Source organism: Crocodylus porosus, unplaced genomic scaffold (genome assembly GCF_001723895.1).
Source record: "Crocodylus porosus isolate Cpor-Errol unplaced genomic scaffold, CroPor_comp1, whole genome shotgun sequence".
Taxonomy (NCBI): domain Eukaryota; kingdom Metazoa; phylum Chordata; order Crocodylia; family Crocodylidae; genus Crocodylus; species Crocodylus porosus.
In genome coordinates this window covers 6,472,922-6,545,010 of record NW_017728942.1, presented here as the reverse complement: position 1 = coordinate 6,545,010, position 72,089 = coordinate 6,472,922, and the positions used below count along the sequence as shown (strand labels likewise).

The 72,089-nt window shown below is 40.7% G+C and overlaps 1 long non-coding RNA gene across 1 annotated transcript; it reads left to right on the top strand.

Moving 5' to 3' along the window:
* Window positions 1-37,275: 37,275 nt before the first annotated feature.
* Window positions 37,276-44,734, top strand: LOC109318731. The gene is made up of 3 exons (XR_002103308.1): window positions 37,276-37,452; window positions 38,806-38,808; window positions 44,718-44,734. It is a non-coding gene; the product is annotated as an uncharacterized LOC109318731 (long non-coding RNA).
* Window positions 44,735-72,089: the final 27,355 nt, after the last annotated feature.

Below are 72,089 nucleotides of genomic sequence, written 5' to 3'. Positions count from 1 at the left end.
TAAATCGCCATGCTGAAATGATTTATGCATCAATAAAACCTAACAAAAACTAATTGGGTAGGGTGAGACTACCAAAAATTATGTTCACAGTGAAAAACAGAAGTAGAACTAATTACCCTAGTGCAGTGTTCCATTTAGCTATAATTCTACAGGCAATTAGTATTCTGTTTAATTGTACAATTAATGAACATATAAATTAAATTCATAGTTTATTTCTACCACTAAATTACTTATTTGAATTGCCTCTGTTTAAAAAAATATACAGAAACATGAAACTCAATGCACACATTATCAAAATGACTTTAGTTATCTACATTCCTGGCATTTCTTAATTGTTAGACAATTACTCCCCTATTGTTAGATGCTGCTGATGTTATTGGAAAATAAATAATTTAATTTCCTCTTAGCAAATAAACAGGTATTAGTTTTAAACAGACAAAGTTCCTTCCACAAATTGAAAGCATTCTACCAATAAGTCCAAACATTTTGTATTGTAGATTTTGGGGGGGTTTTCAGAGATTATTTTCACAATTTTCAAAATAAATAATCTCTGAAAAACATACCCCCACTACTTTTTTTTTTTCCAATTGGGAAAAATGATTCCTTCTAGTTTTTCCATGAGCTGCATGTTCCCCTCTGTTCATACACCATCTGTGAAATGCAAGGTAATGTGAACTTTGCCATTTGGCAATGCATTCACCAGTCCTCTGCCTCTTTGTACCCACAGTTACCTAAAAATGTTATGGTTTACATAGTTTCAGGCAACACTAGCTAAACTATTCAAAAAGAGATCTCAACATCAAATCATTTAGGTATCATATGCTACTGAGAGCTTTCTATCCCCTCTGTGTGGCTAATTGGACCTGCCAAAGCTTTTGAAAATTTGATGCACAGTTCAGAGTTTTCCTAATCTGTTTCCTGCTCTACATCTGAAAGTTGCAGATATAGAATGGGGAAAGGCTCTTTTTTTTAGACATTACATATGAACCAATGATCACTTATTTTTGCACTTAGCTTTGAAGCTTTCCTGTCTGTCAGGGGCTCATAATGGCTCAGTGGGCCACAGGAAACCATGAAAGTTGTTGAAACATCTTGCATGACCTAAAATTGCATAGGAAGTGTGGTGCCACTTAGAAATAGCAGGACCTGGAGTCGGATAGAAGTGAGGTTTGTGAGAATGGGAACAGCTAGTTGTCTTGCCACCCTTGACCCTGTGCCCTGGGCCTTGACCCCTGGGTCCTGGGTATTGAGTACAGATTTTCAAAGAAGAGTGCTGCTCATCAGCATTCAGTCTCTTCAAACCTTAGTGCACTGTGTGGTGACATTTCTAGCAAAACATCCAGAAAGGGATTCTCCTCTGGCTCATCCTGATTTTAAAAAAACCATCTCAGTAGTTGCTCTATTTACTGAAGTTTGGGGCTGATTGTTTTCCTTCCCTCTACCCTTTTCTCAAACCTTTTTATTCCTTTTTGGGTGCTGTGTAAAAGAGGGCAATGTTGATGGTTTTTTTCATACAATTTTGTATCATATTGGTCCTGAAAAAGGATTTTTACCCAAGGTCATGCATAGGGTCATGGTTGCTCTCCAACTAGGTGGCTCTTCAGGACAAGTACAAGGGAGTGATGATGGTGTGAATGGGGGCAGAATACCAGGAATAAGTGAAGAAAATAATCATCTGGCCCATCTGAGAGCACACGAGTCGTTAACTGGCATTCAGGGAGTTTGAAAATGTGATGAGATGTGAAAAATTTAAGAAAAGAAAAACAAGAGTATTGCTGGAACATGGATAAAAACAACATGTTTTTGAAAAATAAAGAAGATGTCAGCAAAGGAGGTGATTAGGCTTGGAGATTGAGCATGAACCTTGTTCTGATAGAGGACGCAGGCATTTTGAAGATAGTGCTTTGAATGAGGAAGGTGGGATTCATAGGGAACTGGACTTGTTGGGCCTAGGAATTCCCTTCCACTCCTACATAATGAATTATTTAGGGGACCGGATAGGAAGCATGTTTCTTTCAACAATAACACCTTCCGACCACCCCTTCCTCATCCTAAACATCACATCCCACTTCAGGTAGAAAAATCCTCTTAAAATTAAATCATTCTTAGATGTCCTTCCCTTAGGAAATCAAACACTAGTTTTCAAGCAGCGATGAAATGGCTTGAGGATGTGTGCGCACACAAATGTTCAAAAACTGATTTTAAAGTTTGGTTTTAAAATCCCAGGATTTAAAATTATAGCATGCTTGTTCTGTTCCTCCTGGTTTTTTGAGCTCTTAGAGTATCATCTTTAAGGGGCCCACAAATCCTAAAGCAATATATTAAAAAAATTCCACGGAGGAAAAATAATGGTAAAAGGTTTTATGAGTTTTCATTTGGCTTTTTATAATCCCAAGCAAAGACTTGGAGTTGAAATGACTTGTGGTGGGAGAGTGATTCTGTGAACATCTAAAAGGTTTCCAGCTACTGAAGTTAAGTAAAAGTCCTTAGACCAGGTTTCGGTGCTGAAGCAAACAAGGATGCAAAGCCTGCAAATTGTGGGCATTTAATTCTCTTTTCCTTTAGTCTTCAAGTTCTGTTCATAATCCTGGATGCTAATAATTTTTGGGCTAATATAACAGATATAGCCTCTCAGGGCTCCATCAAGATGTGGTGGCTACTGGCTTCAAGTAATGATCCCGTCACTTTTCTTTTGGCTGGCCGTCCCTACTTCCCTACCATCTATATTGACTGGTGTGAGTCTAGCCTAGAGACTCCTTCCCCTTCAGAAAAGGTGAAGAATTTGTTAGGGCTCTCACATACCCTAGTGTAAGGCTGACTTGGTGCCTAGGGGGGTCTTGCATGGTTTTTATCTGCATAAATTTGCCCAGAATTTAATTTTTATTCACAAAAGCAGAACTCTTCATCACTGACTGGAATAATAAAGCCAGGGTATATATATGTGTAAGTAAAAGGTGCTGAGCATAGAGGGAGGTAAATAACAAAATGTCACTGGGATCTGCACCAGACCTGCATTTGTTTAGTTTAATATATTGGTAGTCTGAAAAAAGGCCCATGCAGCAAGGAGATGCCATTTGATCATACAAAGCTGCAGGTGACAGATGATGGGCAGAAGAGAGCCACAATATTCAAAATGAAGAAAATGGAGAAGGAGCAGAGGTAAATTAATCATGTTCATATCTCGGTGCAAGAAAATGTCAAAGAAAGAAGCTGCATGCTGTAATGTAGCTGCCTTACTGTGATGCAAGGAGAGTACCAATAATCTTTACAGAGCATGAGCTTTAGACAGGATAGACCTGCCCTATTTAATGTCTTCAGTGAAATGTCTAATAAAGAATGAAGAAATCTTAAAATCACACATTCAGTCCAAAATACCTTTTAGATCAAAGACTGAAAGCCTAGAAGAATAAAGAAAATATAGGATACCCATGTTTATGATCCAAATGCTCTTTAAAGTCAATAAGCACCTTTCTTATTACTTCCGGGGATTTGGGATTAGGGCACACAGACAGATTATACACTTACTGAAGCCCTATGTCTCCTTGTTGATGTTGTGTCAATAAAACTCCCCAACGGGGGAATTTCTCAACGATACAGACATCAGCACACCCAGTTCTGTTCTACAGAGGAGTGTCAAAGAAGTCCAGGAGCTCTGAATTTCCAACTAAATGGTCTCCGTTCCAAATACTGACTTGGAAGAAGCCATAACTTAGAAAAAAAATATAAAAATATCAAGTCTTTGATACAATGCTTTGTTTTACAGAAGCAAATCGGCAACATTTTGACCCTAGTCTATTACTGTTACATCAAAGTTTGAGAGTGTTCGTTAATTTGTTCCATGTTACAGGTTGTAGCCGTGTTGGTCTAAGGACATAGGCAGACAAGGCTGACAAAGCATTTTTGAACCCAAAAGCTTGCTTAAAAATTGTTTGCCAACTATTTAAGTTGGTCTAATAAAAGATATCAGATTCACCCAAAGAACCTTGTCTTCATTAATTTGTACATTTATCTCTTTTCGTTCTTCTTTAACTTTTCTTAAGTTTTGTTCCTCGGTTTCATTCTGTGAGTCTCCAAGTCAAGACAAAGTTAGAATTTGCGCAGTTTGTTATGTCCTTCAGCTTCTTCTAACTTCAGTTGCCTGTCCCAGTATACCCAGAACAAGACAGTGTCCCTTTTGGGGAAGAAGTGGCATGTAGAAAAATGACTAAAATGTGGCAAAAAATATAGCAGTCATTTAAGCTAAAACTCCTCAAATATTTCTTCTTTCATTTCTGAATCTTAACCTCTGCCTTCAATCTCAAGATCAATAGTTCAGGATATTCGAGATGACAATATGCTAGCATTATAAGTCATGACATTTAATGTAATCATAGGTGATTACTATGATTGACAACCATAATTATCTACCTTAACATAGTCTTCTATAGCCAGTAAAATCATTTCAAAACATAACCTTTCCTATCTTCTTTCAATGGGATTATTTTTTGTTTCCTTTCATCAGAGCATTTATCAGTTTGATCTTGACTTTTCTTATTACCCTAAATGAAATTTCTCCTGGAAAGTTCTTTTTAAGATACTTACATCCATCCAAAAGGCATAGTATCAAATATGAACCTTATTGAGCAATTTGTGGACACTTAGGAAACATTTGCAACACTTGGAAATCCCTTACAATGGAGGCAAAACTTCAAAGCCTACATTCAATTGAGCTATGCCATTTCACATTTTTTAAGCATCTGCTTTTCAGGTTAGAAATTAGGATGATAAACAGCAAGAGAAAACTTAGAGAACCCAGGCGGTCAGGAACTTAGCTGGCATGCATCATAATAAATCCATTACCTTGCCCAAAAATGTCTCTCAGTTTTTCCAACAGCCAAAAAGCCTTTAAATTTTCTGAATGTGTTTTAAAGGAATGCTTAAATTGAATAATATGGAAAATATTTCAAGAAGGAGAAGTGAAAAAAATTGGACCTAGAAAATGTTAGATCTCTCTAATTAGCCTTCACAAGTCTAATAAAAAATGAAACTAGGCTACTGGGACTTGAGAATAGTCAGACTTCAATGTTTGTAAAGTGTTGTGAATTATACTTTGAAGTTGATACCCAAATTGGATAATCCTTGCCAGTCCTGTACTTTGACTGGACCAGTCCTTTGATTTTTCATGAACTTTACATTCTACCTGGGTATAGTTCATGGGGAGTGTTCATTTGTATTTTGTTGGAGTAACAACATGAGTAAGGGTGTTGGGATGCATGAGCCCTGGTCAGGGGAGGTGGGTATCCCTAGGTACTTACATCCCATGTCTGATCTGATCAATGTGAAGAAATTGCCCAGTCAGGAGAGAAGTGTGGGTGGGTTCAGTTGAAGGGAATTACCAAATCTTGTGACCTGTAAGCTGAACTGAATTCTGCTTATGAGAGACCCCTTGATTTAAATGAACGCTGTGTCCATAGATAATCTCTAATATTCCCTTAATTATACATTACAGCTAAATTAGTAGGTTGTTTGTTTTCTTTCCCCTCCATTTTTAGTTTCCCCAATGTGACCACAAAGTGAACTTCATCTTTTCTGCTTTAGCCATCTACACTCTCAAATATCAGACATCAGGGTATGCAGCTAAAACAAGACAAAACAAGTCCGCTTTTCTTTTGGAGGCAGCTAGTTCCTTCAAAAATAGGCACGGAGCATTATTTTACATCAAAATTCATATCTTAGTTCTATTTATAAAGGATTAATTCATATTAATAGATATATTGTCAAGCTCCTGGGATTTAAGGCCCTGACCCATGGTGCCCACTGGCAGAAGGCCAGGCTGTGGCACCACCAGGAGGTGAGCTGTGCACCTGATTCAACTCAGCCTGACCCCTCCCACAAGATTCCCAAAGGTGGGTCAGATGATCCAATGGGAGTTGCAAAGCTCTGCTGATGGGAGGGCTATAAAACCCTCCCACTTCCTGAAGGGCCACATCCCTCCTAAAATACTCTTAGGATCCCTGCTGTGGACTTCCTTGCTGGACTCCTGTACTCTCACTTCTGTTTTGGACCTCCTGGCTCTGAACCCCTGCCTTGTTGCTGCCCCAGCCCCTCCTGCCCTGCCTCTAGCCTTGCTCGAGCCTTGTTCCCACCTTGGACACCAGTATCTTGCTCCTGCCTACCCTTTCCTGTCGTCTGACCTGGTCTTGCTTGAGCCCTGGCATGATCCATAGGATTCAGGCTGATACCCAGTATTGTGACCATTGCCTTGGCTTCTGGACTTATGGTGTTGTTGACCCCCAAGTTTCTGAACCCTGTCTCCCCATATCTGGGTCCTACCCATGACATAGATTAACAAATGGGTAACCAATTTTTAGACTTTTAGGGCCAAACAGGACAATAATTCTCTTATAGCCTAACACACAGGAATATTCTCCATAACATTTTTCCATTATTTATTACTCATTGTCCATGACACCAAGAAGATGTGACAATGGTATTGTGGCTGAAGTAGGAATTGTCTTGTATAAGCAATCTTGTATAAGTAATCTTGTATAAGCATTTGTTTTGTTACTTCAGTGGAATTACAGTGACTTGCATTGCAGAAGGCTTATGTGCTAGAAAAGGCTATTTTTAATTTAAAAATTGAAGAAATGTGAAAAGTCAGTTTATTTTTGGGGGACTGTACAATTTAGTTCTGTTCTCAACTAAACTGTACGGCAATGTCCTGAACAGCAGAAAAATGTAATACAATAAAAAGCAAAGGACAATCAATTTGTTCATGCATGATTGCCAGCCTTGACATTTTATTGAATTGCATGAAACTTTTTTGATTTCTCTGTTAAGGATGCACTAGAATAGAGAATTATGAACCTCAGATACCGTATCAGAGAAGCTGCAAGTGTGTACAGATACCAAAGAAAACACTGTTGGAAGGAAGGGTCACAAGCAATTATACAATGCTGATGTATCTAATTCAGCATTCCTCCAAGGACAGTTTGCGTGTTTTTGCTGAATTTGTGTTGCGACTAGTTAAAAAATAAAACAACATCTAAAAGTTTCAAAGTATTTTAATCTTATTGAAAGCTCACAAATACAACTTTCACAGAACGTGGTTTATCACTGATTCTCAAGCAGCGTGTCTTTTCAGAGTGCTGCACAATATTAGCACAGATAGGTATGCAAACACCCACACATGCCTCACAAGATAAGCACAGAGATTTCAAATAGAAATCCACAGTGTCAAAAACATTCTGACCTGTTATGGTCTTTCTTAGTTCTTTGCAACAGAAGAATTCCTCTGTGTTTCCATAATCAAAGAAACAAGTGAAAGCTAGGCACTGGCATTTTCCAAGGGGTGCTTTGAGTTTAATGAGGGGGGGCCTTAAGTCTAAAAAGGTTGAGAATCACTGCTCCAGATGAGCTATATGATTTATGATCTTATACTATATTTGCATCATATGTCTAGCTCTTAACTTGATTTTTTTTTCAGCTTTCTTCACCTCATTTATGTAAGCAAACTGTGTGTGCAAATGATTTTCCTCATTTGGAATGCACTAAACTTGTTGAGTAAAAAGTCCCAACTTTATTTTTATGTCTACAGAGGAAAAGGCATAACACACAACTCAATCTTTGTGTCTGTTACCTTTGTGGATAATGGAGCTACTCCAAGCGATATAAGATCATTGTGGGAGGATCACTCTCTAGGCCAGTGATTCTCAACCAGCGGGCCATGGCACTCTGGTGCAGCTTGAGAATCTTTCAAAAGTGCCACAGGATCCATGCAATGTTAACACTGTTAGGTGTGCAAACATGATTGCCAAAATAAGCCCAGGGATTTCAAATAGGACACCATCATGTTAAAGACATTCCGACTTGATGTGGTCTTTCTGGGTTCTTTGCAACAGAAACATTTCTCTATTATCTTTCGGTAGGCCAAAAACAAGTGAAAACTAAACTGGCATTTTTTATGGGGTGCCTGAAGTCTAACAGGGAGTGCCTCACGTCTAGAACGGGTTGAGAACCACCGCTGTCGACTCGCTGCTGTCAATTTTCTCTGTCCATGTTTTAGCCAGGTACCCAGCGGCAAAAATGGGGCCAGGCATGCAAAGGAGAAACACATTTCTCTAATTATTTACTGCTGAAAACTGAAAGACAAGAAGTTGGGTTTCCTTGTTATCAAGGATATTTGACAAATAGTTCTTCATGTAATGCCTATGTATTTATATTGTTAAATTCTATTGTCCCCTAACCAGCATGGAGTTTGCCCACTGCACTATCTGCCATAATGGATAATGTACTTATAGAAACACTTGGTCATAAATCTTTAAGCTTTTCATAAAACATGCTTAGAGCATTAGGTCTCTACTCCATAGGAAGTATATGAGATGATAAGAAAGTCTCATTTTTGTAATTATTTTGCTGGGGGTGTTTTTGACAGAATAATTAACTTGAAAGATAAATTTATGGTTCAGCTACCTTAAGAATAACTCAGTGAATTAAGAATTCACTGTTGATGATACTGGTTTATTCTGCTTCTATCATTAATAGCTTTGAATATGAACTGTGCTAACATTATGTATTAATCAAACTGCTATAAAATTATTTGGAGAGAATACTTCCCATTTTCTGTTTTTAAGAGTTGTCGGTTATTTAAATTTTAGAATTATTGGTATAAAATATCTGATGGGGGGTAGTATTTTTGAGGTATAATTATATTCCTTCCAGAATGATACACACCATTGATATTCATTCTTGTTGGTTATCAATTTGACCTCTAATGAATAGAAAAGATTTATGGGAAACTCATTAAGGAGTCAGGTTATGACTTCAGTGATTCACTCTGGCTGATAATTAACAATATATACTGGGAGAGTTCTGAGAGCTCAACAAAATGAACTTCCTTAATATGAACTGTACTTAACTGAGACTAGACATTTTGAGTAGAGTTTATTATTAGTTTTCCGTAAAAAGGCAGGAGAAAGCTTTGGTTATTAACGTGTTTCAGAAAGGTTTATCTTAATAATATTTCTTTATCTATTTATTTTTACTCATTGCTACAAGAAGAAAAAAAAAACAGCGTTGTAAATGCCAGCCAGAGGCTGAATCCCAAGCTGCTTTTCCTTAGTCTAATATAATTGGTCCTGTATGCGATCAATTATTTATTTGGAATTTTGTTTTACATACTTTAATGGAGAAAGTATTATACTTCTACCAAACCATTCACTAGGATGTGTAGCTCCCTAATGTATCTGCTTATACTGGAGACCAAAACTCATGTGTAATGTGGCCATGTTAAATGCCTTTTTTAGGTGTCCTTTTTATAGTTAAACAAAGACGTATTGGAGTGTCGTTGGTTGTAGCTGTGTGGGTTTAAGGACATGTTTTACCCAGGTACCCAGCGGTTTAAGGACATAGGTGGGCAAGGCTCTTTGGGTAGATGTGAAATTTTTTATTAGACCAACTAAAGAGTGGGGGCTGTGATGGGTGCGCTATGGGCTTTTTGGCAGTGATCAGAGGCCTTGGGAGCAAGGCATCTGCTGCTGCAATTAAATCTGGTCCAAAACCTGCAGGGGTTATGAGGGAGGGGGGCGCCACAATCTGGGCACAAAAATGGTCGGACCATGATATTAGCGAGCTGGGTCTACAATGAGCAAACTCATTTAATCCTAAATATGTAGCACTGTGTTCCATTAAACAGATTTAGGTCCAGACTTCTTGTTCTTTTTCATGACTCTTACATATTTGCTTCCTAATTGGTTTGTAACCTCTCAAAGTCTAAATCCTACATAACAAGCACCTTCCGTTATCAGATTTCCCTCAGAATATCCTGGAATGCCACCATGGTTGCTTTTTTCAGATAATATCGCATTGCTACATTACTCATACTAATCACCCTCCTTGGGACAGTACAATTAGGTAATTTTCCCCTTTATTCATTTATCTTGTACATAATTTAATGAGTGTACTAGATAGAGGCAGCCAACAGATCAAACGATTGGGGAATGTTAAGAACTAGGAATATTAGAGAGCCTAAAAAAGAGTTGGAAATCAAATGGCAGCTAGCATAGGAAATAATTAGGCAAATTTATCCCTACATCTGTGTAGAGTCCAGTAAGAGGACATGGGATAAGTGGCTTATGCCCTGCATTCAGAAATCCCAGGGGTCTCTTCTATCTTGTATCCCTTTGTCAACGGTTGCAAATGGTGATGATACTGATATCTTCTTGTGATGTCTCCCATGAGTAGCTGTCAAGCAAAACTAAAAGTCACTACAAAGGCAATTGGACTTTTGATTTTTTTTTTCCAATTTTGATACATTATACTGTCCAATTTTGATATACAGGATGAGCCTGAGCAACCTCTCCTATTTCTGAGAGGAAAGTTTGACTGTTCTTCAAATTAATACTGAAGGCTATACCTTGCTCAAGCAATCAGTGCTAGAAGACATCACCAGGGAAATGAAACCTCATGCAGTCCTTCTACAAAAAACACATATAAAGCAGCTGCGGAAGATGAAGCTCTCAGGCTATAGCCTTGCAGACTCTGTAGCCAACAGTATCCACAGCCTTCATCAGAAACGACTTGCCCTATACTACCAAGAGACATAACACTTCCCAGAGTGCAACAGAATGGAGCACTGTCTCGATCAATGACATAATCATGTTATCCTCTGCCGTGTTATCAATCACATCTCTGCCTATTTATGACCAGACAGCCATATGCAGGAGACAACATCAAGATTGGGTCCATTAACAGTAGCAACAAAGACAATCTTTATTGCTGGGAAAGCCTGAATGATATAACCCTAATATATGACCTGAAGGAGCCACATACCTTCCATTCTGGGCACTAGAACATGCAAACCATCCTAGATCTTGTTTGGCGCAAGGGTGACTCAAGTAAAATAGTGATTAAAAAAAAGTGCTTGACAAGTTTCCATCATCTCAGCACAGACCCTCACTCATCAGCACTGATGATATGATTTTTCAGCCCACACTTTCCAGACCAGCTCCAAGATGAAACTTTTGCTAGGCAGATTTGCACAAGTACCGAAGGCTGACCAACAAGAGAGCAAACCAATCAAAAGATCCATCAGAACCCAACACTGATCAAGGCTATAATAAATTTACAATTTGCCTAACTGAAGCAGCCAAACTCTGTATGTCAAGGCTGTAGAAGACTTGATGTGCCATGCTGGGATGAGCACTGCTAACAGCCCTTTAACATTATCAAGCAATGCCGTGACCCTGCAACTGTAAAAAGAACTACAGAACAGCTGGCTACCACATTGCACAATATCACAGTGGAAAGATGGCTTACTACCATAGAAGGATTGAATGTGACCCACTCAAGCAGACAAGTATGGTGCATCATTAACTACCTTACAGGCACTGGCACCAAAAAACGATGTTGCCCTGTGTCAACAAACTCCATCACAAAAATCCTGTGCAACCACAGCAAGGCCAGTAACCCAAGTAAGCAACACACAGAAATTATTAGACACCTGACTTGTGAACAACTTAAATCACCCAATGTCAACCTTAATTTAACTGCCCTATCTCTGACAATGTGTTCAACACAGCTGTTAAAGCGATCAAGACTTACAAGGCTGTTGGACCAGAGAACATATTCCCAGAATTTGTGACCATGGGATTTCATAGATTTCACAGATTTTATGGTCAGAAGGGACCTATTAGATCATTGAGTCTGACCCCTCACCCTGGACAGGAAAGAGTGCTGGGTTCAGATGACCCCAGCCTGGTGTTTGTCCAGTCTCCCCTTAAATACCTCCAAGGAGGGGGGCAGCACCACCTCCCTTGCAAGCATATTCCATATTTTGGCAACCCTTGCAGTAAAGAATATCCAATCTAAATTTGCTCTCCTTCAGTTTGTGGCCATGGTTTCTAGTTACCCCAACAGGTGCCCTGGTAAACATCATATCCCCAATTTCCTGCCCTCCCCCACGCTGAGTTTGTAGATGGTCACGAGATCACCTCTCAGCCTTCTGTTATGGAGGCTGAAGAGATTCAGCTCCCTCAATTAGTCCTTGTGGGTTTTTTCCTGTAGGCCTTTAACCAGACAGGTGGCCCTCCTCTGAACCCTTTCCAGGTTATCTACATCCCTCCTGAAGTGCAGCACCCAAAACTGGATGCGGTACTCCAGCTGCAGTCTGAGCAATGCCACATAGAGGGGAAGTATCACCTCCCTAGACCTGTTTGTGATGCACCTACTTATGCAAGAAAGAGTGCAGTTAGCTTTACTTATTACTTCTTCACATGATGAAGGGATGATGGGGTGACCTTAAAGACAGGCTTAAAGCTACTGACCATCATCCCAAAATCCCTAAGCTCAGGCCTGCACTGCAGTCTATATTAACCCTGTAAATTCTGTTGAACTTCTAGCTATGGGATTGAGCCTGCCCATGTTTGCTTCCAGTACCACCTCCTATTGCAGCATGCTTTGAGGCTTACACAGGCCTCGGGCATGGAAAATCTATCACAATTCTCTGCTCCAGCCCTTCTCTACCCCGCTTCCTTCCTGCACCTCCAGTAAGTAGAGTTAATCTTGGAAGGAGATATAAATAATCCACAGAGATTCCTGGAATGAACCCACATCACAAATATGAAGCCTAATGCAGAGGATAAAAAAGATGTGATTTAGAGGAGGAATGACATATCCCATGGCTCCTCTGGCTAGCTGAGGACCACTTCAAGGTCAACACACTATATCAGAGGACATACACAAATGATATTTCCTAGCTTCTAGCTAAGTGCTGACAGTCATACTAACAAGCTGTATTTTTGCTTTGGCCTTGTCTTTGTCTTCTGTCATTTATTTTCCCTGCTGGATTGCATAGTAAGCAGTAATTACATTTTCATCAGTTGTAGACTCATCTCTGCCCCAGTGAGAGAACCTCATGACATGTCTTTATTTCTTAATTATCTTGTTTGATAATGATAACATCAAGAGAGTGGACACATGGATTCCAGGCTTGCCTATGTGCACTTCCTCACTTTAATGAAGTGTTATAATCATATTGGCTGATCACCCTATTTTAATTTTTCCTCCCTTGCGAAGCTTTGTAATGAAAATAATCTACAACCTCTTACCTTTCCTATTCCCATGTAACCATGTTGTCTCCTGGAAATGAATAGATTTTAGCAACATTTTTTTGAATTGCCAATGTCTTATGATGTTTCATCTCTGGTGAAAGCAAGTCCCCAGAAAGTCTCCAGTGGAATTTGGGAGTTCTTCTTATTTGAAAGTAACCCTTAAGTCACAATATTTGAACCAGGAGCTAAATATTGAAAATGCTATAGTTCAAGAGAGGTTAGAACTGAATGGCTTTTAATTTGGTCTCCATTTTACTTCCTCATATCTATATATTGGGCAGGACTTTACATTATAAAGCAGGGTCAGTCTGATCCAGTACTTTTACCTTTCAATTTTCAGTCACCTAAAGCAAAGTTCTTTCAGGAGTAGTAAGTTTTATGCCATAGCACTCAATCTGTTTCCATACCCTGAAAGTAAAATAACTACAGCACTTTCACTCCTCTTAGAGGTGTAAATCCTTATTAACACCTCCTGACAGACTTTAGATGAGAGTTATGAACTGAGATTCTGGGTCCATTTTCTTGAAACATTTGGTTAGTGTGTGTGAATATTTACAGCAAAAAAGGGTAAATTTCTAATGAAATTGGGCCTTTGTCTAAGGAAAAAGAAGCTTCCTCATCAAAATTTGAAAATAGTTATATCACTTGCTTTTAAAGCAATATATTTAGTCTTAATAAGTAATAAAATACCAAGACAGTAAGGTGAAATTGTGAAAAATAAGCAAAATAAGAATAAGATGCAATACTCCTATAGAACAAAAATTGTGATTTTCACACAGTTCTAGCTAGGAGTAATGCATTGAATGAAAAAGCCTCAGGAGAATTAAAGCATAAGCTTTACTTTGCTTTTATCACAACCAATAAGGAATAGCCTTAAGCAACATAATGCTACAGCAGTAGCAAATACTGTAATACTTTTATCTCAATTCAGTTTGGATCATCCTGTAGTTTGCCTTTTATTTTGCAACAAAAGTGAGGGCTATTCCATGATGATAATGAAAATAATCAATGGTGTTTTTATCACCCAGTTCTGCTTGAAAGCATTACAGAACAGGAATTGCTACTAATTCAATTGGTGTGTAATTTTATACACAAGTGTAACAAGTGGTGTTCCTGGGGCTGGTCTAGTCATTGGCCTGCAGACTTATCTAAGGCTAACTGCCCGCCTGCCTCTCCTGCCACGCCTTTGATGAAACCAACTGCAAGTTGTTAACAAGGTGGGAGGCTGCCCATTTAATTACCCTGATGCCAAGGGCCTATACCTGGCTCTGAACCTCCCCTTATACTGTGTCCCATGCCTCGCAGCTGGAATCTATGGCATCTCATGCTGGTCCCTTAACTGGACCGATTCCAATGCCCTCATGCTGGGACTCTCACTCCCATGCCCTCACGTTGGGGCTCACAATCCCTACGTCCCCACACTGGTGCTCACAATCACACTCTGAAGCTTATACCCCTGCACTGGAGCTCTCAATCCAACTCTCAAACTTATACCCCCACACTGGGGTTTCTCATTCCCAAACAATCACCCCACCCTACTTTTTGAGCATGTGAGACAAGACTGGGTATGGACAGGAACGGGAAGTAGGTAGTTGGTTGGTTCCATTTTTTCCCCATTCCTGAACCACAGAGAGGGAAGGAACTGAATATTTTCCAACTCTCTTATGAAGAGAAATGACTGGGGCTGTCACACTTGCAGCCAATGAAAGAGTTCCTTTGACTACGAGAATCTATAGAACAGATCCTATTCAGCTTACTAGGTGGCTTAGTACTATGTGTCTAAGTATCTAACTACAAACTTATTCAATCTGGCTGGAGTCCCTGAAACACTATTAATGAAAACTTGCAGAGGGTCAAAAAAGTGGCAAGGAGAAGGACAACTGACCCAATGTTTTCATAGTTTCATATTTTCCTTGCCACTTTTTTTTTACTTAGACTTAAAGGGAAGATTAAAACGCATTACAAAACTTAACTGTTTTACAGGACATAAACAGGTCTGGGATAATAGATGGAATAGGATATGACCCTCCAATTTTTTGCTGCTCATCCATCTCTTGTTTTTTTTTTTTTAGTGAAATATGCTATAATAATTAAAAACACATTTTATGTCAAAAAAAATTAAAAGATTAAAATTTAAATCCGAAGATTAATTTCTCCCCATACTTCAGCAAAGTTATCTTCGTGACATGGTACTGAATTTTTCTGGAACACATTTACCACAGGAGAGAAAAGCAAGATACCTGCATAATCCAAGAAAAATATAATCTTGAGAGTAGTAGGGGGAAAACTATTCAAAACTGATCAGAGGCAGGAAAGGGAGAAACAAGTCAGTATGAACTGAGCAAGGAAGCTCCTTCCTGACTGCCCTGGGAAGCTTTCAAGGGGTTAAAAAAATTACAAAACAAAACAAAAATTCCTTTTATAATGAGTCAATTGGGAAATAACTTCCTTGGATTTCAAGAATCCTTTCTACATGCAGACATACAAGCTACCTGAATGGATAAAGAGGTGGGTTGGATACTGCAGGGGAGATGAAAAAAGTGAAGTGTAAGCCATTCTGGATGGAGAAAAGTGACAAGGAGAATACTGTGGGGATCATCATTTCTCTTCAGTTCATTATAACCTCTTTGAGGTGCTTTCAGGATCTGCCAGCCTTCCTGGCAGAGGGCACATTCAACTGGAAGTGAATTTTTTTATTGGGCTGAACTTTGTCAGGCAGGATCTTACTTTAGGAGTCATTTTTTTAAATGTCAGTATAGAATGGAAGGAGTAGGTTACTGGAATATCCTATCAACAAGGAACTGTAGGGTTTTCACAGTTTCATCGTTTCTAGGGTCAGAAGGGACCTGAACAGATCGTCAAGTCTGACCCCTCCCCTGGGCAGGAATGTGAGCTGGGATCATAATACCCCAGCCAGATATCTATCCAACCTCCTCTTGAAGACCCCCAAGGTAGGGGAGAGCACCACCTCCCTTGGGAGCCCATTGGCATAGCTGACAGGTTTTGAAGTCTTTGGGCAAGTCTGTGCAAAATAACTCAATGTCACACGGTAATATCTGAGCTAGCTCTGAAGAAAATAGGTTGGGACTGGAAGCAGTAGAGCCATGTGATCCAACTGCCTTACCCAGGCTAATTTAGCTTGCTAAATAGCCAGGCTCTTTAACACTATCCCATTTAGAGCTAGCTTTAGTATCTCTATATGGCTCTGCAAACCCTTAGAATATTTCCCTGAACTGGGATGCTGGCTGAAGCCCTGGTCTGACACTCAAGTGATCTGGCTGACTGTCTTGAATCTGCTACATCATTGAACGGGAGTCTTAATCTGTGTCTCAGGCTCCCATCTGTAAAATTGGGATGCTGTTGCTTCCTATGGGTGTTATGAGGATAGACTCATTGACATGTGTGTGGTGTTAAGTCCTTACAATGAAAAGTGCCATTGAAAAGCCTGTAAAAGAATTAAAATGATACAGAAGTGCATTTGAAACAGGAATAGAAAAAGAATGCCTGCCCCCCTCCTCTGATAGGGACTGTAGCTGAGGAGCGTTTTGGGAAGTCGAGAACGTTAGACACATCGGAGACAACTTTAAATTCAGAACCAACCTGAATGCTAAATAGGAGGTTCTCATGATGCTTTAGGTTTTTAATATCTAAAATCCCAATCCTGTAGACAGTTAATCATCCAAATACTAGGGCTGTCGGAAAGCATGTTTTTTTTTCCCCCTGAGCAAGAGTTGTTTGAAGAGTCAACTTTTAACACATGACACATTTTTGATATTATTGTAATTTTTACCTTTTCATTACATTTACCGTAAAATGAATTCATCCCGACTCTTTTTTAGTTGCGCATAGCTATGAGATGGATGGAAATGGGGCTGGGCTTAAGGGCACTGGAAATGGGGATAGACTCGTTCCCTTCTCTTTTCAATCACAGGTTCTCTCGTGGCTGGCCAAGACAAAGGTACATAATTAAACTACATGAACAATCTATCGACAATATATATATACTATTGACATGTAAGTAAATGGACTTGTTATATGGAGTGAGCAAATCCTAGCGTGGTTTCAATGCTGCATTGCCACTGACACCTGCTTTTTTAAATAAAATGCCACGGGTTCTGTGATTCTGCTGCGAGTCTGTGCGAACAGAATATCACAGTAACATACTTCCGTCCAGATGTTGTGCTCATTTTCCTGGAGGTGATAGTAACTAATTGCTAGATCCATCTCTTAGAAAATCCCATTGTTTTTACCTCATAGTGAGATAGTAGAAAGGCTTTAAAAGTTATTGACCACCATGATGGCCCTGCTTTTTTCCATTTAAAACTACATGCAATGGCTCTGGCACTTCTGGGTTTTTTTCCTGAGACAAGCTGCAGATCTAATGAAGTGTTCTACTTTTATTTCCTCCGAGTGAGGATGCTCAGCTTTGACATGAACAGCTCTTTAAAGAAACTGTAGATAGTTTTTTAATTGCCACTCTTGGAAAATGTGACAATTACCCTGTGTAGACAACTACAGCTGGATTCAAAACAAAGTTATTTTGAATAGTCTTTATATCCTGAATCCTCTACTTTATTATATACTAAAACTGCAGTGGGAAGATAACTATAGCTGGATCCAAATTCCAATTTGAAACCCAATGTAAAGTACATCCTCTCAAGAATGCATAATTAGGCCGTGTTTGTTAGAGTCAATCTGAGCGCTTAAGTTATTGAATATGGGTTAATCTTGGTTAGATTTAAAGCACCACCTGTTCACTCCTATAAAAAAAGTGTCATAATTGTAATTTCTGTTTCAGTGAAGTATTTAATCCTTACATGTTTGGTTTCATCCTTTTAATATGCAGTTGGCTTATGAATACCCTCCATCGCTCGGAGAATCGCTGTGTCCCATTTATTGAAAATGCAAGCAGTATGTTGCCTTTGCTGTTCATATGCCTGGTAGTGAAGCGCTGCCATTCAGAATGTGCTTTCCAGCTGGGGAAAGCAATGTAGATCAGAGCAGCTCGGGCATATAGAGCAGGATGTGTAAAGGCTTAAATGGCTGCAAGGGAAACTGCTGCTCACCAATGCAGTTCAGAGCAGTAGTGGTAGATACTACTTCATATGGCAGCTCTCAGGATTCAGGGCTTAATGACTGCTCAAAAACAGCTACTTACCTAAGCCATTCACAGCAGTCATGCCATTCGGCTGCTTTTCAGCGGCAGCTATACGCCAGGCTGCTGTGGAAAGCGCTCCTTTTGCCTTCTCGTTTAGGTTTTGTTTTTAAATGGCAAACTTCAAAATGGTTTTACATCTGTGACGTTTAAAGAGTGGCTCATGACCAGACTGCAGCGAGCCGCTAACGATCAGCTCCAAATCCCGTCTCTCCAGTCCGCTCACCTTTTGACGGCAGCATGTGTCGCGAGCTCTTCTCAGCTGAAGGGAAGCTGCTGGGGATCAAAATCTCCCGAGGGCAGGCAGGCAGCCTACAAATCCCCTAGATCTCCCTAAATACACAGAACAAGGACAAAGGTACCGGCCCCGAACCCCACTGGTTCTGATGGCAAAAAAGATCAAGGCCACTCCTGAAAGTATCCGTCAGATTATAGCATCCAGTTTTCCTCTGATCAGCACATATTACATATTCCAATAATATGCCTTTTGTGCCTGGAAGCAGCTCTTCTACCGAGGCGCATGTGCTCTTTGGCATTTGTTGAAATAAGCAGGCCAAGGAAATATTTATAGGCGATGTCCTGGTAAAACAGTAGGGAAACTTCTCCCGGAAGTTCTTGAAGAAAGCATTGTAGGAGCACTGTCAGCTCATTGAGCAAGATGTGGTGAGTTGTAGACACTACAAAAGCACTGCTGTCAGCAGCATGGGGCTTTCAAAAGAAGCAATACATTTAAAGGCCTTCAGTGTAGGGGGCACTGTGGGAATTCATCAGGAGGCTGGGATCAGAGATACCCTCTCTCCAGCTTTGCCTATTGAATTAAAAACCCCAAGAGTTTAATTCTGTCAGCAAAGCTGTTAAAAAAAATGTCCTGGCTGCTGAAGCTGTGCTACAGGAATATAATGAGAGTTAACACCCAAAGTGAATAAGTTTAAAGCAAAAGTGTGTACTGTCTTTTAGCACAGGTCAAAACAGTGGCAATAGCATTAAAAAGTGCTGCTCAGAAAAGTAAAATCATCATTTTTAATTTCCTTAAAGTAGAAGACTTGAGCTGTAAGTCAAGGGGGTGATGGGGAGAACCTTAAAGCGTGTGGTCAGTTTTCTAAAAGTGGTCATTTTAATTTGGGGGGGGGGGTTCTTCCTTCTTATGATAAAAAAAATCCACATAATTTAATCCTCACATTTTTAGAGGTCTGACTGCAGGGTAAAGACAGAAAATCATAGCTTTATGAAGCATGGATTTGACAGGAAGAATAATGCTGGCACATATGCAATGAGATCAGAAGTTTGACTAGAGCAAAGTGAATCTGAGTTTTTGTTCACAGGAGTTTGGGGATGCCGGCTCTGCTCCTTTGCAGTATTTCTTGCAATTGCTTTGTTGCCAGAGGGTTAAAATAATCATTACAGCTTCTGGGAGTTGGTCTCATTTCAGCATATAGGTATTTACAATATTGGCCTGCAAGAATGGCACATTTGTCTTCCCAGTGCACTTTGGGGCATATTCTATGAACCTCCTTCACTGTATGGTACAGGCTTGTGTTTAAAAACTAGAGAGATGTATAACTTTGGGTGATCTCATTCTGTAGCAGTTCAAGGCAAAAAGAAAGTTGTTTTTTCCCTACGTCACCTACATTCAGACCCTTTGATTTTTCTTTCATTCTGGGTTTTGAAAACCTTACAGTGAAATATGCTGAGTTGTACCAGGCTTGCAGTCAAAACTAGTGGGCTTCAAACAGTCCCCTGGTCCCAATATGCAGAAACCCACTTAGGGAAACATCTTTCTGGGTGAGCTTCCTGCAAACTTACAGCTTGTACCTAAACCGCTGCAAGCAGGATGGGAAGGGAGAGGAAGCGGAGGCTGCCTCATTTTGGATTCTCTGCCACGCGCTCCCTAGAACTTTAATTGCAAGCCTGTCCTTGAATAGAATTTCTACATCAGGTTCCTGAAAAGAATAAGACTAATAACTTGAAAAAGAGATGTAGGATTGGACCCTAAAGGTACTTTAAAATAATGCATAGCAAATCCCAAAACATAAAAACCTGATATAAACTTTAATGTGCTACTTATCAGAATCTTGAGAAAACGTAACGTTCGGAAGTGAAATACAGAAATAAATGTGCTGTGCAGTCCTCCAGTCACTTTGGGGGCTTCGTTTACCTAATCAGTACTACCTTTTACAAGCTCTCGACATTTTACAGCATAGTTGACATCGGTACTCTATATTTTTGGTGATTAATACTAACTATTGCTATTTCTGTTATAAGGAACCAGCGGAATTGTGTTGCATTTGGCTTTGATACCAGGTATTTATTAAACAAGTCATGTATTGTTTTGTTTAATTTAAGAGATGTGAAACAGGTGGAGGGGTGATGTGTGCTTTACTTAAAGAGTGGCGGAGTACAGAATTCCTCAGGTCTGCTCAATTAATTGCTTCCCTTCCACCCTCCATTCTGCTCTTCAGTTCAAATCAGGTTTTGGAATCCATGATAAAGCATTTGACACAAATTAAAAATGCAGATACCTGTGATATTCAAAGGGAACCTTGTAATGGCATTGATAATCATTTGCTGCTTAATTCCTCTTTGTGGGAATTGTGATGAACCGTCATTTATTTCCTGCTGGTTGCTCTGTTTGCATTAACTTTATGCAATCCTTTCACTAATGGTTGATGATCATACATATTTCACAGGTAAGAGATTATCGGCATTCCAAATGCTAGCATGGATTTCAGATGTTAGACTGAGAACTGTATTAAACAGGGGAAATGAATCCATAGAAATGCATCACCTAGTCAGTCATTCTGTTGAGGGAAGTAAGTAGCTTGGTAGTCTAAGGAAGTAAATATTAGAGGTGAGTAAAAGCGTTGGGAGGGAAAAGCTGCTTAAATGAACCATTTTTCTAAAATGTTCAGATCCTGTCTGCCTCAGAAGAAAGCACGTCTTCTTGCATGCCGCAGTTACTCTCTTGCCTGAGCTCCTAATTCAACCACACCTCCTATTTCATGCCATCTGTCCCTTTACTGAGGTCATCCCTTATTTACATGTGCAAGCCACCACTGCGAGAAGCAGCCCATGGCCCTTCCATCCTGACAGTGGCTTGTCATGGCCCATCAAACCCAACACAGGAGATTTTTGTATCTTGATCCAGCCTCTGTCTGGAAGGAGTTTGGGATGCAGGGCCGTAATTGAGATACGATGCCTATTCAGGGACATAATGTGGGAATGAGGTCAGGTTATGCAGCTGCACAGCCCAGGAGATATACAAGGTGCTCTGCTAGAGTCATGGATTTCCTTTAAAGTGCTTTCTGTTGTAGCCTACATGGAGGCAGAGCCGACCCTAGGGCTGTGTGGGGGCTGGGGCCCCTGTGGGGGGTGGGGGGATGGAGAGTGGCCGGAGCACAAAGCCAGTGGCATGCAGCAGCCATGCAGAGTGGTGGCACCCTTGGCACATGCCAGTGGCGCTGTCCACAAGGCCTGTACAGCACTGTCCATGAGGCCCCCCAAGCACAGGGCCTGGGGCAGTCAGCCTGATTCACCCCACCCCCAGGGATGGCTCTGCGTGGAGGTATGCTTGATTCCAATCTCCCCTTCACTTAGAGGGAGTTAGCTCTTGTATGAATGAAGAGTCAAGCTGTACAGTCAAGTACTGTACCTAAATATGGCAGGACTCTGCAGGAAGTTACCTACATTAAGTAATCCACAGAGACTGTTCACTGGTATTCCTCCAGGATTACACTGTGCCTTGAAACCATCAGGAAGAGAGCAAGCCACATCCTCCTTCTCCCCCTGCTAAACACAGGTCTATGATGCTCAACAGATTCTTTGCAGGGGTACAAGATGCATCATATTAAGCATGACAGGCTGGGCAGCTACACCGAGTCTAGCCACTATGACCCAGAAGTGGAATGCCGCAGTGTGGTTCATAGTGGAAGATGACCAGCAAACTTACCAGAAGTTATTTCAGGCAACAAAGTATCTTCCCATGGGGAGAAGGAAATAATTCAGAACACTTCTTCCATCACTTTAGCTAATTTCAGATCCCAGAGTGGGTTGAATGCTCACAAAATATTTCTTTTACCAACAGCTTCTACCGCTTGTCCAAATCAGAAGCTTTGCCATTGCGTCTGGGTCATGAAATTTCCTTCTGCGCTTAATTGTTCCGCGTTTTACTGTGCTTCATTATCTGAACTGAATGTAATACTTGCCAAACCAGTAAGTCCCTTCCGTTGCATATACAATACAAAAGCTTGCTACATCAAGCGCAATGCCAGTGATAACTCATAACTATTTTCTATTCAATAATAGCATGCACTGATTTTTCCTGCTGAGTCACCTCAAATTCAATTTCTCATCGAGAATTCATCTAAATTACTTGCCCATGAATTAACAATGCTGAATGCTAACAGAAACATTGAATTATATTATCTTGCAGCTACTAGTTCTGGAAAATGTAATTGCAGCTGACAGTCTGCTTCATTTTTTTTTCTCTTTCCATTTTTGACTTACTTATTCTTCCTTTTATATTTGATATTCTGGGTGGAAACAGACTCATGCAGTTTAACATGTTTTGTGAGACTGCTTAAGGTGTCTAAGAGTGGCCACATACCATGGCTTCATTTCCAGCTGTTGAACACTTACAAGATTTAGATTATTCCTCCAATGTGGCAAAATTACATAGTCTGTTAGCTGTACCCACTAATAAGTACTGGTTCTCAGAACTATGTTTCTTTGTAAGAAATGGAGATATACTTTGGAAAAAGCTCAAATAGCACAACTTTTAGTGGGTGATTTAAGGTTACTGCTAAAAGGAAATGTATGCACTGGAGAAAATATAGAGAGCACCTAGTCTAGCCTGTTCTACAGAAGCTGTAGGCAATCCCCACATGTAAGAATGAATGAATGAATGCCAATCTGACATCAGTTGCAGAAAGACACCCAAGCCTGTGGCAGAATGCTTTGACTGCCCTGGACTTGGAGGAGCATCACTGACCTTCGAGGAGCTGTTCTAAGACAACAAAACTTTAAAAACAAACTCGAATATGAAATTGTAGAAAAAATTATCTACAGGCCTGATTGTATTATGAATGGTCTAACAGGGACTATGGCTTCTTCATACCCCATTACATGAGTTAGCTTTTGTGACCCCTTTGAATCTATGAATTTATTATTTGTTTGCCTCCCAGCAATGTGCTCCTCCCCCCTCTCCTGCCTCTCTCTTGCTCCCCTGTTTTTATATTCAAATCACTCTCTCTCCTTTGATGCACTGCTCTGTGGATATCCTTTCACAGCCTCTAAGCTAAGTACAGGCAGTCAAAAGGCCTGAGGCTGAATCGATTCAATCTTTGCTGGTTAGTCTAAGATGCGTAGATTGAACGGATAAGCAAGTGAACAGACATTCAGTTTTGATTCCAGAAATGCAGCCACCTGCCTGCGGTGGCCCAGGCCAGAAGCCAGTGGTGCTGGAGCATGTCTCCCAGCTCATCTGGTGCAGAGAGCTTTGGCCAAGGCAAGCCTGTCCAGCCTGAGGGAGGATTTGCAAGGAGGTGCAAAGCATCCTGGGGTGCTGGGGCTCTGTGAGTTAACTTGAATCTCGAGGGGATCTCAGACAGAAGTTTAACAAACTGACCTAACCCAAATTAGTTAAGTCTATTACTGCATCCATCCAGGCTTATCTTAAACAAGTTTCAGTCATTTTGGAAGCAGTTTACGTGCACTGAACTTTTGTTGTGTTACAGATCTGAACCGGTTTACGATTAAATTACTGGTGTAATTTCTATCCCTAGTCCTGATGACGTGAGCTCAAGCTCACAAAAGCTCATGCCATACATCTCAGATTTAGTCTATAAGGTGCAAATCTACCCTGCCTTCTACAGAAATTAGACTGCGCTAATTTAAAAAGGTCTATTTAGTTAACTGGCAGCAATTTGTTCTGGGTAGAAAGGAGGCTTGTGGGGAAAAGAAGCAGTGTTCAACGGCAGAGCTCAAACTGCCTTCTAATTTTAAATCACAGTAACAGGTGATGCCTCGTGTCATGTAAGCAAATCCTGCAGCACTAAGTTTGAGCAGGTGATGAGATGTTTGCAGCCTTATCATTGTCTGCTGTTGAGAAGACAGTTACAACACTAGTTAGTACTTTGAGAGAGATATAATATCAGTTCCCTCACTCTCCAGTCGTTAGCAACACTTTTCCATCAAGAACATTCACAGCAGGTAATAACTATGTGAAAGTGATGGTGTTGAGAAAGTGAGCAGACATGCAAATGACTTGGTAGTAATTCTGCCTAAAATAAGGCTCTCTTTGTCCACCCCAGGAGCAATATTAAGCCATCATATGCTTTGGTTTTTTCACTGTTTTGTTTTGTGTTGTCTTGTTTTTTATTGAGTTAAAATTGTTAAAGCTCCAAAAATTCAGGTTCCTGATAAAAGAGGAAAATGAAATCCCCAAAACTTAGGCCTTGATTATAAGAAAATCAGCCCTTTTCACTCATTTCAGAAATCCAGCTAACAAGACTTTTCCAGTGTGAAGACAGTAATGCGATACATTACTCCTAACCTAAACATTTTGGTGTCAATGGAAAATATATAGGAACAATGTGATCCAGCTCTGAATGTATGGTTTTACCAAACAAAATAAAAATGACTGCATCTGACATAGGATTTCCTCCAAGATTTGGTCTAGAAATTAATATTTACCTGGCTTCATTTTATATTTTCTACAATTATTCTTCAAGAAAGAGTATATGCTAGGAGAAACATGCATTCAGGATCCTAATCTGTTAGCCATTTGAAAAGAAGAATCTGGAACTGAACTATTTAAATGTCCTGTAGTTCAGCTGAATTGATACTGAAACTATTAAGCCTTGAGGAAGGGCACTTTCCATGCAGAAAATCTCTTTAATTTCTTTACTAATGAAATTAAAAAAAAAAAAATCACACACATTTTATTTTTTACTGATAAATGAGCTTCAAAAGTTTCATAGTTAGGCTAGAATAACTATTTGTAAACTTTGGGTATATTAAAGCTATCCAAACCAGAGATACAAAGAAGCATAAACATGAGTGATAGTATTACCCTGATATTTTTTAACAATGGAAAGGTTTGGGGTTTATTTGCTTATTTGTAACAAGTGGCAGATTAAACCAGTGTTTCTCCACTGTTTTTTAGTGGTTCTCTAAAAAAGGGAAGGTGAGCAAGGGACTCTATGAATATCTGGTCGGTACTTGGCTATTGCTATCAGCTTACATAGAAGGCATTTGGATGTTAGCCAGCAGTTTAAAACCCTAAATCCAATACATAGATTCCTGTGCATAGTGAGTAGGATCTTATCTGCAAATAGTTCCATTAAAAATGAGTTTATTGCTGAATTAAGCCTCTTTATTGCCCAGAGCATACATAATAGCAAGCTGAGCTGTATTTCCCCTTTATTATCAGCTACCAAACTTAACTTCCTATGCTAAAAGCACTAAATAGACACATACACACAATCTCGTGTGCAAATTACTCAAGTAGGAAAATTCTGATGAATCATTTTTTGCTGGTGGTTGCCGATTCATCCAGTGAAAATGTTTCATAGAAACTCTTCAATTTTGACTAGGGCTGTGCGAAGCTTCAGTCACTGATTCAATTTGGAGGAGATTTGGCCCAATATGGTGGCCGAATCTCTGAATCGGAATTGAATCAGGAGACCCATTAATCTCTCTGAATTAAATTGGAAGACTCCAAATTGATTTGGATAGATTTGGAGAGATACAACCATTTGGCCATGGACACAGCTTTTTATATTTTTTCTATGTACCTTGAGGTACCAGGCATGGCTCATGAATATTGAGATGATGGGGCAGGTGGAGCATCCCACAAGAGTGCGGGGGGGCTCCCCCACGTGCTCAGCATCCCTGTCTTGGCGACTGGTGCCTCCTGAATCTGGGGGGGGGGCACCTGGGGTCCCCCTGTGGCCGATTGCTAAGCTGGGAGGACACAGGGGAATCCCACATGCACTCAGTGGTGGAACCAGAAGTGGACCAGAAGCACTTCCAGTCTACTTTCAGGTCTGCCACTGAGCACACAGAGCCCTCCCCCACCCAGCGCCCTGCATTCCCGTGGGGTGCTCCATCCTTGCCACTGTCTTGGTGTTCACGAGCTCTGCCTGGTACCTTGAAGTACATAGAAAAAACATATAAATCTGTGTCTATGGCTGAATTGCTGATTCTCCTAATCAGAATTGAATCATCTGATTCAGATTTGGACAAATCGAATCAGGACAGTGATCCAAATCAGCAAATCAAATCACTGTCCCCCGAATTGGGCTGAATCTGAATTGAATACTGACCACTTCACACACCCCTAATTTTGACCATCTTCTGATAGAACAGAGGCAGTTGTAGGGGACCAAACAGGCCTTGCCTGTAAGTGAGTTCATCATTCTTTTGGACTGTTTAACATTTGGGGACCTTGGGTTGTTGAAGCTCTTAGAAGAAGAGAATGGTGCCAAAATTGGCAGTTTTGTTCCAAGAGCAACAAAATGAAATTTCAAACCTTTGAGAAAGAGAATTGCCTTCACTCTCTCTCTCCTGTGGAACTACATCATCCATAAAGCCACTTCAGCTAATTTAGGGAACTGTAGATACATCAAACTAAAAAGACTTCTTTAAAAACACTGCTTCTCAATTTGTATCTGGTTCTGCAGATACAATGTGCACAACTGTACAGCTGAATTATGTGCCCCACACCATGCAGGAGATAATGGCTTAAACATAGACCTGGCTAAAACAATGCACAATAGTGTCAATTAGGAAAGGAAAATAGAAACATTTAAGGAAAAATCATGCTGTTCTCTTTTATCTTTACGTTGCCATGGATTTTTGCCTTTAAGTAAACGGGTCAGTGTATGAAATACTTAGCCTGATGCATCGTTAAATTAAAATGTTGCTTTAAATGTCTAAAGGATTGTTTGTTTTTTAACATTTAGCAGTAAGTAGTCAACCATTGTAACACAGAACTCCTCTGGTATATTCTTTGTACCATGCTTTAATAAAAACGCTTTCCTTATTTTAGCTCTTCAATATTAATGGCTAATTTACTAATCAGAGAGGAAATTTCAATACATTTTTATTGTTGATACTGGAGGCTGTTTAAAAGGCCTGGCTTTGAAGTCAGTGTTTTCATTTGGAAGCAGAAGGTGCAAAATCAAAAATGTCTAACAGCTTTTTTTGGATGGAAGATAAAATAGATTGCTGAAGCTGTGTTCTGCAAGTCAATTATTTATTAATGTCTGGCGTGTAAAAGAAAGGTTATAAATGGCAGCAGAAGGGATGCCTGGACCTCCCTAGGAAAAAATGTCAATGAACCAGCCTCCTATTCATGCACTGATATACCTAATTTGATGAGCAGCACCAGGTTTCTATGGCGCTACTCGGAGAAGTTACTACTAGTACTTAGGTGGTTGAGACGTGGCCAAATGTAATTGGCTAGCAGTGGTCATAGGCTTCTTTGACAAAAAACAAATTCTCTTCATGCTGGGACCTGAGACCCAATTCATTAGACATGCTTTTGTCACCAATGTATTAATCTACAAAGCAAGAGAGAGTCTATGTTTTGAATCCTGGGTCTTCAAGTAGCTATGCCTGTTACTGCTATGGGTCCCGTAGGACCCATCTCTCAGGAGCAAAACTTAAAATTAATCTAGAAAGTTATCACATTTCAAAAATTTAGAAAATTGTCACACTGGAAGTCCTCTGCACCTTTCAATTTCGCAGTAGTCCATACATTGTAGGAGAGAGCCGATCACAGACCATTTCAAAGACCCCCGCTATAGTAAATCATCTTCTCTGACAGGTGTGGAGTGAAGTCTTGAACTCAGTGGAATCTGTGGCAAAACTCTCATGATTTAATAAGTCCAGGATTAAATATGACATGGACTGAGTACAAAGGAGTCCTTTAATCTTGAAAACATCTTTACAGTGATACAAAGACCAATAGAATATTCCTATCCACTATAGTTTTTACAGGAGTAAATACAGATATATATTTTTTAGGCCAGGAAAGGGTTTGGTGGGGGTCTGTTGGACTATCTTCTCAGACTTCCTGTGTAACACAAATTGCAAATTTTTTACCCAGTTTTCTTTAAGTTACTGTATTTATTTATTTATGCAATGTATATGCTGCCCTTCCCAACAAAGACTTAGGGCAGCTTACAATAAGAGGGCAGAATAATTTATAAAACAGGAGAGCCACAAGAAAAAAGGGAAAGACAAAACAACTTAAACAGGAACTAGAATAAAGAGCATAATAAACCACTCAGTCCGCTTGTTTGCATCATAAGGAACCTAATTATGATATGATGATTTCTTTAAGAAAAATGTGGTTTTTAAAACAAAAATACAGAGATATACTGAGGCATCTATGTATAGTAATGAGGTCAGCACCTGGTGATGAACTTAAAAATCAGCTTTTTCCAGGCTCTGCATGAGGTTGCTCATATGTTTAGCTGCGTGCAGTGAAAACGGTGAAAATCATTTGATAATAAAAAACTGTTGCAATCGTTTTTGAATGGTAACATGCCTGTCTTTGCATGGCCCACTGCCAGTCTGTTCTCTTCTATACTGGGAAAGGTGGAGTTGCCAGTGCTCTAGCAAAATACATACAACAGGCTATAAAGGACCTGGTGATAATAATCCCTACAAGGCAGATAAATATCAGGATTCACTTTCCAGAGGTGCAGTGAGGGAGGCTGGGTGAGAAGTTCAGTCACCCACATGTGGAACATGCTAACCCGTGGTTGCATACTTTCAGCAGAAGGAGTGTATGTTCAAATGGTTTTGATTTCTGGCCTTTGTAGTGCAAGTTAGTGGTTAGTTTTAAGGATTAGACACTCATTCTCCTAAAATGCACCTGGGCTGTTACCTGTAGACGGAAACAAAAGAAATGCTGATGTGGAAACTGCCCTACTGAACTCCTAAGCATGTCTGTCCTGTGGTTCATAACCTCACAAGATGGAAGTATCGGGTCTGTCCTTGAGATATGACCCAAATAATATTTCCTGCATGCACCATTACACCATTAAATGCTCTGGCATATGGAAAGCAGCTGGAAGCTTGTATGTACACTTTGTCGAGTTCGCTTTGCGTTGCTCTTCATCAAGAAATGCTAATACCATGTCTAGTAAGCAGCCGTATGCTCCTTGACTCTAATGATCGTTGTTACTCCTGAGTAACAAGTTCAGCTTAAGAAAATGGTGTTAACTAAACTGGCAACCATAGTCAATATAGAAGCAGGAGGGCAGCATCTGCTTTCCTGATCTTGGGCTGCCATACACAGGCATATATAGCTTTATGTTGTGACAAAAGTCTCTCAAGCATATGGCACATGGATGTCTGAACCAACTGGAGCCTCTTGCTTACTCTGGTGTTTTGGCAAATTCTTTTTCTGGACCCAAATCCAAATGTTTCTGGACTTACTGGAATAAGCAGTGTTTTGAAATCTTGTGTGCCAACTTCAACATGATTTCTGAAGCAAGGTTATGACACAGAAAGGTATTGCTACGCAGGTGTAATTCTAGTGCAAAGTACTCTCTGTATCCATAAGAGTAACCACCATCCTTTTTTTAATAAACCACACAAGCAGGAGTATTCATGTAGTGAAGTCAGAGCTCATGTGTTAGATTGAAACCCGCACATTTGTGTGAGCAAGTTGTGCACCCGAGTGCCTTATCCAAGCTGTGACTCTACAATGGGACTGGGTAACATCCTGCTCTTCTCTCTTAGTATATAGATTGTGTTAGTCTCAAGCACAGAAATAGTTTATTGCTATCATTTAAATCCTATTACGGTAGTACCCACTCATGTTCGGGACAACCTTGCAGGCATTATACAAAGATGTGGCAAGAGGTCATTCCTGAGTCCCAAGGCTTAAAATTTAAATAGATAGTGGGGGAATCAGGACACAGAAAGGTATGATAATATTTCCTATTTTAAAGATGTGAAAGATATTTCCTATTATGCCCACAATTCTTTACGGGATCAGGAACAAACTGATTTGTTTAACGTTACATAAAGAGTCTGTCAGATCTGGAGCTGACTCCAAATTTACTTGTCCAGTGGCCTTAACTTCAAGACCATCGATCCACTCCAAACATATCTCCAAATAGATTTGACTTTAAATAAGTAGCTGTGGTATAGATTTTGGTTTCCATACCATGTCACACTATCCCAGCAGAGACTTCCTCAGCTGGTATTCATCAAGCTGCTATGTTTGGGTCCCATGACATGGTCTCCATGCGCTTTTGAGCTTCTCTTGACCGGATTACAACCAGTGCTGATGTCCTGGGACACCCCAGAATGTGAGCACCTCCTATTTTGAAGTTCCAGCTTTTTAGACTATACAGCTCACCTGTGTGGGGCATGTGATAGTTGAAGCAAACAGATCCACAGACATCATATGAGATCCAAAGTCAAATGCTCTTCACAGTAGCTGGCATAAGACGTTTGCAGAGCTAGGGAAAGTGATGTTTTATGCAGTTCTTATCCCAGGCTTCTCAAGATATTTGGGCTTAAAGGACAGTCTTCCAAGGGCTGCTGGATCACCCTTTTATGCATAGGCAAACAAGATTCTTTGGGTGAATCTGATATTTTTATTAGACCAACTTAAATAGTTAGAAAAAATGTTTTCATAAGCTTTCGGGTTTAAAACCCCTTTGTTATAAAAACCCTTTTAATGCATGAATTTTCTTTAATGTCACGGAGTCTCTTTCTCCTGTCCAGTTCCCTGTTCCTTGTCCTGTCTTTTCTCTCTTTCCAAATAATCAGCGTGAGGCCCTTTCTCTTATAGCCTCCCATCCCTTTTGCTGGGTGGCATTCTGATTAGCTTTATTAAGTAATGGCTTGCTTAGCTGACGTACTTTGGAGGGTCATACTTAAAAAATGGGCTTACACAGGGTGGTATCCAGCTCTTTTTTCCAAGCTGGTTTTGATACGTGTAGACGATCATCAAGGTTAAATATTCTTTTCTTATTAGCCCTGTTTCATCACCCTTTAAAATTTCTCTCCAACATGGAGGTAAAAATATGACATGAGGCAGATGAACCTCACTTTCAGATTGGGGTTGGCAGTCTGACACAAATGCACACAAAGACTCCACCATCAAACAGAATTCATAAGCTGTACACAGAGAAATTCCTCAAATCATCGCGTCTAGCTTGGCTATTTAAATCCTGCAAATTTTTCATTTTCTATTGAATGCAAGTCAATGGTTTTTATGCATTTCAAAGATCACTTTTATGATAGATTCAGTGTGGAATTGTTTGAAGTTCAATAAACCAGAGACAGGGAAAATTTCCCTCTGTCTTCCCCTGTGTCTGGGAAAAACTTAAATATTTCGGTATCAGCACTGGAATGATAATCTAATAAATCAGGAAACTGAACAAAGTTTGGTCAAAGACTGAAAGTGAAATTACTGGCTGACTTGAAGGGGAACCAGGACTGTGCCCTCTTGGGAAATATCTTAGTTTAAACTGTCACTTTCATTTTTAGATTAGAAAGTCTGTAGGGCAGGTAGTACGAGTCCCTTTCTGAGTATAGCAGCAAGCATATTGTCAATTCTCAATTATGACTTCAGCTGCTTCTAAATATTCTGTTTCATAAATCTGATATTAGAAAGCAAAGACACTTAAGGACACTTTGCATCAGGTGAATTGTCTTTAGGACCCGATAAGTTGTTTGATCATAAAGAAGTCGTTAGCACTGGTGCCAGTTTGACTGTCTCATCCGCAAGCTTTTGAGGCTTAAATTCACTGTAGAGGATCTTTTATTGCTGAGATGGTGTTTGGGAATTTACCAAGAAGAAAAGAAATGGAAGCTTTCATATTTGCTTTCTTAATGGCCAAACTAGTAGGGAGAAGACAAGCACAGACATACATGGGATTGAGGCAAATATTTACTGATAGGAGAGATTATGACTGTGCCATGTTGTGCGATCAGCAATGGAGACTGGTAAAATAAGAGACACTGACTGCATTTCTCATATGTGTGTTAGACTGTGCGAACTACCATACAGTGAAGCCAAAAAAAGAGGCACTACAAAATGTGGAAAGTTGTTCTGACACAATAGGACTTCCTACAACAAGCGTAAAACTCATCCCTCTGCAAACAGTTTTCTAAGGGACCAGAGCAAGGCTGTAGAGTGAACGTCCACTAAGTACCATAACCTGGCCACTACTGTATCAAAGCGCAAACTGCATTTCTTTGACGCTGTCTCCTGTTGCCTAAGCTATAGTGGCCTAGGTACCTATAGTGAAAGCCAGCCAAAAACTAAACATGCCACTGCACAAACTTCACCCCCTTCAGGAAAGGGTAGGAAAACAAATGTGCAATAGACATCAGTCCCATTGCTGTTCAATGCACAACAATGCCCAATGTTCAGTGCACAACTGTTAAGGCCTTCAGTTCCTATGGTGATAAGTGCAGTGTGAAAACCTGGATAGAACAGAATCATGTGGGTGACTTTTAGTGCTAGTCAAGGCTAACCTGATTATTGGCCTCAGCCATCTAAAACAGCAGATATCACCCATCGCATCTATACAGTGTCATGGCAAGGACGTTTGGGACCTGGGGCAAAGCCCGCAGCGGCAGCCCACACTCTCCCTGTGCACATGTCCCCCCACCCCATGCTTGCTGGGGAGTGCACGCAGTGGCAGGAGCCACCCTCCGCCCATCCCCGCACCCCCCCAAAACGAGCCGCTCACAGCTTCATCCTGCACCCTGCCCTGGCTGGACAGAGCCTGGTGGCGCCCCTTCGCCTTGGCGCCCAGGGCAGTTGCCCCACTTGCCCCTGCTCCACCTTGCTACCGCACTGCATCTATATCTGCTTACTGAACATTTTGCTTCCCTTAAATCTGCCCGCTACTTGTATGCCTTGCTGTGATTGGTTAATACTGGCAGGAACGTGGGGGCTGAGGGAGTCAAGGTCAGAAAAGGGACATTATGGGGGTGATGAATGGACTCGGGATAGGTGAGCTAGGAGGAGGCTAGTCCTCTAGCCCTGGTACTTACTGGGACCTCCAAGGTGAGGCTGGAACTGCAGCTAGGGTTCAAGCTGAGAGGGTTTACCACGCAGGAGCTCAGCATGTAGATACTTGAGGGTGGCCCTTACCTTGACTGTAAGTAACAGTGTAAATAAATCCAATTAGCTACTGAACATACTGGAAGCTAGCTGTTGATATCACAAACACTGGCATCTGGCAGGCTGGCTTGTAGTCCATGCAGTTTCCTATGAATATTCCATGCAAGAAAATATAGACAATTCAGGCTGAGAGGAAGGAAGTGTCTATTATGGAAGATATGATAGCAAGTCTCCCAGGGTTAAAGGTATCCTACCCTGCCAGCAGACAGAATGTCTTAGGAGCGCTTGTGTGCTTGTGCAATAGGTAAAAAAAAAAAAACTCTAGCAAATGATAGACAAGATGACATTGGTGAGGGCTGCAATAACGAGTCCGACAGGATTGTTAGCTGATATAATGAGAACAAACTGTCCCATAGCCACAATTCATCAAGAAAAGCTGCAAAATGAAATGCGCACAGATGTGCGTTACCCAGAAATGTCTCTTCCTGGCAGCTTCCTTATCTGGAGGTTCAGCTTTAATTGCAAAATTACAAATTTTTACCAAACAGAAAAGTCAAACACTGGGGTTTACACTGATTGACATGGAATAGCTTCACTCTATTGTTTTTTTTATCTCCTTGTGGGATACTTGTTAAAGGGGTTGAGTAAATCTACCCAAATGCAGGGTATGTGGTAAGCTAGTCCCAAAGTTAAAATCACCATGGACCTTGGATTTTAGTCCATTCCTGTGCTTGCTGACTGTATTAATTGTGAAAAATTCTCAAAGGGATCATGATCCAGAAGAATCCAAATGAATAGAGTGAAACAAATGTAACCGCGCACTAAATAGCATGATCTAAATACTCAATTGACCCAGCTCACACTTTCCTGGGCAACTGGAATCTCAGGTTTGATAGAAAGTGATTTTCTATTAAAGTCAGGCTTGATAGAAAGCAGATTGCATTTTCCTGTGACTGTTTTAGTGTTTGGCTTGTGACTGGATAATGGGAAATTAGTACAAACACATTTAAAAATCATTGAGAAACAGGTGCATGTGGCAGGTTGTGGGAGACTGTTAAGTGACAGCTGAATCTTGAAGGTAAATACCAGCAAATAGAGGGGTGCAATTTGAGAATTGTATAATTTCCTAGAGAAAAAGGTTACAGTAATAAAGGAAAGAAACCCTGCCTTGCCGAGTAATTACGCACTTGGCAAACCCCAAAAAACCTAAACAATGGTGCAACTCCCTGACTAGCAGGTCAATAGAAACACTAAACAAACACCACCTACCGCACGCACAAGGGAAGATTGTGGCACAAGACGAGAGTACATCACGGTGACCTGTAATTAACTAACCCAGCGAAAATTTCTCCTACACACACACTGAAAATGGGGTATGTTGCGTGTTCCCTTGTGACGGGCCAGTGGGAAAGAAAGCAGAGCTATAGTCCCTCGCTTCCGTGCTAATGGCACAAACGGTGCATGGGTTCACAGTCTCCAGCTCTTTTCCTTCCTTGTCAACAGCCAGGCACAACCTAGCAGGCTGCAGGCCAGGCTTCCAGTGCCAAAGTCAACAGAAGCGTTTCAACGACTTATGTGAGCTTTGAATCAAGTCTGAAGATGCTCTTCCATTACCATCAGTGAAGTCCTTCAACACAATTCCCTGAAGCAAAGAGGAGTTTAACTGATGACAAATGCCGGATCCTACTAAGGGAGTGCAGAGCCATAACCGTGCCCTGAACCGGGGCCTTTTGGGTAGGGACAGCAAGGCAGGGGCACCCAAATGGAACCTGCCACCCATGCTTACATTCTGGATGTCTGCTTGGGTGTCCTCTGGATTGGCGGCACTGCACTCCTGGCACACACACAGACCGCCCATTCCTTGGTTGAGATGCTGTACAACAGTAGGTCATTGAGCAGTTCTTGGCGCCCAGAGGGATTTCGTCCAGTCTGTCCGGAGGCGTCAGCAGACATCACCGCACAAGTGCCGTTCCAGTCACGCTTAGAAGGTTGCCTGTGTTTTTGAAGGGATTAAATCTTTCTTTTTAAAAATAATGAAAGTTGTTATTTTTATATGAGAACATGAGTCCAGGGACTCTGATTTGCCTCCTGGGCCAGTTGTGCTTGTAGCTGAATCCAGCTGTGGAAGAACTGAGTGTTTTGTGGCTAATGATACTGTTCATACATGTCTACTTGTAACCTTTCAATGCCACATGCATTCTGAAAGCGTTTAAAAAAAACATTGGCAGTTTCATTCAGCAAAGGAGGGTGTGCATGCATGTGTGTGTGCAAGCAACTGATTGATTTCTCACCTTCACAGTTTCTGCATGAGGATAAGTGAAATTCTGCCAAGCCCACCAACTTCCATGTGGCGCCAAACGAAAGCACACGACCCGGGGGGTATCCCGAAGGGCTGAGGAGGTTCTCTCAGATCTCAGCCAGGGTCTGTTAACTTCTGTCTCAAATTTGCAGTGAAACCTGAAAACAGATGTGCTGAATGGGGTTTGGAGCTGAAATCTCATGCAGCTCTAGCTGATCTGTTGTTATCATGAGAACAAATGAGGCCGATGTCCATGCTGCAAACTTCCTGTGTGAGCTACTTCTGAGACCTCAAGTTGTGTCACTGGGGCTCTGCTGTGTCAGGGCAGGCTCAAAGGCCCTGATTTTTGTCTTAGTCCCAAGTCCACTGGGGCAATCTGCCTTCGTAAGTAACAGAAACTTAGGTGGGGGGTGGAGGGTAGCTTAAGTCAAAACACCTTCCACAAGTAAAGTAGCTTAGGGCATCTGGAGTGTGCCTTGCACACACAGAGAAAAGGAGGCCTTGGCCTTGGACTGATGGTGTAAAAAAATTGGCATGCCTCTATCTATAAGAGGCCAGTGTTAGCGGAAACTGCCCATAAACCACTTACTGCCTTTGTCAAAAGAGGCCTGGCCAACCCTGCCCAGTCCTGAAGAATACAGGCATGAGTCATCAGCTATAAATAACAATTTGCAGATCAAATGCAAACCTTAGATAGATGTGGTGGGTGCCTTTGACAAAAGCTAAATTTTGTATGGTGCTGTGAGCTGTTAAAGCTTACACAATGAATCAAGCGGGCCTCCATCCGGCTCCTTGTCTCTGAGTGATTACTGACCAACGCAGGTACAAAGCAGAGCTTTTGGTTATACTGTGGAATGAAAAGACAGGAGGATTTTTGTGCACTTTGGTTTATCTGATGTAACAATTGGCACAAAATTAAAACCTTCTTTAGGCTGTTGCAGATCTTGCTGGCAGATACAAGTCTTTCATCTAGCAACTGCAGAAATCCTTCCCCTCTATGCGGCACTGGTCAGGCCACAGCTGGAGTACTGCGTCCAGTTCTGGGCGCCGCACTTCAGGAGGGATGTGGCTAGCATCGAGAAAGTCCAGAGGAGGCCACTGGCATGGTCAGGGGACAGCAGGCAGGGCCCTACAAAGATAGACTAAAGGGCCTGAATCTATTCAGCCTCCACAAGAGAAGACTGAGAGGGGATCTTGTGGCCATCTATAAACTCACCGGGGGGACTAGCGTAAAATAGGTGAGCACCACCTGGGATAACAAGGAATAATGGCCACAAATGGATTGAGAGTAGGTTCAGGCTTGATATCAGGAGGCATTACTTTACGGTTAGGACTGCTAGGCTCTCGAATGGGCTCCCAAGGGAGGTGGTGGTCTCCCCTAACTTGAGGGTCTTCAAGAGGAGGTTGGATAGATATGTGGTTGGGGTATTATGATCCCAGCACTTATTCCTGGCCAGGGCAGGGGATCGGACTTGATGATCTGTTCAGGTCCCTTGTGACCCTAGAAATTATGAAACTATGAGATGACGTTTAATACAGAGAAATGTAAAATGCTCCATCTGGGGAGAAATAATCCACAACACACTTACAGGGTCAGAAGTGCTATGCTTGTCAGCACCACAACTGAATGAGACCTGGATGTCATGATAGACCACAAAATGAGCATGAGCCACCAATGCAATGCTGTAGCTGACAGAGCTAATCAAACGCTGGCATGTGTCTACAGAGGCATCTCGAGCAAGGCTAAGGCTGTCATCCTCCTGCTCTACTTGGCCCTGATGAGACCGCAGCTGGAGTACTGGTGTCCAGCTCTTGCCACCACACTTCAGGGAGGATGTGAAGAAGCTCGAGAGAGCCCAAAGGAGGACCACATGCATGATTAGAGGCCTAGAGACCAGGTCGTACAGGGAGAGGCTGAAAGATTTGGGCCTGTACAGCCTTGAGAAGAGAAGACTCAGAGGGGACTTGGCGGCAGCCTAGAAGTATATCAGGGGCATACATCCGGGCCTGGGGCAGCATCTATTCACCAAGAACCCCCAGGGGAGGACAAGAAACAATGGGCAAAAACTGATTGAAGAGCACTTCAGATTAGACATAAGTAAAAACTTCTTTACAAGTTGAGTGTCGAGGGTTTGGAAAAAACTCTCCCCAGAGGTGGTCCAGTTACTCACTCTGGAGATCTTCAAAAAGTGTCTTGATGTCCATCTTGCTGGGATCATCTGACCCCAGTGGTTTTTCCTGCCCAAGTGCAGAGCGACTGGAACCAATGATCTGTAATGTCCTTTCCAGCCCCTAACATCTATGAAACTATGAGATCAGTGCAGAATGACAAGCCAATATGCCAACATTCATAACGCTTGGTAACACTGAGAGAGAGATTGGATGGCTCAGGAAAGTGAACCACGATTGCTTACTATGGTAGGGAGAAGTTAAGGAGAACATTGTGTTTATGTATATGCCTTCACAGCTGACATAGGAACAGAAGTCCATTCACTTAATGAAATAAAGATTTGCCAGGGAGTCATTTCAGATGCAGCAGCCACTGGGATATATATACCTGTACAGCCAGGCATTGGAGCGTCTATAGCAACAACAGCTATCGGAGCCCATGGGAGCTGATCAAACATGCAACATCTGTCATTAAGGCAGGTATCTAAGAATGCCTGTTATTTCCGTGGTTGGATACAGAGTCTGAACAAGGTTTGCTGATGATAGACACTTCATTGGTATAGTAGGCAAGGCAGGAAAACAGCATGAATATTAGCAGACTGAGTCAGTAGGCCCTTGAGGAAAGCAGAGGCAATGCTATATGATCTGGGTGCCTTATGTGACAAGGCGAAGAAAGCCCTTCCAACAAAGCAGTGACTCATGGGTCCTAAGCCAGGAGCTGGATGTGCAACCTTCTAGGCAGGTGATAGAAGAAAGGTCTTTTTTGGATTTTAAGCATTACAAGCCGTGGGCTATTATTGCTGCTGCCACATGAGCAGGCTTAGCCATACCCAGACAAGTCCTTCTCTGGATGATTTACCAACTTTCTATTGGCTAGTTTCAGGCTTTTTCTGGCTGGACCTCCAGCTCAAGGGAATGCAATTAATTCCACAGCAATACTGGCTTTTGCATTTGAAAACCAGAATGAGCCCCAGGAGAGGGCAAGCATGTGTATTAAAGAGAGAGAATGGTGTCATCCAGCATGTGACATTGGCATTGAAATGAAAGAGATTGACTTTTGTATAGTTTCTTCTCCTTACAACATGGCTATGGTGACCAGTTAGCCAGCTGCATAAGTGGAGACAGTTTTTAAATACATCCATGATGCTAATCGGCATTTGAAAAGCAATTCCTAACATTCTTCCTTGCAACATCAAAACCACGAGCTGGTGACTCGAGGAAGTCATGTTTGAAAACAGACAAGTACATCAGAGTATAGCTGATTGCACAAGTCGTGAAGCCCAAAGTGATTACACAGTGTGGTACTTACAAAAATAATTATACTTCAGAAAATCAAAATTAATTTGTACACTTCTGCTGCACTTTTGAAGTTGTTGACATTTCATTGTAGTGTTCCTAATGAAATGGAAATTATTAATAATTATTTCTACTTGAGTGTGACAAATGTCATTTAGGTGGGGATGTGACAGTGTCACAGCACATCACCAGATCACTAAGCTGGTGGCTTCTTCGTTCAGATTCTCATTTAAAAGTAGGGATTTTTGCTGTATTTGGCCTCTGCATGCTTGCAGCTCCCACTGTGATATGAATACCAGTTGGACTTATTTTCCAAATGTGAAGAATCTTTGGGCCATGTTTGCACACTACAACTCCCTTTGCTCACCCCTCTCCCAAACTCTGAGTCTAATTGCATTATAACGGTGTAGCTCCTTTCACAAATGGAGAATATTGCCAGTGTTCAAATAGCGGAAATTATCAAATGAATAGCAACGACAGAGACCTCACCCAAGAGAAGTGAAGACTCAACACTGATGTAAAATGTTCAGTCTCGTGCCTTGTAATGATTTGTTCAGCCAAAGTATTTCATTCCTAGTGATTGGTTATGAATACTCAGTTAAACTCTTAGGATGAGAAAAATGACCGTGTACTCTGCCATTACTTTGTTGGAAACCTTCAAAGGACTTCACAAACATCAACACAGCAAATCAGTTGGAGATCTGAAAACAAGTCCTTTCTCCAAATCCCTCTTCTAAGGCCTGATCCAATGCCTGCTAAAGTTGATAGGAACTTTTTTACAGGTTTCAATAGGCATTGAATTAGGATGCTGGCCAGCAAATGTAGCTTCTCAAAGGTTGATCTAAAAGGGCCAAGAAGGAAGTGTTCACTTTTGCAAAAGACCGGTGCTACTAGGAATCTCGCTATCACTTTTATGGAGGTTAGCTGGGAAAACGCCTTGCAATTTGCTCCATTGTAATTAAGTCATGGATGCAACTGTAGGATTTATATTATCGGCAATGATCACTATGCTTGTTTGCTCTAAGTGCTGTCTGAAATAGTACTTTCACTCTTACAAAAATGATGACAACTTATGCTAAGATAACTGGCCTGGGTCTGTGGTGGTTTCTGAAGAAAGCAGCATTACCAAGAGCCAGTTTTGTAAAATCAAAGTCTCATGCAATGAAGGCTGTGTTAATATTTTAAAAGTTTTCTCATTTATTCAGAACTTATTTCACAGGCTCTGATTGATGATAAAATCTGAGTGGTATATGCCTCACAGAATATAGTAGCTTGCTAGAGCTGTGCTTTGCCTGCACATGGGGAATGAATATGCCTGCTTTTTCAGTTGTTACCGTAAATCTGAATGGCATATTGACAGGTTTGAAAGAAGAGCTTGTATAATGCCACCCTGTCTGTAAATGTATCTTTGCTTACAACCCCCCCTCCCCTCCCCAAAACAATGGCATATGTGTTCTGCGTTCAGTGTCCTCTCCCAGATCTGAGGAGAATTTTCTATTCCTTTGTTAATATTGCACACACACAACCAACAAGATATGCCTTGATCTGTTTTCTATTATATTCCATTCACAATTAGAGATAGCAAAGAACAGGCCATTTAAGGAAACTTGTTTTCCTTGAGATACAATGAGTGAATAGCTAACAAGACGGTAAAAATAGGGTAAGTGGCTGAATTGTAGAAGCAAGCAAGAAGTCAAAAGTCTGGAGCAGCCAGCTAAGCTATCTTTTGATTATAAAAATGACCCATTACTCTCTTGCACTCTGATAATAAGTTGTTTCACTTACTCTTATAACATATAAGCAACGACTCCCAAAAAGAAACAGTTGCCTCAATTCTCCCTTTAGGTGTTCACCAGTTACCTTCTTCTTGGCTTTTCTGCTGGTCTGTGAAAAACCAAAATCTATGAGGAAGGCACACTTTTTACTCTCTACTTTTGCATTCATTATCTCCCTCCTTTTTATCTGAAAATCTCTGCTTTACTCATCAGTGTTATAACTGTCGTGGTGTTTCTATTAAAACCTCAGCTCCTGGACTCCTGTGACTATGGGAGAATGAAGCTGGAAAATGCTGCTGCCTCTAAAAATAAAAATAGATCTCTGGCTTTTATATTGTGGAGAAAAGCCTTGAAAATGCTACCCAAAGGCAGAGAGGAAGCCTTATAATGTTACTTTAAAATTATTATTGTTAAGCCTGCCTTGTTGAGATTTAGCTCTTGATTTATTAATCCTTCGGTTTGAGGCTATTGCAATTACAAGGACATGACGGCACCAGACAAAGTATCATTGAAACTCGTTTTGTCGGTAGGAATAGATGAACGGTTTAAGTTTATGAGCCAAATTCGAGCTGGTGCTTTATGCATGTGCAGACTTGTGTGTTGACAGGTAAGTTGTGCTGGAAAAGAGTGTAGCCAGCAGTGGCAGTGGGAGGTTGGCTTTGGCCGTGGTTCTCATTCCTCTGTAGCTCCCAAAGGTGGTGCTGCATTAGTTTTCCATGACAATTCTGCATGGAGAGAGTATTTGGACTAATACCTATGGCTCGTTGCCACAGTCTTCTTGCTTAATTATTTGTTCTGCACCCTGGTAATCTTACTTCCCTGTACAACCTCACTCAGTCAAACTCTCCTCTCACTTAGCAGCTGCTGGTGCTGGTTCTTTGGTGCTGGTGAATTCAGACCTACATCAGTGGTGCTTTTGACCAGCCGGCTGGTTGACTGTTTGGCTCACAGGAGCAGAAATGGGCCATCACTTTAAATCCCTGGTATACTTGTCACGAGTGTGTACATGTGGTGCATTTCTTCCATCTGAGCTGCGTTCCCGTTCAAACATCAGCACATCTAGTGTTGTGCCAGATGCGTGGATTTAATTCTTTAGGCGACCAAGGATCTCCTCCTCTTTACATCGAATTGTGCCCCAAAACTCCACTCATTTCAGTTGTGACATCACTGCCTTAGGAGATGTTAGTACACATGTATTTTCACTAGTAAAGAAGAGGAGGGACAAGAGAATGAGCTGCTATTTCTGGCTATTCTCCATGCACATACTCTGATTTCTAACCTAGTCCACTGAGGGTGGAACCCAAAGTAAAAAATCATACTTCTGCATTTAGTCTGGAAATTCAATGAAATTAGACATTTGAGAGATAGAAGGGCGAATGCTTTCTCCCTCTAATGCTGTGCTCTTAAGGGAACCTGTAAAGATTAGACAAAGAAGGGGAAGCCTGGATGCTGAGTGCTAGGTGCATGTTCAGATGGAGTACAGATGCTTCTTCAGTGCACAGCTGTTTTTATTTCCTTGGGGACAGCAATTCTGGTTGCCTCACAGTTATCTAAGGAGCTCTCTGAGTTTTGTACAAATGGTGCATGAATTATACAACGAGGGGGAAAGATTACATTTAGACCGCTAAATAGTCCTAAGCAAAGGGTTATATGGGCAGTGTCTGCAAACTTCATTTTTGTGTAAAGTTTTGGTTCTGTTCATGGTGTTGTTTTAATATCATTTACAGGCTAGCATTTTGCTTAAAGGTATGACTAAAAGTCCTTAATACAAAAAGCAACAGCTCCGTTGGTTTTCTATTCAGCCCGAAGTGAAAATTTAGCTGTGTGAATAAGGTTTTTGTTTTCCTTTCTGAAGTGTAAAATTAACATCTCTCTAGAATATTTTTTTGAAATTAGGAGTGAGTTTATGGTTAAAGCACCAGGTGGAAATTTGGGAGATTTGAGTTCCACTTGCAGTCCAACCACAGACCTCGCTATATAACCTTGAGTTAGGTATAAGCCACATAGGGCTAGATATTCAGCACCTGTCTGCTTCTAATTATAGTTTCAGAACACTTGAAAATCGGGTCTATGGGCCCTTATGCAAAGCCAGTGAGATGCTTTCCATTAACTTCAATTGACTTTGAATCAGACCTTTAATCTATCTGTCTGTTTCCCATCTGTGAGATAAGATATCAATGTCTCCTACTTAAAAGGAGTGTTGGGAGGGTAAATTCATTAGTACTGCAGAGTGGTGAGATATTATACTGAGGGGAACCACAGAAGTATCCAGAAAATGAAAGATAGATTAACATAATGTTAATACCATTGTCCTGTTTGCTTAATTAACTTCATCAGAGTAACAATTTCATGGCCTTCTTGTCAATGTGAAAGACCTTCCCCTAGCATTTACAAAGCTGTAACCCTAATCTTAAGTATTGTCATTAGGGAGGCTCTGAGTGGTTTAGTTCACTGACATGAAAGGATTTGGCAAGAATTTAAGTTTATTTAATAAACCAAAGAATAATTTCCACAGAGTTAAGCTTGGAAGGGACTAACATGTTACATCTTTATTGCCGTGGAGTAGAGGAGCCCGTAGGATACAGACCTCCCATGAAAATGTGCACTTCCTATATCCCAAGGTCTGAATATTTCTTTTATTCTCTTAGGACATCTGTAGATATGGACAGTCACATAACTGAAGGGGCATGACCTCAGCCAACTTGGTTGGGGAAGCACAAAAATAGCAGTGGCAGTGGACTGGCCACCATTGGTAGCAGCATAGCTGCAGTTGCTCCCCTGCATACTGCTCCCCAAAATGGCCCAGTTACGCCTATGGATGTGAATCCCCACTCCATGGGAGAAGAGGGAAGGCATAAAAGCTTGAGGTTTCATAGATTTCATAGACATTAGGGGCTGGAAGGGACCTCATGACATCATCGAGTCCAGCCCCCTCGCCATAGGCAGGAAGTCAGCTGGGATCAAGGGACCCCAGCAAGAAATACATCCACATATTTTTTGAAAAAGGTACACTGATATATTAATTTCCTGTTGGATCAGCACCAGGAAAAGGGAAATGAGTGACATTATTGACTATCAGCCTTTTTTGGCCATTGTAGCCAATCATTTTTTCTGATAATTATGCCTTCTGGCTGGGGACCTGGATCCCTGGGTTTCCTCTTGCCTGTGGGGCCGGGGCCCCCAGACACCTGGGTTTCCTCTCACCTACAGAGCTGGAGCCCCCGGATGCCTGGCTTCCTTCCCACGAACTTGGGTGACCCTGGAAACACCCCATCCCCTCGCCAAGGGGCCGGGCTGGGACCAGGGCAGGTGTTGTAGAAGGTGTTGAATTCTGCAAAGACATAATTGGGGCAGGGAGGTCTGACCCAGCATGACTCAACCCACAGTGCCTGGGGTCCACACCCCAGGGGCCAGGGACAGAGGCTGGCAGGGACCAAGAGCCGGGTCCATTCAGTCTGCCCTTCCCAGAGCCGAGTCCATTTAGTCTCCCCTGCAGGGCATGGAGGATTGCCCTGCACCTGACAGCAGTGGCACCAGGAGAAGAAGGGAAGGGACCCTTCCCCCCACTGGAGTCCAACTTCCAGGACCTAGGACCTGGCAGTGGAGAAGGGGTGGCCCAGTATCTCCAGACCTAGAATGGTCCCATGTCCCTGCCTTGGGCAAAGGGAGGAGAGCGAGGAGCCTGGCCCAGAAACCACCCAGCCCTGGGCAGTCAGGAAGGCTCACACATTCCCCATCAGCCTGGTGGGGCAGGTTCAGGCAGCTGCCCCCGGGCTGGGGTTCAAGGGCATCATGTAGAAGAACGGGGCTGAAGGGCTCCACATAGCCAGTCACAGGCACTGCTAGGCCAGCCCCGCCGGCTGCAGCTGGCACAGGCACTTCGATATGTGCTCCAGGAGTGGGAGGGGGTGCACTTTAATTAAAGTGGCTCTGAGAGATGTTCTAATTAAAGTGCCACCACATCTCCTGTATCAGTGTCCCCACACTTAGAAATGGCAGTGGGGGGCGCTTCAACTAAAGCTTGTTTGTGTACGTGTGCGTGTGTTATAAATGTAACACAAATAAAATAAAGTTTATTGATGTCAGTAGTTTAAAATGCCTTGCATTATTACTAAATATCGATTATTGGATCAGCATCAACAGATATGGTAGGTTAATAATCAGCTATGGGTATCGGCCAAGAAAATCTTTATCGGTGCAGCCCTACAAAAAAAAAAAAATGCATCGTTGACTCCTAATGATATTGTCTGTTGGAAATTCCCAAAGATTGAAACTGCAGGTCCCTTGTAAAGGGATATCATGACATGGTGAGCTGTTACTTCCTTAACAATGCACTAGGGGAACAATACTCCGATGCTTACAGTCCTGTTGCCCTGCTTTGCAGGTGGGCAACTGAGATGTCAAAAAACTAAATGCTTTGTCCTTGGTCAAACAAGAAGGCAAGAATTAAACACAGACCTGACCGAGGCCCCTACACCCTAAACCATCCCCTTCCTCCTGCAGCCCTCTGACAAAATGGGATAATTAGCCCAAAGTTCTGAAACCAGGAATCTCGTTAGTCAGGCTGAGTGTAAGGCTGCTGGCTAATGAACCGAACTGAAATCTTGTTTGTTTGAACGGAAAGTATTCTGTATTTTAACCTTCAGTTTCCTTACTGTTTTATTTGTTATTGATTGCTTTGTGATGTGCCTGCTTTGTATTAGCTACAACCCCAGTTAGTTATTTGAGCTGTAGTAATGGTTTCTACAGCAGGACAAGAGAAGCAAATAAGAATCTGGTCATGTGAAATGATCAGTGACTTCTAAGATACATTCCAATTTGCCCCAGCAAAAACATCTTAATTTGGTTGGGATGAAAGGAAAGAAGAGATTTAAAGAAGATTAAGAAGTAATGACTGAAGAAAAATTGTATTCAGGCAAAGATATTTTCTCATTTAATCAGGGTCATTATACCAAGAACCTCAGAAGCCATTACTTTAAGCATTAGTGTATTAATGAAGTATACTACATTAGGTTTAATGTATAGTAGGTGGAACCTTGCAATGACTACTGTAAACTTTCCATCATTGGCAGGCAACGCTCTGAAATGATTGTAATGAAGATAAAGGGACATTGAGAAAACAGATTTCAGCACATATCATCAGCTGGTATAAGCAGTGGTAGATGTTAATGTTATTTCAGCTATGCCCATGCATACCAGATCAGTTAGCCTAATTCTCCCCTCACTCAAAACTGTAAATCCTAAGGAACTCCACTGGAGAGACTGAAACTCCAATGGTGTGACAGAAGTAAGAGTGAGGAAACACTTGCAGCTATTGTGCTTTATTTCTTACTAGAAGTATGTATATGTCACCATAGACAGACAAGATTATTTGGGGAAATGTGATATCTTTTATTAGACCAACAAAAAATTGTTCTTTACAAGCTTTTGGGTGCAAGCACCTGTGCTAGTGCCCAAAACTTGTAGAGAAAATGTTTCCCAACTATTCTGTTGGTCTAATAAAAGATATCACATTTACCCAAGTAACCTTGTCTGCCTGTGTCTTTAGACCAACATGGCTACAACCAATACCCCGATATATGTCATTATAGACAAGTAGGCAAAAAGGGCATTTTTTACATGTGTTTTGGGATGTGGCACCAGGCGCTTTAATTAGTGAGCCGCACTAATTAAAAGCACCCACGCATCATGTATATCAGCATCCCCTGGCTGCAAATACGGTGGCAGGTGCTTTGAACTCAAGCTCGAATGCATTTCATTTCAAAGGCCTCCATCACCATTTTTTCAGCGTGGGGATGCACAGGGATGCTGATACACGTGATGCGGAAGGCTGCCGGAGCACATCAATTTCTGTGCTCGATTAATCAAGTCTTCTCTGATGCCCTGGATTTCAAGCACATTGGAGCAGGCTCCCTGCACGTCTATAGGAGGACAAAGTTTGGGTAATATGTAGCTTGGAGCAGTCAGGACATTGGAGTCTTAACCATGATCCTACCAGAAACACGACACTGGTTGCCACAGTCTCCCCCTTGCTGTGTAACGCAGGGCAAACAACGCTTAGCATCCACTTGCCTGAACTTCCCTCTCTGTAAAACAGGAATTATACTATTTCCCTCCTACATACAGTTTTGCTTTTATATAGCATATCTGAGCTCTTTGGCTCGGTGGTGTAGTCAATACAGTGGCCTGTGAGGTTCTTTCTGGAAATCTCATCATTGATGATGCTGTATCACACAATCATCAGCATTACATTACTTCCCCCCAACTATTCTATGGGAATAATGCTTCTGCTCTTTCTTTAACTGAGTCTTCAAGGTCCTCAAGAGAGAAGGAGTCTCTCTCTTACCCTGTATGTACAGCACCTACCGCACAGGATCATAGACTGGAAGGACGAGCCCGGGTCATTAAATGCAGTCCTCTGCTATTACAGGAAACCATGTCATGTAATGGGGCCCAGTGGAACCTGGGCCTCTGAGGTCTGTAGGGATTGCCATAAAAGAAACCAACAGCAGCAAGAATAAAACAAGGAAAAAGCTATGGCGAAGCAGACAACCTTGCACCTGTGTTTCTTCACAAGTGAGCATGACTGAACACTTCTGGCATCTAACACTCTGTTTTTGCCAAAGGATAATCCATAAAATATTTAAGCCCTTTTAATGTAGCATTCTGATGCCTCATTATACCCTATAAATATCATGCAAAGCCACACGCTCCATATACATATAAAAGGAGCCTTGCTATAGGGTGCATTAGTCAAGGGAATCTGTAAGGAATACTTACCTACAATATAAAAACCCTGAGATAGCAGAAAGTATTTAATCACGGCAATGGCTTTTTCAAGTGATTTTTCTTTGTGACAACCCAAATATGTATTGTATTATTTGTGGATCAGTATATCTAATGTCAGCACACATTTCTGTTTATTGACTCATTTTATCATGCAGAACTGTCACAACCTTCTTATTAATCTGTCTCTAAAGGATCAAAATGCTTTAATAAATATGTTAGTTCCTTTAGATCTCAGGCTGAAATGAAACTGTTAGTTAAATGTACTGTGACTTTGAGTGAAAATACCTTTAGAGATTTAAAATGAGAGCATGTTCTATAAATCCAGAAGACTGACAAAGTAGAATATGTGGCTCTCCCTTAATGACCAATTAGGACTCAAGTAAAAAAAATAACCAAAATAATAATAATAAAAATGCCCCTTTTTGGTATGAAGCATTGCACAAAATGTGAGTTTTCATTATACTGTATGGTTCATTTCTCAGGGGGGTTATGGATTTTACCTTTGTTTCTCAAAGAAAACTCATTGCTTAAGTGGGATTTTTGCTGGCATGTAGACAGATTGGTGTGCAGAAGGTCAGCACAAATACAATGTTTGCACAAAAGACATAAAGGCTCAGGAATAAGGGGAGCTGCCTTTTCTTATTGCGGAACGACTTTGGACGCTATTTACCAAGGAATTTGAATTTTTGCTTTATTCATGGCTATGAAAATGCATGCTATTTACTCCAGCTGCCAAGGACAAGGAGGAGGAGAGGGTTGGGGGGCAACAATATAAGTCTCTAAAAGGCCTACACTACTACACCTTAAGTGCTGCTGTATTGGGAAGTGAAAAAACTAGGCTTGGCTGATGGCAGAAAAGCCAGTTTTTGCGTAGTAGGAACCTGTATTCCTGGAAGCCAAGAATAGTAAACGTTCAACTTCTATCAAGGGGCCAAAACGTAATGCAAAATGCAAAAACATATGACATGTCATTCAGAGGGTTATGGGCATTAAAAAGGCAAAGCTATTAAAATCATCTATCTGCTATTTGCATTATCACCTTAGAGAGAGATAGCTTTATTAAAGACTATTGTTGAGGAACACAGAGAACTGAAAACCCTAGATGGTTCAGAAGAAGGGGGGGAAGAATCCCTTTTTTAGCTAAATGAATATATTTCTAAATGGAGCACAAAGGACAGGAGAAACCTTGGATAAGAAATCAGAAACATATACTACAATATAAAAATATCTTTATATAATATAGCTGATGAGCAAGATAACTGTACCACTGGGATGCACTGCAGTTTTTACATTCTTGTTTTTGCAGAAGCTATATCCGCAGATATTTCCCCACATAGGGCAGTTCCTTATCTTGCCTATGATTGCTCTCTCAAATAATTTTAAGATCCTGAATAACAAGATTATGGTTTTTGATGGCTATTGGTAGTTAAATGACACTATTTTCCTTTTGGTTTACAGGAACACGGCTTTATCTCTGTCTTCTTCAGCTCTGCATCTGTCTATTATGGGAATTTATTAGAGCAATTGATTTGTATACATACAAAGGACTAATTTCACTTTTTTTCAGAGAAGGATCACAGTATTCTTATAAAAAATATGGGTTTGGTGGTACTTGCTGTTTCAGTATTCACTATTTGAGCAGTATTGGTTGTAATTAGGCAGATAAGTCAAAGATTGTTATTTCCCTGATGATCTGTGAATGCAACTGCATGAACAAATATAAAATTTCAGTTCCTATGGATGACTGCTTGGGCATCTCATTTTACCACTCACTTTCTTTGAGCAGTCATGCCAGTAAAATGTCATCTTGTGGCTATTTATGCAAAGTGAACATACAATGACCAAAGCAAATTATGTTTAAAAGTGTGTGTGTGTGTGTGTGTGTGTGTGTGTGTGTGTGTGTGTGTGTGTGTGATGCATGTGTACAAGCATATGTGTTTTGTATTCACCAGGCATATACTTTTATCATGCACCAATCAACATGAGACTCAACCTCCATGGCAAGTCTGGCTGTGGGATCTCATCTTCTCTGAAGCCTCAGCATCAAGCCAGGATATGTTACTGTACATTACATGGTTTTCTCTCTGTCATCATATATCTCCATTGGGAAATGAAGCATAAAAGGGCTGTCATGAGAGCACATCATTAAATAGGCCTCCATATGAATTCCAGCCGTTGAACAATTGATCGGTTCCGATTTGAGCTAAATAAATGTTCTACCAATATTTGTTATTTTAGACCAGAAATAGGTTACAGCAAGGTTTATTTAAATGTCTTGAATTTTTCCTTTAAAAGTCGATAATAAAATCCCAACCCCCATCTTGCAGAGGAAAAGATCAAACCAGGCAAATTGTGTGTGCATTAAGAAGCAGAGGAATTAGCTCACAAGTGCTGCAACTTTTCTGAATCTTCTCAATTATAATTCATGCTCAGGGGCAGTTTAAAATGTCTTCTTGTAGTAGGATGCAGAGTTTCCGCAATTACTGAATTACTCACAGTGAGGAAGGCACTGCTGGGTCCAGTTTCCAAAATAGCCTGTCAGCGAGCTAAAGTTGTTCAGTTTTTATGTTGGGGTTGCTAACTCATTCGTTTTGATGTGTTGGAGTTTTGCAGTGGTGTATTTATGAAGTTCCTTGCCTATTCATCTGGCAGACTATTCCACAGAGACACGGTTCACCGCTGAAATGTGCATGTTATGAGATAAAGGAGTAGATCAAGGGATCCTGTGAGCAATGCTTACAGGGATGCTTAAGCAATGTTCACTTCTGGCTCTTCTTTCTTTACATATTGGAACATGACCCGAGCTGTCTACATCCTGTGGCTTTCGCTTAGGTGACATAATGTCATGTGTCTCAGTCAACAGCAACAAAAAGCCTGTTGTTCCGCATTGTGCCTGGCAGGGTGTGAAAACTAAAAATAATGAGCAGCTCCTTTTCCAAGTTGTACTGATCATAGTTTAGCACAGTTCTAATAACACACAAGTAACAGCCGCTGTGATTTGATCCAACGGACGCCTTGAAGTTAAGGTTGGTTTCAAGTGACAAAACCCACATTGTCAGTAGTATGAGGTGAGGGGGGAAATATTCATTTTTCTGATGTGCCCAATTAAGGGCATCAGACATGAAATGATGCTATTTTTCTATTAGACCTGAGCAGGCTGGAAAACCTTATCTAGTGTGAAATGCTGCCATTGTGCAAACTAGTGGCCAAAAACTGCTTATGAGGATGTACAGCTATCTGAAATACGTAGGCTGCAATGAGGCCCACACCACGAAGTTCAGATCGGATCTGTCATTTCCTACAGCTTGTGCCCGCATGCTAATCTGTGCCCAGAATACAGCCTAACAAATTCAGACTCATGAGCCCGAAGTCCAGCAATTATATGTGTAGTTAGGTACCGAAATAAGCAGCTAGACTTAGGAGAAGCATTGGGCATGGCTCATTCTCATTCTGATCGCTGAGAATTTCATTGCCTTGAAAAATATGATTCTTATTTATGTGCCTGAATAAGGATTTGGGCACCCACCTTCAAAAACACTGACTTCAAAGGATGTTTAAATAGCCATCGTGCTACATCATTTAGTAGAGGCAGAGGGCAAAAAAATATGCCTGCATTTTTATGATAAATTGGGCTTGTTTACATATTCATTAATGCGCCATATTCATTAATGCACTGTAAATACAAGTACTAAATAAATATACAGTAACCAGTGAGCAGTAGCATCTTATGTGAATGCACCCAAACCACAGCAACTGTTGGTGCAAATTAGGCAAGCAGTTATATGCTTATTTGTATTGCACTGTGCTAATGGTTTGGAAGCTTACGTAACATATGTAAAATTAAACACAGACACCAGGCAATAGCAAACTTGGTTAAGACCTAATTTTATTTACCTTTATGGGTTTCAGTGAGAACTTTCCCATCATACCTTCGGATAAGAGGAGCCATGAAGAATCACTTAATCTGCCTCACTCACCAGAATAGCAGAGCACTGTCATTTCATTTATACTAGAAGAGCAAGAATATCTGAAATTCTGCTTTTTTCTTGAATTAGGTTCCTGTCAGAGTCCTGAGTTTTTTAAACTAAGTGATCCAGGTTCTGTCCCTCCCAGTGAAAACCACAATACTCTGTTTATGTGGTTACTGCTGGCTATATTATTGCGCAGTGTAATTGTGACATTAATGGTTGCTGGGACCAGATGAGTTGGAGAATCCTTGAAGAAAATTAGCACTATTCAAAAGCTATGATTGAAATCATCTTCTTTTATATTAGACATGAAATGGCTTGTAGGGGTCATTGTGAAGAGACCCAATGACTCAATAAACAAGAGAAAATGTAGGGAGTTAATGGAACTGATAGCTCAGCATGATCCTGTTAATAAACATCTTCAAATGTTCCAAGACGCATCTAAAAATGTCATCTACATGTCTCCTGGGGCAGAGAATGAGCTTATCACACTAATTGGCCAAAGACTGCACAGCAGTTTGTTTAGTAAAGTAAATGAGGTTATAGTGCTCTCGTTCCTGAATACCACTGCATCTTCAAAAGATCTTTGCTTTTTTTCCCTGACGGGTCTTATGAAGTGGGCAAGCAATACAGAGTGGTAAAATAAGAACATTATAATAGCATGATGGGTGATTATGAGACTGAGGACTATAAAAGCAAGTGTTTGCCAATAATTACCCGGGGGCCAATCCTGCATTCATTGAGTTTTCTCTAAGAATGAACGATAGGAATGGGTGTAAAACATCACAGGAGCTTATCAAAGCCTCCTGTACAAAAGAACATTACTACTGCATCTTCTGACAGCAGGAACAGAGAGCCTCTTAAAATATCCATTCAGTCCCAAGGGCCTGATGAGTATAAGTTTGATCTCTTTCTCATTCTAGGGCTTTAAAAAAGCTTGTTGTGATTTAACCAGGTTATGTAAAGTGAAGTGGCTTTAAAAATAATAATACACCTCTTACTTTAGATAGGTAGTTGAGTAAAACACTCAAGTTTATGTGTTATAAGTCAATCGACATTTGGAAAATGAGCCAGATTGTAATGGCGTATCCCTTTTTTTCCTTAATCCTGGCAAATTTTGCCTGCATTTTTACATGCACCTAAATGGCACCTGCCAAAACAGGGACTAACAGACCCCAGCTCTTCTGAAAATTTACCCGTTATACTTGCAGAACAGCTGCAGTTGCAGAAGCAGTTGTGATTAAAATTCATGCAACCTAAAAGACACTGAGCCGAATTCACCTACACTTTGACAGCAGTGAAACATCCATTGCCGTCCGTCAGCTCTGTCGAATGCATCATCTCTCTGATTCAACCCCCCAGAATTGTTTCCAGGTCTTGCGCCATAAAGAGGCCCACTGTTGCAGGGCTGTGCCTTAACCCAGCCCTCTCTAATTGCACACTGTAAGAGAGGCTGCTGGCCTCCTTGGAGGACGAGCAGGGTTTATCTAACTTTTTTGACAAAGACCCCCCCCCCCCGGTTTCTCAAACCAATCTGATTTCTTAAAAGCGCAATATAATGCCAAGGCATTAGGGCCTTGATCCCGTTCCCACCCAAGGCAACAGGAAACACCCCATTGATTTGAATGGTGGAGGATCAAGCTGCAGAATTTTAAACAGATTTGTGGGTGGAAGTGTGATTTCTTTGAAAAAAAAAGTGCATTAATCTGGGTTAAAATGGTGCACCTTCAGAGAAACGTTAGCTTTGGCAGTGCGCTCTTCAAAACCCCTCTTACCATTTATTTACACTGCTGTGCTCATTGTTTGAATTTTCTTTCAATAGATAGCTGTAAGTCTATGGCAACAGCAAGGGATTTTGCTTCTCTTGTGGAATCTCTGTGTTTTCTTTTCAACATCTGTTGTTCATACATTGTTCCGAAAGTGAAACATCCTGAAGAGCAAGCTCTGATAGCGCTATTGATACGCGCCGGGCAAGCCAGCCTGTGACAAGCTATTCACAAGGCTCTGTGTCACTACAGATTTCATTATCCTTACTTTTGAAAATAGTTGCTTCCTCTTATGGACACAACCCTATTTGTGCAAGCCCGGGGCTTTTTGCAGCAGGTGAAAAGCTTTGAAGCTTGAACCCCAGTGATATCTGAAAAACAGTTAAAGGAAACCAGTGCTAGCGCTTTGATATACAGCAAGGCTCTGAAAGCAGAGCCATCTGGTGCAATGAGTTTGACTGAGCAAATAAAATGATCTCTTAGAGATGCTGAAACAGAAACTACTTAGGGAGTCATAAAGGTTGGCACTGTGGAGATGACAAAGCCATATGATGTGTTTGTAATGGAAGATGAAATGTGCTGTTTGAAGAGGAAGCTGTTATCTGTTGACCTCATAGGAGAAAAAAACAGCTGCCTAGTCAACTTCAAGATGATTCTTTTATAATGAAAACTTTAAGGAGCCAAGAGGCCAGTTAATCTAGGTCCTCTAATAGTTTGGGCTAGAGCAAATATGCTTTGGATTATGTGTAACTGAAACCCTCACAAAATAAAAAGGTAGAAGATAGGGATCACTGTTAGACTGTGTAAAATGCATTATATATATGCACAGGCCCAAATCCTGCTGGCTCCATACGTAACTGCATGTACGGAAGTGTTTACATGATCAGAGCTAGAGGGACTACTTAAAAAAAACCTGGTGCAAACCTGTGTCTGCCACAGGAGCTAAAATGGATGTGAATGCAAATGGCAACATGCGGCCAGCTAATTGGCCAATGGCAAAGGGAAATGGGATACAAGAAAAAATAAAACGAAGAGGTTTCGACAGCAACCGAGGTCCCAGGTCAGACATTCGGTGGAGTCCACCATGACACCTGCTTTCCTGTTCCACTGCTCATGCAGTCCGGAGAGCTGCCCCTCCATTCTCAGCCTCTCTCCTCCCTTGCCACCAGTGAGAAATTGCACGAATGTTAAGCTTCTTCTTCTATGATAACTGCTGTACGGAAAGATTTAAACGCACGTTTCAGTGCATCCCTGCTTCTATAAGCAGATTCCCATTCACTCATTCACCTTCACTGGTATCCTACTTCGTGAGCAGCTTTCGGGGGCATTGTGTGCAGAAGGGTGTGCAGAACTGCTTCAGATCTTGACCTTTTATTTCTTGTTCATTCATCTCGACTCCCCAGGGCCTTTACCCAGCTGACCACAAACACCATATTTACGACTTCCGATGGCCAGAGAAACTACCTGTTTTGCCAGTTTGTGACGTACTGGTGTGGTTGAAGGATGTCGTACTAGGCTTTCAGCTGGATTTTTTCCCGCAGAAAATCATGTCTATTAATATTCCGGAGCTGGAATGTGGTATTGTTCAAATAACATTATTCTTCTTGTGGACTGTTGAGTTTATTAATGGTTGCCCTATAAACAATAAAACCTATTCAGGCATGAAATGCATTTATGTGAATGTGCTCATTATCAAGGCATTGAAGTAAAGGGAAAGCATTCTAGATTCCAGGTGATATAACACTCAGTTACATGACTGTAGTCTTTGTTATGAGAACAAATATTAGTAAAGGTTAAAAAAGTGTAATTCTATCATGAAGTTACATTGTATGCAAGGTATTTAAATTGAATCTTCATTTTCTGCAAACCTTTAGATCTTCCAGCACTTGAAAGGCAGCTATCATTTTTTTTTAAGCTATATGGCAAGTTCGCCTTTAGGGTTTTTGAAGGAAGCCACAAGGGAAAAAAGATCTTCCATTGTTAAGCTCATAAAGAAAGAGATTCAGGGATGAAAGCAAAAGTGGAGATACAAAGGGTGTTTTAAGGTATTTAATGTTCCACAATGTGATTCTGGCCCCTGCCCACTGGCCAGTTTCAAATTTACTGCCTATGAACTGAAATTTCAAAGGTGATTTGGAAATACCTTTCTTCTCCGCATTAACTTATGCGAGGGCATATGGCCCTTTAGTCTGAACACACGGCACTAAAAATATACATGTGTAGATTGCTTTGTTTCACAGAGGCCCATTCTTACCTTTCATTTGTTTCTGAAATCAAAGTTTTTGTGTGTTCTTTAAAAGACTGAGCATGCATAGTGCTGTGCTTTGAAACCCAGTTCTCTTGACATTTTATAAGACTATGAAAGGTAGAACTTTGACTAACTGCGTTGCTCCTTCAACTTAAAGAGACACTGCCAAGTTTGGTAGGCTCCAAATTTTGACCTGCCTCATTTTGTTTCTTCCTCCTCTTATTCCATTACAAAGCACGTTTGATTCTTCTCTTCTGATAACAAGTGCTCAGAAGCCTTTCTTCTCTCCCTTAAAACTAAGCAAACAAAAATCCAGCAGTAGCTGCGTGACTCGGGTGACTTGAATCAGGCAATGCATGCAATGTGCATATGCAAATGTTGGTTTCAGAAAGTTATCAATGCGTGAATATGATTTTCAACATCACGGGGACTGCATTTTGCCTTCTGATGTGTGAATAAAGCTCACAGATCAAAGTCGGTGAGAGCCATTCATGTACATCCCAAAGCAGAACTTGCCTCCTTCAAAAAAATTATACCTCCTTACAACAAAATTTTAAAATGACACCCAACTTTTAAGGACAAACGGCTTCACCCTAACCGATTGTATCAGAACGTGGAGTGGAACGGAACAGAATAGAATGGGATGCAATAGAAGAAGTTATTTTAATACTGAGACTAAGTGGCTACATCCCACCGTGGATTTTTAAAAAATGCCTGATTTTTTAAAATTATATGTAATAACTTCCTTTGCTAAGATCCTGTATGTATAATTGGTTTCAATTATATGTAATAACTTCCTTTGCTAAGATCCTGTATGTATTATTCCCAAGGGAACTGCCTCAGTGCAAGCCATAGACCACCTTCTCCTTCTGGAACTAACAGGTAAGATGTGTATATTAGTGCTCTTGCTCCTAAGGGCTTGTAAGTAAAAATGCTTTTATCTGAACTCTCACAAATATATCCTGTCTTTGGTCACCCAGTTTCTGGGACTGTAAAGATTATTTTGTAAAGAAGTTTGGATGAAGTGTTTAGATTTCACAAAGCCTGAGAAGCATTGACTGTGTTCCCGCGCTTCCTGAATTTGGAACTGTAATGCTGAGGGAGCTAGTGGGAAAATGTATTGAAATGAATAGGTAAACTGAAGACAGTGTCAGAATTTAAGAGCAAGGTTGTTTTTTTCTAGTCTAATGGGATTAAAGAAAATTCAGGGCTTTGCTTTTTAAATATCCATGCATTGTCTTCACCCAACACTGATGGATCTGAAAGGGAGTCAAGTGGCTACACACAAATGCAAGGTTTTGACCATGTCTGCCTCTGCCTTGAGATTGAAGGTTTTAACATGTACAAAATCAGTAGCAGAGCAAAATATTATTCAATTCACTCATTCATCTGAGCCCCAGTACCTTGAGCACAGATGCTGTATAGGGATTGTGCTATATATGGAATATATAGCACCTCAAGTATACTTTGCCAATACCAACAGTGTACACTAGATGGGAAAACTGTACTTTGCCAGTCTGGACCAAATTCTGCAAGGGAGGGGCCGAGATATCGCTTCATCAGCTAGAGAACGTCATAGATATGATTCCCAGCTACACCAAGCAGCTTTATTATGAATGGGGGGAAAAGTAGAAACAATCTTCTCCAGTTCTGCTATCTAAAATAAAGTTGAAGTGACATTTTCAAATGAGAATACATTGTCTGCTGCTTTGTCTGGCTCTTTCATTTCAGCTTTGTTAGATCTTTTGTTTCTTTGATGCTCGGAATATTGCACCATTTGGCTCTAAAACCTACATTAGAAGAGCATTAATTAAAGGCAGACACAGTGCAATGGAGACACTGTTAAAATTATGCTTGAAGGTACAATGTAATTAATTTTGTACAAGTGAAACATAAAAGGGATAGAATGAAATCAGAGGAATAGCAGCATATCCTCACAAAATGATAATGAGAAATACAATTGCAGATTAGACAAAATATGAAAGGACATATGGAATAATTAGACTTCAAGAAAAAAAATCAAAACAAAGGGTAACCTGCTAAGTGCTCATAAAAATTAAACGAAGAATACATAACAAATGTCCCAGAATTCACGCCTTCCCCACCCCTTTCCCATGGACGGTAAGAATCGTATTAAGTACCTTTTAGTTACATGAAGAAAGAAATTATGATATAAACTTACAAACGATGGTAGAGAGAATTACGAGCACGGCTCCATTTAAGTAGCCGTCTCTGTTGTAGGCTCCATGAGCAGATAATAGACTGTGATCTGAATTATGTATCCCAAGTTGAAAGTAAGAGCATGTGACAGCATAAAGGTAGGTTGATGTAAGTTTATGCTCATCTTATAAAAATAAGTGCAAAAAATGCCTTGGAAAACTGGTTTTTTTTTAACTGATAGTTTTAAAAGCATTTATTTTTTTCTAAATTGGCTCCAAAATCAATTGTTGACATTTCTGGACTAATGCCATTTAAAAGGGAAGTGGATTATCACTATGCCCTTCATGTCCAGTGTGACCTTGGATGAGTCTTGTTATGCCACATTGCCTCCATTCTCTCATCTTACTTGCCACAATAGCACCGACTTAGTACGGTACCGGTAGTATGTGACTGTAAGACTCTGAGTAGGTTCTGTGACTTCACTGGAAATAGTCTTGGTATCCAAGCTGGCTGGACATAATGTAATAAAAATGTCATTCAAAAGCTACTCTAGAAGAATGCTGTTTAGATGGCAAACCGCAGCCTAAGAGCCAAAAATTAAGAAATGCCAAATCTGTGGCTGCTTGTGCAATCAGTTCTACAGCACTATATGTTATGGTACAGATTTTAATTAGGCAATCATAGCGTTTTTTCCCCACAAGCTCCCTCATTCAGCTCACAAAATCAGTGCCCAAAGGTGCAGAGGGAAGGCAGCATGAGTAACAAATTCTGGCACTTTCCAACTTTCTAGTACTTTGCGGCATGAATAACATGCTCCTAACGTAGTTTTTGACTGCAATATAAAATTGAATTGGCAGAAAGGATTCAGCATTGGAAGGTTAGCTGAAAGAACAAGCCAAAGGAGGAGTTTGAGTTTTCTTTGGATGATGGGAAGTGTTTGAGTTTTCTTTGGATGATGGGAAGTGACTGTAACTGTGCTGTTATTTTTGGAACTTCTTGAGAATTTTGTTTAATTTTTAAAAATGTTGGCAAAAAAATCCAGAATATATTATTTGTTTTTCTGCTGGTTTTTTTGTTGTTGGGTGGGGGGGAGTTGTTGTTGTTTGCTTTTTTGCAGGGGGAGGTTTTTCTCTCTTTTTTTTTGTTGTTCTGACTGATCTATGGAGTGTTACTTAAAAAATAAAATAAAATATTGGGAAAACATTCTCTCAAAACAACTAGAAACTTGCCAGAATTTTTTCCTGAATTTTATGAGCAATTCTGATTCTTTTTTTAAATGCAAACGCCGTAATAATTTTAGCTGGCTTGAAAGAAGATTAAGACACTGGAAAAGGGAATTGCCCCAAGTGGAGTATTTATTGCACCTGGTCATATTGAAAATATCAGACTTAGGTGCTCTTTCATGGTGTGAAATTTTACTTTTTAAGTCCTGCTTTGCAAGTTTATGTGCGTGATATGCTGTTTGAGATAAAGCATCAATTTAGAAATGAAGGGAAAGGTGTGTGTTGTACATCATTTTACTGGTATCACATCAAAGCGATGCAGTCTAGCATGGTGTCCTTGGCTAGAGCCAGAAGTTCCCGGAAGTCTGTGAGAGCGATCTTCAGCCTTTAAACCAACATGAAACAGAATGGAAGATTATCGTACGCCGAAAAATCACTTGCATGTGATACATTTTTTGCACAGTTAGGCATGGGAATGTATTAACTGTAGATACTTTGTTCCTACTATGAGGAAACTGCATTTTTTTGGCAGGGGGGAGGGTGATCACCCAGGTTTTTAATTTCTTAATTATAAAGAGGAGGAAGAAGCAAATATTATGAACTAAGGGGCTATTGGTACACACCAGTGCTCAGACTGGGAAGATGATGTCAGGCCCTATCTTCTCACTGTACTAGGTTAGAAAAGAACAAAAATATTGTCAAACTTTCTGTGTTTTGCTCCTCCTTCATTTATGCACTGCCATACACACTTAAATCTATGGGCTTGTGCCACCTGGGAGAAAATATTGCTACCAGGAGCTAGCTCCTAATTTTTTTAATAACTGCTCAAGAGTCAGAGAGGATTTTTATAACAATTCAGGTCTGGAAAGAAAATATCAAAAATTAAGTGCACCAATCACTATACATTATTTTTTTGAAGACTCTAAATTGGGGCTAAATGCCTTCTTTTCCCAGAGTAGAGTATCTACATGAGTGGAATACAGTACCATCCTGGTGTTCAGCTGGAACGGTTGCTTTCCCTGCTAGGGTATTACTGTCAAGCAACTCCTAATTAATGCTGAAATCATCCCATATTACAACAGGCTCTCATTAGCTCAATGTGATGCTCCTTCAGAATAAGGATACTTCATGCTGTCGTCTTCTCCACTGGGACCAGATATTCAAACAAGTCTTAATTAGGCTACACAGTTACTGTGATGGTGCAGAAAGATATGTCCTCAACCATTTCTGTTCACAACTGCCTCATTTGCATCACAGTCAAGGTATCTATATGAGCAAATGATGCCTACGATTTGTGAGAGCAATGGTGTGTCTAATTCGTTTGACTGCTGGCTCTTGAAATCCCGTTTAAATGACCTACCCTGGGGAGAATGCAGGTATATTTAGAATTTTTCCTGGCTTCTTTTCTAAACAGAGTAGATAGATATCTTATTTGGTTAGTCTATAAAATGCAAATCTGCCCTGCCTTCTTTCATAAACACACACAACTAGACAAGGGTGCTGGGAGCTTCTGTTCTGTCTGCATTGCATAGCACCCGACGCATATACTGCCTTAGCCTCACCAGAGACCTGCACTAACTAGGCATTGGAACAAACGTGGGACGGGGGCAAGGTGGGGAGGAAAGCTGTACTCTTTTCTTCTGATCCAGGAGGATTCAAGCCTAGTATAATGCTTTCCAGAGCAGCGAGACTGTACATTACTACTTACTTGAGGTTACGGACAGAAGGCAAAGTAGAGCACTTACCATTAAGGACTATCTGGGCTAATTACAATGAACATGGATCTCCTGCTATACGCATTTCCATAGCGTTCTAATTAGTCACCAATATCTGAGCTTACCAGCAATGTAATTTATTGCACGGTAATATTTGCTATGTCATGTACATTGTATTATGTATGTTTACAATGTCCCATAGGTCTTTTATTTATTGGCATTCTTAAAAGAGGTTTAAAAAAATCCGAGTCCATTATTGCTTGTGGTGGTAGTATTATTGTTATTAATTGCACAGCACCATCAGCATGCTGGAAACTCATTTTAAATATAATGCTAAAGGCCAAATTACATTTTTTCAGTGCCACAAAATATGTTGCAGGTTTTCCAAGCAGAGCCCTTTTGTGGGGAAATGCTAAATACTAGGGCTTTAATACTGTTCTAGTTCAGTTGCTGAGTTCCTAATTCTCTTCCCGGACCAGGGATTTCAAAGCCTGTAGATTTCAAATGCCTCTCCCATAAGATGTTAATAAAACACTATTTTTAAAAAAGGATCTTTCTGTTGGTGGTACCATTAATTCCTGATGTAAAATACCAAATAATAATCTCTATGACAGATAACTAGAACCATACAAAGCCACACACTAGGATGGAAGTTTGACAGCTATTGATTGTATCTAGAACCTCTTCCATTGAAGTTTGCACACACATGCAAAGAAAGGTGCTTTAAAAAGTCTCAAGAACGCCCTCCAGTTTGGCTGAATAACATAATACTGAACTTCAGTGGTAACTCAGTCACTGTAAAAGGGGTTTAATGTTCTTTCCATTATTTAGTCATCTATTAGTGCACTACCCATGACTTATTAAATTTTCTACTGCAGCAATTATCAACATGTATTGTTAGGGAGTTATAAATACGGGTGAAAATTATTGCTGTCAGGCTTGATTAGCAAACTTGCAAAAGACTAATACGGGCAACCAAACTAATATATTCTTTACAACTCATTTTTAGGAACTTGTTCCTGTCCTTCAGATAAAACATTTGTAGGAAATTGATACTCTGATCATTTTAGTTTACAAGATTTATTATTAACAGCAAATGTTGTCTCTGCCAATTAAAGTTTGCAAATTTTTACTCTTCTTTGTAAATGCATGTGGAATTTTGATTGTGTGTAGATGCCTATCTGCACTGCATGAAAGGACCTTTTAATCTGCCCTGTTTTACACCATTTCCCTGAAGGAACCCCTTGAATATCAAAACAGTTGTACTTTAACACTATAGCAATCATAATTTTGAAGAGTACATATGTAGCAGTACTATTAGAGATAGTGGAGTATCTCTTCTTAATGGATGATGCTACCCATTAACATTGCCCAAAGCTTTTCAAAATGAACCTAAAATATTGTGAAACTCGGCTATTTTGTATAGCTGTAACCTAAGAAGTGGGACAACAAACAGAGGGCTTATCTCTTAGCTCATTGTCTATCTTGTTCTCTAAGGCTAGGAACAGACATTCAACAAGCCCAAGGAAGAATCGATCTAAGTTACATGGTTTTCTGTAAGCAGTATACTTTAGATAGGTAGTGAATAAAACAGACATCCGCCCTTTGGGGAGTGGGGGAGGGCAAATTTTAGACCGGGTCCCACCATTTTTAAACCAGTCTACATGTGCCAAACTTCCATTCTGTTATGGGTGTGGTGTGCTGAACTTGTGTTCTGTTGTAGGCATAGACCAGTTTCCAATCACTTATACTGGTAAAAGCCTAAATTTCCATTAGTACCGGGTTAGAGATTATGCAACTCTACTCCAGCAGCAATGCCAGTTCACAGCATTTTCACTCGTCTCCCATGGGTAACAGCCTTGGAGCACTTTCTTCTGCTGTTCCTTCCTCTCTCATAAAGGAAGTAGGAATAAGCAAGCCCCAAACTTTCTCTGACTTCCTGAAAGGCAATCTTCTACTTCCTGCTTCTGCGGTGTCTTCAGTGCTGACCCTGCTATGAGATACGGTCCAGAACTGTCCAATGGAGGGGTGCTAAACTATGCTTCCAAAAATTAAAGCTAGTCTGAGGCTCTTTGCAAAAACTGGGCCTTGAGACTCTAGTATGCAATGGGCCATGCAAAAGGAATGCCTTACAATGCACATGCATCATTACACTGCCAGCTGCTATTAAACCATCAGAATAGCATTTTAGTTTGTAGCTACTGCTGAATGGTGGTGAGATTAAATGTGCCTGCAGTGTGGGAAACTTTGCTTGCAAATGCATGTGTACATGTGCATACATTTATATTTCTAATAACAATGTCTCAGAAGATATTCTCAATCACAGTAAAGTACTTTCATATTTATCCAATAATCCATTTCAAATCACTACATGGGTGCACACAATCTATCCTGAGTACTCATGATGCAAAGACTGTGGTGAATTGCAGGGCTGTCTATACAAGTAAGTTTGCTGTGGGTGAATTTACAGTGCATTAGCTAGTCTGCCCAATGACCTGGATGGGCACTGACTGTGCATCTAAAAGTGCTTCTGTGTGAAGTAGTCTGGGAAATGGCGTAATCACAGAATCATAGAAAATGAGGGTAGGAAGGGACCTCAGGAGATCATCTAGTCTACCCCCTGCTCAAAGCCAGACCGTCCCTAATTATATCACCCTAGCTAAGGCTTTGTCTAGCCAGTTCTTAAAAACCTCCAGTGATGGAGACTCCACAACCTGTTCCAGTGCTTCACCACCCCCCTAGTGAGAGTTTTTTCCTAATATCTAACCTAAACTTCCACTGCTGAAACTTGAGCACATTGCTTCTTGCACCATGTAAGTTGGTTTACATGGTGGTGGTCACCGTTCATGATGGAGCCCATTTGCAGAACTCCAGCATAATGTCCTCACCATTGGGCAATCCTTCCTCCCTCTTCACTGTAATTATGTTTAAAATTAGGTGCACAAGTTCTAAGATTTACATTTGTACACAGATATGGGTGTGCATATTGAGCCCATATGGATTTTATCAGCCTCACCTGCATAAAACTTCAAGTTACATGAGATGGCATAAGCAGTCTGCATCACACATGGTCACATTGTGTGATACTCTGAGCCTTTACTGGGAAAGGCATCCATATAAATCTACTCACAGCTCACAAAGGGACATCTTTCTTTTTTTTTTCATCTGTCTTACAGTTCTTGTACTGGGTCCTATTAAGGGAAAAGCTCCTGAATTTTTAGAAAAGGTAAGGATAAAATAAATACTTTATTCATAACTTTATAAGGAGTGGCTTATAGGGATTTCCTTACCTAGAAAGGGATGACAAAGAGCGTGGTAAGAAAACCCATGCCAATAACACTGTCTTCACCCGTTACTTGATTTCTGTCGTGCTGTATCTGCTTCCCAATGTATCGATGGTCTATTACGTAGAACTCCCTCCAGTGACAGTTTTCTTTTGTCTGCTTGAGCTAATATAAAATGTGAGCTGAACAAACAACAATATTATTGCTGCTCTTGAATAATGTACTTGCTGAAGCAGCTGCTAAAGGCAATGTCAACAGGGAAGGTATACTGAACACAGCCCTTGAAATTTACTGTAGCTCTGGTCTCCGTTTTATTTCCCAGTTCATTCAAAGAGATCTGCTTCAGAGAATTCCAAGAGGTATATGTCTTTAACCAAGATTGCAGCTTGTTTCAAATTAGGATTGTGGTTGTGGCCACCTGTCATTACACTGCCAGCTACTATTAAACCATCAAAGCAGTATTTTAGTTACTTTGATGTAGGCTGGAATTGTATCTACTGCTGAATGATGATTAGATTAAATGTTACAAATGTACCCAAAGGGAATAGAGGCTCCTTTCCAACTCTTGATCCACCACAATTTAATTTTAAATGTTTCTTTATTATGTTTCTAATACTGCTGCCAGACGCCTGCTTACTAATATATACCACCATGGAGGGGAGTGACTGATCTGGAATATGATAAAAACCTGCCATTAGAGCACGGCGTTGTCTTTCTACAGCGTGTTGGGTCTATTACAAATGCCACGGATAGATCAATGTATTAGATGAGATGTAATTCCCTGTGGTGTAAAGTCCAGGGAATAAACTTAGAGAGATGTAGGAATGGGATATTGGGATTCTGGACACCCAGTTTTTCTTTTAAATTAAAGCCATTATTTAATAGATACCTAGAAATTACAGGAACAAAAGGAAGCTCCCTTGGTTATGTTTCCCGGAAAGTCCAGACGGCACTCAAGACTTAGTGGCTCTAATCCTGTCACTGGTAGCATTTTGTGCCATTGATTTCATGCCCAGGAACCTAAGGCATGAACAAGGAAGGTCTCAACAAGAAATTTATGAACAGCAGCAGGAAATGACACAGCATAGGTTATGTCCATAGGTCAATGCATAAATTTCATATTGGTGAAATCCTCCACAAAATGGGATTGCTGTTCTCCACACAGATTTATGAGAGATCCTGTGAACAAGCAACATAGATAAAATACAGTGAATAGGTCCATAAAATATGCAAAGGTGCAATCGGGTATAAAGTTTCACTGGGATTCACTTAAGATGAATTGTGTGACACACTAATAGTTTGACTTCTAGTGCGCAATGCAGGTATCTCAAACATTACAACTGTAATACCCCACTGGCTGTCAGGTCTCCCTCCCCAACCCATACTAAAGCAATACTTTACTATTATTTTGTTTGTAGTGCCATAGCAGAATGAGCCCTAGTCATACCATTGTGCTAGATATTGTACATACCTTCATGGGGAGTTCCTTCATCTGTGAGTTTACAACCTAAGAAAGGAAACAGCAGCTGGACACTGACAGACAAGTACAAGGAAACAACGAGACGATACCAGTCAGCATGCCCAGCAGTTTTACCAGTGATTTAAAACCTCAAGCATTTGTAGGTGTAAACAGGTCTAGAAGCATACTCTATTCAGATTTTTTTTCAAGGAAATATTCCTCCAGGTATTAAGACTAATCACTGCAGTTGTCCTTTCCATCAGTATATTCAAATGCTTTCTATTTTAACTGGAATGTGAAGTTTAGATGCAAATTCAGCTGGGAATCTCAGGATCAGTAACACTAGAGCTGGCTGCAGTGTTTTGCCCAAGGCCAGTTTAGTAATAATGACAGCAGATTTGCTGTATGTGGAATATATATGTATATCACTTTGGGATTCACTTATAGCTTGTGCATTTTCTGAGTACTATACACTAACCGACATGGCCAGTGGAAAAAAACTAAGGTGAAGCTTATAGGAAAAGCCAAGAAAATTATTTATAACGATTGTGATTGTTCATGTACAGAGGTAGTGTAGTGTTTACTGGGCAGTATTTTCAAGCTTCCTGCTGAAAAAAGAATCTGCCTATGAATAATCTCTAAGGTGACACAATAGATACTTATATGGGAAGGTTGTTCTCAGTAGTCACTCCTCAGGTTTGGAGCTCCTTCATCCTTGAGGCCTGCTAGAGCCCAAGCCTGGTTATCTTCCAGAAAAGCTGCCCAACCTTCCTATCTGGGCAAGCGTTTACCAAGCCAGGCTAGCCTGCGAAACAGTTTAAGGAGCTTTTGTTTCATATCATATTCCATTTGCTTTTATATGTTGCATCTGTCTCTCTCTGTTGGCCACCCTGAGACTTTACTGGTACAGGCGACCCACACTTAACACTGTTTCACTTAGCACTATTTCGCCATAACACTAATTTTAAATTGATACCCAATTCCTCTTAGCACTCAGCGAGTTTCATTATAACACTCGCAGTTGCCATCTTGGGTCATTAAAAACACTTGTGGTTGCCATCCTGGGTCGTCAAAACCTTTCAGTTTTGCTTAATGCTAGTTCACTTAACACTCTTTTTTTTAGGAACCAATTAAGAGCGCTAAGTGGGGGTTGCCTGTAAAGGCATCCATATAAACCGAATTTATAAATAAATAGCTGATTGGCCATGTGACATCACTTGGGAAAGAATAGTGCTGGACAGGAAACCACAGCCAGGCCATGAACATTTTCAGATTTTCATGTTCTACATCTGGACTAACCCAAGGCTTTACCAGTGTTGTTATAAGAGAAGAAGCCAACCACTCCAAGCATTCATGGTGTCTGGGAAACCCAGGGTCAAATTTCTGTCTCATTCATTAGTCTTAAACTTAGGTCTTTCACGCCCTTGGTAAGTGCCCTAACCACTGGGCAATGGAGTATGTTGTTTTCTGGCCAATGACTATTGAGTTATTTATATGAAGTAGAACAGACCCAACAAAGGAGTTAGAGGGAAAGACAGAGCCTGACTCTATACCCTAGTGAAGACTACAGTACTTCCCCAGGAGTTAGCAGGCCATTGTTCAAGGCCCTACTGTGTTTGGTCCCCAGGTGAGTGCCAGACCCACTTGGCTAACACATAGTGGTCTATCTGCATCTGGTTCCAACTAGAATTTCCATTCTGGAAATAAGATCCAGCTTACACAAACTGGCATTTTCCAAAAAAAAAGTGTTTTGTCCCAAATTTTGTGAATAGCTCTGGTATGAAAATCTGTCAGTCCTGCATACAGTCTCTTAAGTGTCTTGTCTACCCTCACTTCCAACCAGGCTGTATTTACAGGTGTCCTACTTTTAAGCTACTACTCTGGCTCAGTGATCATTTTAGTAAACTCTTTAACGGATTAAAATGGCCATTTATCAGTTCAATTATAATTACATGCATTCTACCACCACCCCAACCGAGATTGAGGCCTCATTATACTCACTGTTGACCAAATGCCTAGTGGAAAACACTTTCTATCTACCAAAACCTACAATTTGATCAAAGAAGGAAGACAACCTGGTGGAGGAGGAAAGGGCTCCTGCGTACAAGTGAACCAAATCATGGGGTGGTCTGTGAGCCCTATACCACATTATAGGGCTATAGTAGCCATGATTGGTGACGGGGGTGGTAGTATGTTTCGTTCTTTATTTTATTTTTTAAGATGTGTGGGGCTTTTGTGGGTGGGAGTCTGTTCTGTGAACAGTACCACTTCAGTGGGACAACTTGGGATTTATGTATTATCTTGTAAGGGTGTCAGAACATGGCCCACCATCTCAAGCCCCGAGGATCATGCTGTGCTTTTAGAAAGGGCTGTGCATGTTGCTCAGAAACATCTGAGCATTCTGCATTATCGCTATGATGAAGAAATTAATTATTACAAATTGGATTCCACAGTAATGAGCTCCTTAATGAAGGCTAGCCCTTTCACTGAGAGGAAATGCAGCACTTACGGCTGTTCTAGAATTGCTTCAGATGACAGAAAAACTCCTAAATGGCATTTATCACAACGTCGGCATGAAGTCAAACCATGACCTAACTCTTCAGCATCTTCCTAGAAACATCATTCAAACTGCATGCAAACAATTCTACTTCCTCCTCCTGGGTATACTACCTGAGTCCAGGTTAATGGAGGAAAGATACCCATTAGTAGTTAATGCTGGATCCGATGCTTTTAGTGGTGTAGCAGCCCCAGATTAGAGCCATGTGAGCATCTGGCTTTTTGTTTTACAAAAAAAATTAATGTGAGATAATTATGTGGAGGGCAAAGATCCAGAGAGAGAGAGAGGGAGGGAAGAAAAATAGCAATGTAATGCAATGTCTTATGCTGCACTGTGCATTCCTTTTTTGCATAAACAGGAACATTTTTAAGCTTAATTTAATGTTTCAGCATTTCTGATTTTCAGCACATAATTGCAGTAATACAGCACGGTTTGGTTTTTTTTCTCTCTTTCTTTTTTTGAAATAGGTACATCTAAGTCTAAAATGAGAGCTGCTTTTCATGTTTAGGTGCCTAGCAAGACAAAGATGTATTTTTCCCTTTTTGTTCAGGCTGGCTGGTGACATAATGTAGACACAAAAGTATTTTTTCATGTTGTTTTTCATCAGAAGGGTCAAGGAGGGTTAGAATCCCTGTTGCAAACTTGTACATCAGCTAATCTCATCCCTGGAGGTGAAGGCTGAATGGCAAAGGCGTGTAACTAAAGTCTCTGTAAGATGCATTGAAGGGATTACTTGGGGATGTTTGTACTGTCATTGCCTGATGTTTCTTATCGGTGCGAATTGGCCCATTCAGAAGCTCTCAAAATGGGCCATATGAAATCTTGAACTTTTAAGCACTCCCACATCAGTACAATTTTTGCTTAAATGTCCATGGCTCCATGTGGCCCATATTCTGGGCTGCAATGCCCTGATGTCAGCCCCCTAAAATCAATCAAAGTCTTTCTGTTGACCTCAGGGAGGTTGTGGACCAAGTCTTATTTTAACGAAGCACTTACACATGTGCTATACTGAAGTCAGTGGGCTTTAAATATGTTCCTAAATGTGTTGTGCAACAGGTTCCTAAATGAAGTCATAATCTTATATAACCCCCTGGTAGTGGAGTGATTTTTGTCCTTAGTGAATAGACAAAGGCTCCCAATGTCCACTTCTGATTATTCTGGACTCTTTCAGAAGCATTATTAGTAGTGGCAATAGGACTGGCATTATTTTGTTTTACAGTCACACCTAAGAGGAAAAGAACCTACAAATAAAGTTGTATTTACTTAGGACTGGAAAAAAAAATCCCTGCTCTCCAGCAAGAAAATAAGGCACAGAGTTTCATCAGAACATATGAAATGGGCATGCTAATAAAATATATTAGGTTCCATATCAAAATATTAAAATGTATGGCATTAAAAATTAAATATATAAATTGGGGGGGGGTGCCAGAGAGAGTTTAATCTTAAATGGATTAAGGCTTTTAAGATTACCACATTCATAAAATAAATTAGTCCAGATATGTGAAGCAAACTCTGCATAAGATCTCCATCCAATATCCTTCTTTACAGTGGGGACAGATAAGTAAATTTCAACTGCAGATCTTATTCTGTAGACATTATCCTGAGGTTACAAGAAACCACAAATGATAAACGGTAAGTTTTCCTGCAAAGGTTTAAAGATAAATGTTAACTGGTGCCACTGTCTTCCTTTCCTTCAGAGAGAACCTCAAGTCTGTTGCATTATGCAGAGGATAATGATGTTCCATCCCATCATTCTTCTGTGCAGATTTGCATACCATACCGGATATCTGATCTTGTTCAGAGATATCAAAATCCCAGATCTATAAACATCCCAAGCACTAGCACTGAATGGAATAAAAACCAACCTTGATTCTTTTCTAAAAAGAAGTTCATGTAGCACTTCTCTCTGCATGGAACAGGCTTAGCAGAGCCACTCCTGGCAGTTGACGCTTATGACTAGGTAAGAATTACAATAAATGGAATGGAAACCAATGCAAAGCTGCCCTGCATTAACAATTATACTGTTCTGAACACAGACGGCTTTATTTCATCTCACAGCAATTTGTGCACTTCAACCACATTTCCTAGCACGCTTGCCCTTAATGCAAAACAGACCTGACAAATATTTTATCACTTGCAACAACACATTTGAATTGTCACGTTTCCAAACTTTTTCTATGAACCACCCACGAAACACTGTTTCACTCAAATGAGTGCTCAATAAAGCAAACTGAAGGTCAACTATTTAAATATTGAGAAAAATGTGAACTGTACATCATAAAGTTCACAATTTGCAAATTGGGAAATGGAATGGAGTGCCTTCTCTCTGTATGCTATATAGGGAGCAAGAGTCCAAGTGCATATTGGAGGCTGCCCATGGACTACATGCCTAACGCCTAGCAGTCAGGTATTGCACTGCCTCACATGTAAAAAATCAACTTTTACTGGGTCTTGCGCTAGATCCCTGGTGTTCTGCTTTCTAGCCCATTTGTTCAGGGTAGGACTGAAGCTCCACTGACGTCTTTCTATTAACTTCAATAGGCCTTGAGTACATAAAAGTGCTATAAACGTTAAAATAGTAATGAAGGTGAGAAAGACAGTGGTCTTTATTAGGGCTGAGGTTTTCAGAGGAGCTTGAGAGAGTTATATGGCTGTCTCCTACTAATTTTCAAAGGGAGCTTGTCTTATTCGCCCAGTGCCTTTGTAAATCTCTCCCTGCTTCTATAAGGCAGGACCATATTATCCAAGTGTGCTAGGCACTGCAGAAACACAAGGGGCACCTATACATGTGCCAGAGGTCTGCTCCAACATGTACTAATTAGCACACATCAGAGCAGACTCAAATAATCGAGTCTGCTGAAGCATGCTAATTAGCACATTCCAGCAGCCTCCACATCACATATATTTATTCAGCATCCCCGCACTTCAAAATAGTGGCGGGAGCACTTTAACTAAAGCTCATTGAATGCTGCAAGAATTGCTTTAATTAAATCACGTCCCCTCCACCCCTGAACAATGTAAAGACTATAATTCCAGCTCTTAATATCTAGTGGTCATGACCTCTTCTACCTTCTGTGCTGGCCACTTGGAGCAGAGTCAACAGATAAGATAAAAGTGTCCGCTGCACTTTCTCAAAGGATGCCACGGCGTCCATTCCAGGGTGCGTGCCTAATCTTACCCTGGTCCACTCTGAATGTCCCTAGAGATGCTCCCGAACCACAGCAGAGTGACTCCTTACCGTCTTTCATTCCCTATACTCTATCTCAAATCCAGACAGAATCCTGATAGCATCTAATCAAATGACTTGGATGACCGAAGGTAAACCATGTGCACAAATCCGAAGGGGGGAAACTCCCAAAGACGCACATACGTTTATAAACAGGTTATTAGTCAGGGTTGTTCTTGAGGACCCCACTAAGCATCGTTCTTGAGGACCCCATTAGATCCAGCCTTAACTGAGGTTTTTTCAATGCAGCCTAATATATTTCCTCAACTAATTGTCAAGAAAAGTAACTACATTTCACCTGAATTCTAGCTGGTCGGCCAGGGACTAGCTTTCAATATCACTCTGGGACATCTTTCTTATCATTAATAATCTTATTGCAGCACGGATCATTTTCAGTTAGAAACAAATAATTATAAGTGAGCTGCTAGAGAAGAAGAATAATTATAGCTTATTCAGCCTATTTTTGTAAGATAGAGTTGATCTATATTGGCTGAATCCTGCATATTATTATCTGGATCAAAAACCACACTCAAGTCAATGAGAGTTTTATTCTAATCTTATCTGAAGGGTTTAGCCCAGAAATCATGTAACAAGGCTTTTTATGGTTAACGCTGATTTTTCAAATAGGTTACCAAGGTGCCAAAATGAAATCTTAGATGTGCTGTTTATGTGCATGCAAAATCTCATATTGGTTTGTGTGCATGTGTATTTGCACAGTCAGACCAAATCTTAACAAAGGAACTTATGTGTTTGTGCCTGAGCGGGGCTGAATAACTCAGGAAGTTCATGCTTCCAAACTTTGG